A 72,089-nucleotide genomic window follows, 5' to 3' on the forward strand; every position below is an offset into this window, starting at 1 on the left:
ACATCAACCTAATTCCATTTTAAAGTTTACTCAAACTAATTATGAGTGGAATAATATCGGTTAACCTTAAACTAATTTTAAAATTACTCAAACTAATTTTAAAGTTAACCTTCTTAATTAAATAAGTAAGATATAATTAATTTTAAACTATATTTACTAAATTTTATTGGTTCACAAATCAGTCAACTGTACCTAACAAGCACGAGAATAATATCGGACTTTTCTTCGGTGGAAAACAGCGAATGATTGACTACTACGTACTGCAGATGAAAACTAGATGGTTGGAATTCCAGCAAATAATTTTTCAATTATTCACAACGCGTTTAAGACTACAATAAGGATATGACAAGTCAATAAAGAAAATTAACTTGTAAAGAATGGTGTTAATTTCTTTCATTAAAGTGACAGTGATCGTACCATTTTCTGAAGTCAAGTCTACTACTAATAAACTATTATTATTCTAAAATGCATAATTATTATTATTCTGTGGTCTATGTTAATTTCATAGAGCACAACACTTTGTCTATATAAAGACTTCGATGATTGTATTTTTGTTAGAGAAGTCATAAGAGAAATAGGACGTAATCAACCAAGTGAATTGGCTACCAAGTTTGATACCTAAATTAGGAAAAGGTAAGTACTTTCTCCTTACTCCCTATTTAAATGAACTATTGTTTGGTGAGGAAAAGTTTTTCGGAATCTATTTCATAAAATAGAATGAATTATTTATCTTTTTCATTGTTTATATGTTATAAAATAATAGACATATAAATTTAAGAATTCATCTACTGATTACTTTTTTTTATATTTTGTATCCACTCAAATAGGATAGAATGATTTTCCCTTTCTCATCCATTTTTCTTTCCTTGCGACTTGGGGGCCCTACGTGACAGCCTTCTGTAGGCCATCTCCCTTCTTGCTCGGGCCATCTCACGCGGCCGTTGTGAGCGGTCATGTGTGACCGTCTTATGTGGCTCTGTGCAGCAACCGCTAGGGCTCTATCAACTCTGCACGATCGCCTCACACAGCTCTATGTAATTGTTGATTTGATCCTATCTGTACAAGTCTTACATCGGGATGGTGGGACCCACACTTGGTCAGTGGGCCACCATCTCAATGTGAGAGCTGTAGGTATTACCCATAGTTTGCAAAATTATGGGTTGGATCATAAGATCATACGATCCTACAATTCGACAATTCAAAATCGATACAGGATTGTACAGAATCGATTTTTGTAGTAGGATCGTAGTAGGATCGGTAGGATCGGAATAAAATCGGTAGAATCGAAACAGGATCAGAGCAAGATCGGTTGAAGCTTTTGTTGGATATTAGGGCCTTAAATGGACCAAAATGATTTTGAGGAAGGAAACCATCAATTATTGAAAGTCATAATTGACTTCAAAATTGAAATCTACGATTCACGTAGATAGATTTAGACTATTAATTTGCTCAAAACCGATTAAGGGTGAATGAGAAATTAATGTTTAAAGTCGGCCCAAAATAACATTTATTATTCATTAATAAAGTGCATGGGAGAATAGTCCCACATTGGAAATTCTCGATGTATATTCTCTACTTATTAATGAAGATGTATTAATGGAGTTAACACAAAAATAAAAGGACATGTGCTTCCTTAGCCCAGGGCGAGCAGGTGCTCGCACCTGTGAGCCCGCCACCCGCTACGTGCGCAATGGGCGCTTTCTAGACGCACTTTGCACTTCTCCAGGTGACATTGCAGTGCCTACGTGGCACTCGGGTGACGTGTCAGGCTCGTACCTAACGTGACAGCACCTATGCGGCATCCTCGTGGGCAAAGGGAGATGACTGGACAGTTGACGCGACGAGCTTAAATTTATGCTCCAGGTGACATTGCAGTGCCTACGTGGCACTCGGGTGACGTGTCAAGCTCGTACCTAACGTGACAGCACCTATGCGGCATCCTCGTGGGCAAAGGGAGATGACTGGACAGTTGACTTAGGGAATGGATGGCTACCGTTGATCAACGTTGATCAAATATGTATGATGGATCGCTTGTGATGCGATCTAGAGCGTTGGATCGCAAAGAGTAACGATCTGACGGCTTGGGATGAGACTTGATCTGAAGTATCGAATCAATGGATCCAGATCCGATGGCCGATGACAATAGGTGGGATCTGAGGGTCACAACTCCTCAGATCTGATGGATGAGATTGAAGTGGGCTTGGAGAAGGGTTACAACCCTTCAGAATGGATGATCTAGATCGATCCAGCCCAAAGAACACATCCACTCACCCAAAAGACACTCAACCTCTTCTTTCAGTATAAATAGAACCCTCCAGATGATGGAATATTTACTCAATCCTCTCTTCTCTTCCTCAAGCATTCATCTCATCTTGTGCATTCAAGAGTCCAAGAAGTCTACTAGAAGGTTCGCTGGTCTCGGAAGTCGGAGTGCTACGATTCCGAGACGTTCGTCGTCGTTGTATCTTGGGAACGAATTGCAATAATCCGTTAAGCACCGTAGCGGAGCAATATCGTTTACGGAGATAGTGTCGAACACTAGCCTCGACGATCAGTTTGCATACTCCAGAAGCTACCCGGGATAAAACAGTCGTAAAGCTTTAAGAGGTCATAACTTTTGACTCAGATTGAATCACAGGACCTATAATATATCAAATAGCTCGTTCAGATATCTTTAATAAATTATAAAGTTTATCATTAACCATCCTATTTCAAATTTAAAAAATATTATTTAAATTCTTTTCGAATGTTCAGAAGATTTTATCTTTTTTTATTATTTTTTTCATTTTATCAGGGTTTTAAATTATTTAAACATATGTTTAATTATTTTTGAGTTAGTTTTTTATCAATAATATTCTATTATTTCTTTTTCTCAAAATAATGAGTTTTTGGATGTCTATTGTTTAGTATTGTGTGACATCAACCAGCCTTTAAAAGATTATTTCCGACGTTCATATTTGAATCAAAGGATTTAATAAGTTCTGTTATATACGTTAGATGTTTTGTTGGCCTTTAAATTGAATTATCTTATAAATCAAGGAAATATTTTTAATATTGAATGTGTTATTATTATTGTGTTAATAGAAATTTTATATTATTTTATTTTATGATATGAAAATATAAATATTATTACTATATGAGAATGATAGTTAAATTACAAATTAATTTAAATTTATACATATAGTAATGTAATATGAGGTGTTGAGTATAAATTATTGTATATATATATATATATAAATTAGTTATCTATATATGTGTAAATGAGTTTTTTAAGTATTTTTTCTAATTATTAATAATGTACGATAAAATTTTAATGATTTTTGGTAAGATCGTACGTACGATTCTACGATCTAATTCTGATTAATTAGATCATGACTCTAAATCAATTCTGTGTAGTATCATAATTCTATAAACTATGATATTACATGTACAGGTGGGATGAAATTTTTCCTATGCAACGGTCACATGCAGTCCTCCGTGGCTGTGAATTTTTATCTAATATATTTTTTTTTTCTCAATTCTTTGTTTTTTCCTACTTAGGATGCTTTTCTTATCACTGTTTTTTTAGAGATTTTTTTCCTACTTTAGATTTCTTTTCTTACTCGATTCACCTCAGAGTAAAAATGGCAAAAGGATACATTTAATATGCATAATTTGAATGCAATGAGTATGACTCATTTCATTCCACTATTAGAATAAATAAGTTGAGGGGAGATAGTTTATTTAAAGAATAATTAATTTTTTTTACTATTTTGAATGAGAAAAGTTTATTACACCTTTATGAAACATAATATTTATTTAAAATTGTAATTGAAGTAAATATATTAATTATCTCAACTGGCAAAGCGGGGCAAAAATCAAATGGATAGTCAAGCTAGGTGATTAAGTCAAGTGAGATGTTTTAGTCAAGTAAACTAAGTGATATAATTGAGTCGAGTGAGCCAGTCTGGTTGCACAAGTTAGATGTATTAATTGGGTCAGATGAATCAATTAGTCAAACAAGCTAAGTGAACTGAATAGGTTGGGAGAGCCAATCTAATCTAATAAGCAAGGCAAATTGATTGATTGCATATGATGGGTTGAGTAAGCATGCTGGAACGATCAAATGAGATTGATTAGGCACCCTTAATGATGTAAGTCAAATTAGGTGACAAAATTAGAGAAATAAAAGAGTTAAATATCAATTAGAGCATTCCATTAGTCATATCATTCTGCTATTACAACTAAATAATAAAGGAATAGAATATTCGCCCATGTTTCATTCAATTTTTATTTTTACTTCTTTCTATTGCATTCCATTTAATTTATTAGTCCCAAAGGTAAACTATGTGGAGATCAACGGTGTTGATCCAATATCTAAGTCCGATCGGTCAGGTCGACCATGAGTCAAAAGTTTGAACGGATGGAGTTTAATATAGCGACATGGATCTTATCCGTTCATATTCTCGACACACCTTTTTAATTAGTTATCGAAACACTCCTTAGAGTAAGTTTATTCCTATGATAAGAGTATTAACGTCAAGGTTGTTGGGACCGGTTCGAGCTAAGGGAGAGGGTGAATAACTCCTTTCACATCGATAAATTGTGCAACAGATATTTGAAATAAATCGATAACACAACACAAACATGGTCTATTTACTTGGTGTAAGGGATCGGATGACCGACTTGAAGGGGGGTTGGATAGACGGCACCCTCAAATAATCGCTTTCTACACTATTGTTAGTATGCACGGCGGAAATCTAATACTAACTACAAATATGAATACAAAGAAAGCTTAAGACAAAAATAAGAAATGCAAACCAAGCTAACACGTTGTTTAGCGTGGTTCGGAGATTAGAGCTCCTACTCCACGGCTGTCCGTAAGGTGGACGATCCCGATCCTTCGGTGGATTACTCCCCGGAAAACTTCCGGCTAGCTCAAACCTCCTTGTGGGTGGAGAAACCTCACCACAACCCTCACAAGAGCTCCTTTGACGCTAGGGCACAGGTAGACTACTAATAGAGATTAACCACCTCTATTTCGTCAACTCAAACCAAGCTCCCAAGCTTTGATTTTATAGGCCACGGGTTGGAAAACCCCGCCTACCAGTCGACTGCTAAAACATGCAGTCGACTGCCCTCTGTGGAAATTCGACCGTGTCGACTGCCCCAGTCGACTGCACCAGTCGACTGCTAAAACATGCAGTCAACTGCTACAGTACTGCTACAGTAGCGCTACGGTACTGCTACAGTAAAACCCTAAAAACTAGGATTTTACTCCGAGTACAATCTCTCGTGCACTCGTACCCTCACCCTTATGACTCACTTGATTCTTCCTTTGCAGCTTTGACCTTTTGCCTTCAAGCCTACTTCCTTTGGCTCTCGTCCCTCGGATGCATTCAAGCCTGCGGCTCGTCCTCAATGTCATCCTTCGCGTATGCCTCGAAGTCACTTCCATCGGCCCTTGTCCTCGCTGCCTTGTCCACGGTCCCTCGGATGCTCCATCTTTCACCGGACCTGAAGCCATCAACCTGAGTCATATGTGTATCCTGCAAACCTGCACAACTCAAATACACATATCAAATACAAGGGTGAACCTAACTTAAACCCTTTGCCCAAACACCAAAACACATGGTCGCACGGACCATTGGGATTGCTCCAACAATCTCCCCCTTTTTGGTGTTTGGCAATACGTTTAAGTTAGGGAAAACATATAGCAAATAAACATGCTAAAATAAATGGACTTACGTTGCCAAGGCTACACACTTGGACTTACACCGCCGAATGGACTTACGATGCCAAGGCTACACACTTGGACTTACAACGCCGAATGGACTTACGTTGTCAAGGTTACACACTTGGTAACCGCCGAAACAATGCACAGGGCTTTTTAAGAACCTATCCCAAGGCTCCCCCTACACCTAAGCTCCCATTGAGCTAGGATTTTCTACATAAGGCTTTTTAAGGACCTATCCCAAGGCTCCCCCTTTACCTAAGCTCTCCATTGAGCTAGGATTTTTACAACGGGCTTTTTAAGAACCTATCCCAAGGCTCCCCCTACACAAAGGTACTTTCAGGTTTTCCTAACTAAACATTACTTCTCTCCCTTTGCCTAACATCCAAAAAGTTCTCCAACAATATCCCAATTATTGAAAACTTGTCATCCAAATGACCCTAAACTCATGTATGTATCACCCATGGATCCCATACATCTATATGAGCTGACCCGGTCAAAAACTAGTGCTGAAAACACTTTCAGACTGGTATCAGTCGACTGCAAGAAGTACCAGTCGACTGACCCCATGAAAACGAGCTTACAGAGACATTCTGTGCTCGTGAACAGTGTTACCAGTCGACTGGTAACTGTACCAGTCGACTGGTACACTATTCATGAAAAAATCAGCCTTTTCTGGCCAACTTCAGAAATGCGCCAAAAATTCCACAGACCTCCAAAAATCCCCAAATTTTGTGGAGAGGTCTATTATATCAATATCTACTTGGGAAAAATACATTCAAAAATATATCTATCATCAATCCCAAGATTGACACAAAACACAAAACTAGCTAAAAAGTTCAATTGAACCTTGACCTAAAGTCCTAATTTTGGCTTCCTCTTGATGTATTTGCCCATACTAACCCATAATGCATCCCTAGCATTGATTTATATGGCATCTATACATCCAAAACCAATTATCATGCTATATGACCCCAATTGTCATATTTCTTGCATGAAATACAAACCATGTGTGCCAAGTCCCCGTGTTTGAGACTCAAGTCCGTCTCTAAACCACTTGGCACACTCCATGGCTCCTCTAGACCCCCAAGTAGAACCCACCTGAGATCCATTGGCCATGGGTCCCAAATTGACTCTTGGAGCTCCCCCTAGAGCTCTTTACCTTAGTCACCTCCCTAGGTGACTCATCTATTGTGACCAAACCACAATGATGTCCCTTAGAAGATCTCCTTATCTTCTTGACCTTGGACATATCATCCTTGCCATAATCATATGCAACCCTAGCATATTTCTTTTTATTGGCCTTGGATGACTCTCCCTTGCACTTATCATGTGCCACCCTAGCACATGGTCTTCTTTTAACCTTGGAGGGACTAGATCGGTATCCCAAGCCCGATCTATCATTGTTGGGTCTTTGACTACCCAACACCATATTTAATCCCTTAGATCCAATAGTGAATCTCTTAAGGAATTTCTCCAAATTATCAAGCTTTGACTTCAAACCTTGATTTTCCCTTTCTAAGTTCCTAACCCTAGAGTCAACATGTCCACCTTGGACATTCCTAGACCTACCCTTTTTAGGCATGTGTCTCCTCTTCTTGGGATTAATGCCTTGGGTCTCCTTAGGTCTACCATTTCTAGATTTTTCATGAATGGGTCTCCTAGGGTTTTGATCTACATTCACCCTATTCCTATCATGATATCTAAAACTAAAATTTTGCATGGGTAAATAATAAGAATTATTCCTAGCATGCATGGGAGTATAAGAATTTAAACTTGAATTACAATTCAAACTAGGGTATACCTCCCTTACCCTTGAAGCTCCCCCTTGACTCAAGCGCCTCTTCTTCTTCTCCCATTTCTTTAAATGTGTAAGCTTCTTGATTTCCCTCTTCTTGGGGCATTTGGTGTGGTAGTGTCCCTTCTCCCCACACGTGAAGCATGTAATGTGCTTCCTCTCCTTCTTCTTCCTATAACTCAAATTAGATTCTAAAGGAATTGAATTGAGTTTAGGAGATACCTTCTTCTTACCCATTGGACACCTACTCTTGTAGTGTCCCTTCTCATTGCATCTGAAGCAAATTATGTTGTTCTTTGACTTCACTTCGGTGGAGGTGCTTGCTATGTTGACTTCCAAGACTTCATCTTCTTCACTTGTCTTGGAATCTTCTTCAATTCTTGAGGATGTAGATGATACCTCATCTTTCTTCTCCTCCTCGGATATTGAGTGTGACTCAACTTCCGTTTGTTCCACCTCCTCTTCTTGAGCTACTAAGCCTAACTTCTTGGGCTCCACATCCGATTGGTCCTTCTTCTCCTCTTGGACCACTTCATCACTATCTTCGGATTTTTCTTCTTCTTCTTCTTGTGTAGGCGAAAGTTCCTCCCATGGAAGTTTCTTCACTTTGCTCCATAATTCATGGGCATTCTCATATTTACCTACAAGACTCACAACATTATTAGGCAACATATCAATTAAAATTGATATTACCTTTGAATTTGCCTTTGATCGTGAGATTTTCTCCTCCGTCCAATGTCGTGGTCGGAGCTTCTTTCCTTTCTTGTCTTTAGGGACTTCAAATGGCTCTTCCACCACCATCATTGTGTCCCAATCCGTCTCGAAGAAGTTCTTCATCTTCACCATCCAAAAGGTGATGTCCCATAAGCTTCCTCCTTCGAACTTTGGCGGATCTATCAAGCCGGTCATCTTGTGCTTCCTTGGCGGTTAGTCCAACGGAGAGCGTCCTCGCTCTGATACCACTTGTAAGGGATCGGACGACCGGCTTGAAGGGGGGTTGGATAGACGGCACCCCCAAATAATCGCTTTCTACACTATTGTTAGTATGCGCGGCGGAAATCTAATACTAACTACAAATATGAATACAAAGAAAGCTTAAGACAAGAATAAGAAATGCAAACCAAGCTAACACGTTGTTTAACGTGGTTCGGAGATTAGGGCTCCTACTCTACGGCTGTCCGTAAGGTGGACGATCCCGATCCTTTGGTGGATTACTCCCCAGAAAACTTCCGGCTAGCTCAAACCTCCTTGTGGGTGGAGAAACCTCACCACAACCCTCACAAGAGCTCCTTTGACGCTAGGGCACAGGTAGACTACTAATAGAGATTAACCACCTCTATTTCGTCAACTCAAACCAAGCTCCCAAGCTTTGGTTTTATAGGCCACGGTTGAAAACCCGCCTACCGATCATTGCTAAAACATGCGATCGCCTCTGGAAATTCGACCGTTACATCCCAACGGCTCGATTCCACACATTCTGCTCACGCCACGATCGGCCGATCGCACGATCGCTAAAACATGCGATCACATAAGATCTTGCTACAAGATGGCGCTACGATGGCGCTACAAGAAAACCCTAAAAACTAGGATTTTACTCCGAGTACAATCTCTCGTGCACTCGTACCCTCACCCTTATGACTCACTTGATTCTTCCTTTGCAGCTTTGACTTTTGCCTTCAAGCCTACTTCCTTTGGCTCTCGTCCCTCGGATGCATTCAAGCCTGCGGCTCGTCCTCAATGTCATCCTTCGCGTATGCCTCGAAGTCGCTTCCATCGGCCCTTGTCCTCGCTACCTTGTCCACGGTCCCTCGGATGCTCCATCCTTCACCGGACCTGAAGCCATCAACCTGAGTCATATGTGTATCCTGCAAACCTGCACAACTCAAATACACATATCAAATACAAGGGTGAACCTAACTTAAACCCTTTGCCCAAACATCAAAACACATGGTCGCACGGACCATTGGGATTGCTCCAACACTTGGTTCACAACCTCCTAAGGTTGATCTAAAACTTAGTTCTAACGAACTGCCACTACTATATAACTTTTTCCTTCTCAAATACTTTTCGGAGGTCGAGAAGTCTCTTACAATCATGTTCTTATAAACAATATAATAAGAATACACAATATGAAATCAAATACAATAAAAGTAAACAATTTTACACGGATCTCGCCTTAGATGCTTTCTTGGTACTTTGGAATGTCTTTTGTTGGCCCAAAATGCCACATATTTCGTTCTCAAATCCCCAAGAATCGGTCTCTTCAAACTTCCTTGAAAACCTCTTGTATAGCTAGGGTTGTTGTTGTTAGGACCCGTGCGAGCTAGAGGAGGTCGCATAGCTTCGATCGCTTTTCTTCTTCACTTTGTGCTCGTCGTTGAATGCGGAGCAGAAACTTCAATCAACTTTGATGTCACATACACAATTCCTTGATCTTACTTGGTGATTGGCGCCGTCTGTGGGAAACACACCTGAATCCGAGCGGAGAAGATGGAAGAAGCTGGACGTCAACATACCGTGACGCTCTCCCAAGATGAGCTCGACGCGCTCATCTAGGCGCGAGCAGCGAAGATAGTGGAGCAGCAGCAAAAGACTCACGCCGAGCGATTGGCACAGCAGGCCACCTCAGCATCAGGAGGCCGAACGGCACCAGAAGACCGACCGGAGTAATTTTCCACGTGGGCGCAGAATAAAGGGCAGACCGGCACGCCAGGAGAAGCACCCGCTGCCCCTATTCCCTTCCATCGAGCCCTGTTCCAGACTCCATCCGAGTTGGCCCAAGCTAACCAAGGATCATCCGATGAAGCGCCCGTGCGGAACGCTAGGAAAGGAAAGGTGCCTCGATCCGAGTCATCTCCCGAGCGGATCAATCGCCAGTTCTTTGAGGTGATTCTACAAGACCCGCTCCCAAAGCTCTAGCAATCGGAGAGTATAATGGTACAACTGACCCGGATGACCACCTCGGTAAGTTCAACAACACTGCCACTCTTCATCAATACACTCCGTAAAATGTAGGGTCTTCCTCACCACTCTGTCCGGCTCCGCACAACGTTGGTTCTGGAGGCTGCCGGACGGGTCGATTTGGAGTTTCAAGGATTTCCGAACGGTTTTCCTCCACCACTTTGCGAGCAGCAGGCGCTACAAAAAAATCAGCGTCAGTCTGTTCTCTATGAAGCAGGGGCCAGAGAGACTCTCCGAGCGTACATCTATCGATTCAACCAGGCCGCCCTGGATATTCCCGCAATCTCATCCGAGACCATGATGCACGCTTTCACCCAGGGCTGATGGATGACGACTTCTTCCGCTCGCTCATCAGGAAGCCGCCACGTGATTATGACCATATGTTGAAAAAGGCAAGCGAATACATCAACGTGGAGGAGGCGCAAGCGGCTCGTAAGAAGGAAACACCAACAGAGTCAACCGCACCGGCCGAGCGGCGGCCTCAAGCCATTCATCAACATCCTAGAGGACCCCGGGTCAAGGGGGAGGCACATGATCCGGTGGTAAGCGTAGGGAGGGGCTCACATGGGCAACAGTCAACGATGCGTGGAGGTCATGACCAACCTAAAGATTTCGCCGAGCGAAGAGGTATAACGTCCGATCGGCCAGGAGTCGTCGGAGCCGGCGCGAATATAGCTCGACCAGGGGTCGGGCTTCCGACGCTCAATCTGCCCACCAAGGAATAGCTGCGCCGAGCGGCTAGTCCGCTCGGCTGAGTTTTAGACCAACTAGAGAACGTATGCCCGTCTGAGCAACTAGGGGGTCCCCCCATTCGGTTCGGCACGCCTAAATGTTCGACCACCTGGGTGGCTGGGCGGACCCGGGAATGGACAAGACGCAAAAAAGGACAAAGGAGACAGATAGCAGGGTCAACGGCTGGAGTAGACAGAGAATCGTACGGTGGAAGTTTCCACTGTCACGTTAAAGATATGCTCGGGCGGTTGCGGTATGGCGTCAGACGTACTTTTCTGACATGACCATTTCTAGATATGTTTTGAGGAGCGTGCACACTCGAAGAGCATCCGGTTGACAACCATTTCTAGGGGTTATAATCAAGTTAAAATATTCCTTCCAATTGATTGACCTTACTCCCAATTGATTACTATGTTAGATCTGACTATTTAAACCTCTAGAATGAATCATTTTTACCCTACCAATCAATTGGTGAGTCACACCAATCGATTGCTTAGCCTCCAATTGCTCCAATCAATTCTGAGACCTTCTATTCGTTGGGAATAAGTTGTAAATCAATTGCTTAGCCTCCAATCGATTGCCCCAATCAATTCTGAGGCCTTTTGTTCATTGGGAATAAGCTGTTAATCAATTACTTAACATCCAATTGATTCCTCCAATTGATTGTCACTTCCTATCAATCGATTGCCACTTCCCGTCAATCGATTGTTAACCCTGATTTCAGCCTTTTCAAGGCTAAATTCGTATCTTGCCTGGTATCCGGTTGATATCAACCTACTAGGACTTCCTCTTCCCAATATCTAATCATTCATGATCGATTGGGACTTCTCGTTTCAAAATATCCAATCAACCTTGACATGTTGGAACTTTCCGTTGCCTAATATCCGATCAACCTTGATCTATTGAGACTTTCCTCTTGCCAACTTTCTGTTGGACTTTCGATCATCAAGTGTCTGGTCCTTCTTGATCCACTTGAACTTTCCTTTTATCAATTTTCCATTGGACTTTTGACCACTAAGTGTCCGGTCCTCCTTAATCCATTTGGACTTCCCTTTTGCCAACTTTCTATTAGACTTTCAATCATCAAGTGTCCGGTCCTCTTTGACCCACTTGAAATTTCCTCTTCTAATCAAGTATCTAGTCAATTTTGACCTACTTGACTTCTTACTTACATATTGATCAAACATTGAAACCCAAACTTGAGTCAACCTGAGCTTGGTCAACCTGATCAACCTTGACCAAAGGTCGATTGTACTAACAATATCTCCCTTTTTTATATTTGATAATATGTTTAAGTTAGACTAACTCATTAGTCCAACTTTCTTCTTCTCATATCAAAGCATGAATGAGAGTTTCAAAAATTTCTTCCGAAATTTCATTCATCTTAACCTTCCAACAATACAATAGATGTTCCCTACCTCCCATTGTCTTCAAAGCTCAACCTTGAGTATACACCCATTGCCCTTCTTCTCAATCCTTTAAATCCCATCCTTTTATTTCTAATTCATACCTTTAAGGTAGACTTTCCCTTCAAAGCATGCTTCAACTTCAACCATTGTACCAATAATAATTTTGAGTTCCTAACCCTTAGAAAATTTCAAAATATAAGTTATGAGGTTAAAAATTTAATCTTGAATCCAATTTTCCTTCTCAAATCCTCCTTATTCTCCCTTTACTATCTCTTTTCATATTTTCATCAAGAAAATCTCCTTTAAATACATATCCAAGCATATCATAGGGTTAGGGATAGTTAGGTACCCTAAAAATGAGATTTAATGGCTAAAGTAAACTCATTTCAGCTAAAAATATAGTTACTAATTGATTGGTAATTGACGTCAATCGATTGGTGGGCTAAAATTCTAAAATTTAAATTTTCAGATCGAATTTGAAAAATACATAAGTAATTCAATTTTTAAAAAAATCATAAAATTTTATATAGACATTACTTATGTTAAATAATTTCAGGGGAAAATAATTTTTTATGAAAATACATTTTATTTTAAAAGAATGATACAAAGTTAGAAACCACTGAAAATTTCAATGTTTCACTCTAACTTTATATCTAACTAATCAATGGTAATTCTTATCAACAAATACACTTCACCAAGACCAAATAAACTTTGCCAACTCTCTATTATATTTTTGATTACTAAATATCCAGTTAACCATGACCCACCTTGATTTTCCTCCCCTTTTGTCAACTTCCCATTAGTTTTTTGATCACTAGATGTCCAATTAATCGTGTCCCACTTAGACTTTTCTCTTATCAATTATTCGTTGGACTTTCAATTATTAGGTGTTCATTTAACCGTGATCCGCCTAGACTTTTCTCCCCTTATGTCAACTTCCCATTAATCTTTCAATCACTGTGTTCAATCAATCGTGATTTACTTGGATTTTTCTCGCGTCTCGTGCCAATGGCACATTGAACTTTAAATATTATCAAGTATCCGGTCAACTTTGACCTAATTGATGTCTCACTTTACCATATTGAACAAACATCATATTGGTCGACATCTACCATATTGATCACACTCTACTATATTAGTCAAATATCAAAATTATCTAACTCGAATTTGATCAACTTCATCAACCTCAAGGTCAATTGCACCATCATAAATGACTACTAACAATATATCATAAAAACATGAATATTCTTGTGTGGAAAATTAAGAATGTATCAGCATATCATAATGAAGAGTCAATAAAGAAATCAATTTGCATGAAAATCTCTGTACACAAGTTTTATCATCTCTCTTGGTCTTTTAATCACAACCATATTTTCTAAATTGTATTAGTTACAAGTCAGTAAAACTCTACCAAACTAAACTATAAGAAGAACATGTGACTATTCTTGTGTGGAAATTAAGGATGTAGCATCGTATTCATAATGAAGACTCAATGAAGAAATCAATTTCGCCCAGGGTACGGTGCAGTAGTAGAAACACTATCAATTTTTAAATATTTATGGTTTGATTTTTAAGTGCACCTGTAAATTTTTTTTTATTGGGATAAAAAATTTAGAACATTGACTGTAGGGTGAGGAACCATTTATATTTTTAAATTTATTCTAGTTATTAATGGAAAATTTTCATAGGATCTTCAATTAATTTTAGGATCAATCATTTCGAAGAACTAGATATCTAAATTAAAAAAAATATATCAATTTGCACGAAAATTTTGTAAACAAGCTTTTATCACCTTTCTTGGGCCTTTTGCATATTGAATTTGGAGGAAAAATCCCTACAAATAAATCATAGTTAGGAATTAAATCATGAATACATGGGTAACAATTTCTTCTGTTAAACTAAAGATTTCACGTATAATATGTATACTTAATTATTTGAGTGAAGTCTTAAGATTTTTTAGACTTATAACTGGACATATCAAATTAATGAGTTTTCAAACTCATTTAATGATTGGTTAAGATAGACAAATCGACTCACGTGATGATAAACCTCTCTCTATATTTGCTAACTGACTTGATGGGTCTAGCTAATTGAATTGAGTTGGTGATTGAAATAGACCAATTAAATTGATATGGACTTAATATATTAAGAAAATCGTATCATCTCCCCTATTAAAATCTTAATTGTTCAGAGAGAAATGAACACAAGTATATGATTGAAAGAGAGTGGAAGAGTTAATTATCCCTCAGTAGTGTATCCATTTAGTCTTCTAAGTAGTTCTTTCGGGGCAGTACGATGGTTAAGACATGGGGTATTGTCACATGAGGTCTTGGGGTCGAAACTCAGCATGACCGAACATAACCTCCCTCATGTCTTAACCATTTGCACTAATGGCTGTAGCCATGCGTGATTTATCTCCTCCGTGTTGGCCTAGGGACGGATTAGCGGGGGCGCTGGGACGAGTGAATCGCCTTTTTGCCACATGTAGTCTTCTAAGTATCTACAATTTTTTTTCCAGTTACGATATATTGTAAGATATTTTTTTTTAATGGGATAACAAATCTGAGATGTTGAATTGCTAGACTGTCTGTTGCCAGCACTTCTAAATTTATATCATATGTGAGAAATTTTTGTTTAATTAAATCGATCATTCTTAGAATTAATTGTTCCGAAAGATTGGATATCTCATGCTAGCCACTTATTCAAAGTGTCGCAGCTATAAAAATAGTTGAAAAAAATTATTTGAATTAACCCGATCTGGCTTTTTGTTTGGATTAATATAATCACTTATGAATTAGTGAGAAGATGAGATAAAGTTATTATTTGACTTTTTTTCAAAAAAAAAATAAAAACAACTTTTTTTCTCTCTAATTTCTCAAACATTAATTAATTGCAAATTTCAATTCTTATAATAATTATTTTTCCAATATTCCAATCAAATTAATTAATTTTTTTTATTTTCTATTACAAGAGCAAGACTATTCCGTTTTGGGAAAAAGAGAATAAATATATTCCAACATCAATTATGTAAGACTCTTATTGTACATGAATTCAGTGTTTTCTCTTGGAGTAGTTGGTTTATATCTATCTATATATATTATAATAATAAACTTGTTAATACTTTATACGTTTGCTTTCTTTTTATTAGTCACTTAACTTGCTTAATTAATCATTATACTTTTATTGTTGATTTGTAGGACAACAAAATGAAATTCACCGACCTATTGCTGCCACTAACCATATTATTGATATCTATGGAGAGTTTCACAAGTTGGGCAACGGAAAATGAAAATATTTTTCCTCTTTCCAACTGTTCCAAAACATGCGGTGATATAAAGATTGAATATCCTTTTGGTATTGGCGTTGGCTGTTATCGTACTGTTGAATTTAATCTTACTTGTGCATATGACTCTGATCCTCCAAGGCTCCTCTTAGGGAATGACACTATCCAAGTAAGGAATTTTAATATGGAGAAAGGTCTAGTCTACATTGAACCACCATATGTCACATTAAATGCAGATGCATATATGAACTCCACATCCATCGATCTTAAGAATTTGCCTCTCTCTTTTAACTTAGGTTTAATGTATTCTAGAACATCAATCGAGCTTATGAGCTTTAACAATTTATATGTGGCTGGTTGTAATGCTACTGCCAATATTCTTGATGTGTCTACCAATGGTATAATAGGTGTTTGTTCGACAATCTGCTCCTCAAGAAATACTTCAACTACTAAGCAAATATTTATGTCTGACAATGGATATTGTGGATTTGATATGTTTGATGTGAAAACAAACAAAAATTCATGGGCTATTCAGTTAACTCGACTCAATGAGACTGAGAACGAGAATAGTATGATCAGCAATAATACCTCTAGCATCATAGCTTTGATATACGATGAGGAGTCCAGCAGTCATGATGACCTTCAGAAATTTATAAATAATAGGAACAAAACTGGATTGACAGCCACTCTCGCTTGGTATATTAATGACTATCCCACATGCAAAGAGGCCAGGAAGAGGAGCGACACTTATGCATGTCGTAGTCACAGAAGTGAATGCTCCGATGTCTTTCCTGAAGATTCACTCTACTGGAATGAAACCATTGGTTACAACTGTCGATGTTCTTTAGATTATGACGGCAACCCCTACCTACCTGACGGTTGCAAATTAGGTGATGATTCTATATTTAATTTCTTGTGAAAGTATTTATGATAATTAATTAAATTGAACTAATTAATGATGCATAAATATAATGTTGCAAAATTCATTGATGTTATAGTGTGTTAACAGGTAAAAATTTTACATCAACTCCAGCAAAAGATTGTCAAACCAAATGTGGAAATATTACAATTTCTTTTCCCTTCGGGCTAAAAAAGGGTTGTTATCGAGGCGAAGGCTTTGCTCTAACATGCAATGAGACGTCCCATCCTCCAACTCTCTTATTTGGAGACTATTATGTAGTGAGTAAAATTTCATTGCAAGGGAAATTGGAGTTCAATATTCCTAGTTATTTTGATTTCTCATTTAGACAGTCATATTTTACCTCCTCCAAAGAGAATATGATCAGTATAAATTGGGTAATAGACTACCAATCTTGCAACGATGCTGAAAAAGACGCGACCACCTTCGCATGTATGGATGCACATAGTATATGTGTAAATGTGAATGACACAGGAAATATTCAAGATATGGGTTACCGTTGCAACTGCTCAGATGGCTACATTGGAAATCCTTACCTCCAGGATGGATGTAAAGGTATTAATTAAATGCATCCTTTCTCACTCTGTTTAAGATACGTATGCTATGTGATTTTTAGCTATGTGAAAGACAATATATAGAGATAGATAGATATATATTAAACAACATATATACTACTTACACCATTATAATAAATTAATTAGAAGCATTTAGATATGACAATGGTCCATGCTTGTTAAAATATATATATATATCAAAATGTTAATAATGTATAACTTAGATGTGAGAATTATTGACATATTTTATGTTTGGTAACATCAGAAGATCCGCAATATGAAGCATACCTGGTGAGCAGAAAGAAGACTCTTTTATTGGGTAAGACCTCTCAACTAAGTAGAATATTAAAATAAAATACAACACAAAAAATGAAACGAATGAATAGATATATGTTTAAAAAACATCACAAGAAAAAAATTATTATAGTCGACAGAGAAATTAAGAAGTTTATATTGATATATGATGCAGGGGTACTCCTTGGTGCAAGCATTGGAATAGGCTTCTTGCTTTTATGCATAACATGGGTCATCCTAAGAAGAAAATGGAAGTCACGGAATCAAAAGAAAATAAGACAAAGGAACTTTCATGAAAATCATGGTTTATTACTTCAACAGATAATCTTCACAACTGACTATGCTGATGAGAAAATAAATATATTTTCTTTAGAAGAAATGGAAAAGGCAACAAATAATTTTGATGAAACTAGAGTACTTGGAAAGGGAGGACATGGAACTGTTTATAAAGGAATTCTATCAGATCAGCGGATTGTTGCCATAAAAAAATCAAAAATTGTTAGAAAGAGTGAGATTGATCAATTCATAAATGAAGTTGCAATTCTTTCTCAGATCAGTCATAGGAATATAGTCAAGCTATTAGGATGTTGTTTGGAAACTGATGTTCCTTTATTAATTTATGAATTTGTCTCTAACGGGACCCTTTCAGATCATCTTCATATTTTACAAGGTGAATCAAAATTATCATGGGATGATCGTCTCAGGATTGCCACAGAATCTGCAGGAGCACTTGCTTATCTACATTCAGCTGCTTCTATATCTATTTTTCATAGAGACGTCAAATCATCAAATATTCTTTTAGATGATACTTTTAGGGCAAAGGTATCAGACTTTGGAGCATCGAGATTTATTCCTCTTAATCAAACACACATTGTTACTGCCATACATGGTACCTTTGGATACTTAGATCCGGAATATTATCAAACTAGTCAATTGACAGAGAAGAGCGATGTCTATAGCTTTGGAGTTATTCTTCTTGAGATTTTAACTGGAAAGAAACCTGCCTACTCAACCAAAAGTGGATTGCCACAGAACCTAACTATGAATTTCCTTCCAGCAACAAGAGAGAACATGCTATATGATCTTGTAGAAGATCGTGTTTTGCAAGAAGGAACAGAGCATGAGATTCTTGAAATAAGTAATTTAATAAAAATATGTCTGAGTTTAAAAGGTGCAGAAAGACCTACGATGAAGGAAGTTGAGTATAAATTACAAGACATAAGAAAGGCCCGAATGAAAAAGAAAAAAGTTTGTATTCCAGAAGGCAATGAGGAAACTGAAAGGTTACTTACTATGTCATCTTACTCATCCTCAGAATTGATGGATCAAATAAATCAAGAAAATTCTAGAAATTATAGCTTTGAGAAGGAAGTCATGTGGTCACAAAATTACCCTCGTTAATTTGGTATAGTATATGCAAAGTGCAATTTGCTTATGTTTGTTATCATCTTTAACTTGGTACAATTAATTTTACAAACATTGATGTATGCATATTGTTTAATCTACAATTTATCTTGTCTTTATATCTTTATATGAATGTTTTAGGTTTATGAAACTAGAATACTAGTTTGTTGATATATTGCTACCTACAAGATTGTAGTTTCATTATTTTAATTTGCACTGTGTTTACAATATTTTATTTTGTTAATAGTATCAATTTCTTTTTTTTTTTTTAAAATATGGAATGCTTTTTGGAACTTTTCTAAGAATATTCTATCACATAAATATCAAGTTCGCATGTATTTGGAACTACTGTGTCTTGATAAGATGATTAAGGATTGACGATTCGTATGATCAAATTTTTTTTCATGTTTAAGGATTGAATTTCACAATAAAATCATGCTTACCTGATGGATTTATTTCAACTCAATTTAACTTCATGTCATTCAGTGAGTGTCCTCTATGACACTGATCATGCATCAATTTTAAAACATATTATTTTATAAAACTATATATATTTGTATTTGGTAGTTGATGATAGTTAGATCGCCGGAAAACAGTTCAGTCGAAGAAGAAACAGTGCAAAACTTCCATCTCTCTCAATCAATGTTATTTTAGGTGAAGTTATATGAGCACCTCAGACATTTTATTTTTACATTTAGTATTTATACAATTTTAATTTAGTTGTTGATAAAAATTAAAAGCAATTTCTACTTTTCAAAATTCTCTATTTTATCAAAAAGAACTCGTTGGAAGCAATCTTGAGAGTCTGGTATGAACATGAGTATAGATGTTTGGACAAAGAATTTAAATTGTATTTATCCTTATATTTGATATGTGTATTTGAGTTACACTGGTTTATAGGATACACATATGATTTAGCTTGATGATTTCAGGGCCGGTGAAGGATGGAGTATTCAAGAGACTATAGACAAGGTAGTAAGTACAAGCCGAGGAAAGCATACTTTAAGGCATACACGAAGGTTGGTATTGGGACAAACCGCAAGCTTGAATGCATTTGAGAGACGAGAGCCAAAGGAAGGAGGCTTGAAGGTAAGAGGTTAAAGCTGCAAAGAAGAGTTAAGTGAGTTGTGAGGGTCCAGTGCGAGAGAAATATATTCAGGAAGGAAACCCTAAGTTTAGGATTTTACTAGTCAACTGGTAAATGGACTACTTAACTAGGGCAAGACACAGAATGTTTCTGTGTCTGACGGCTGAGGCACCAGTTGACTGGTGCAGTGACCAGTAAACTGGTAAAGAGTCTGTCACGCCCCGGGGGAGTCCCTGCCAGAAGAAATTTCGACAACATCACCCCTGTACGGGTGACAATCAAAAACTTTATACATTGCCCTCAGGGCCACATATACCTCAGCCAACACGGCTGGAACAATAACAATAATAAAAATACAACAAACAACCATCCACACAGTTTAATAGTAAACAAACTAAAGCGATGATAAGGAAAACTCAAAAATCCTACTCAACTACACCCATAAAGCTCAAAACACGATATCCTACTCAACTACACCCATAAAGCTCAAATCACATCTCAATAAAATCCACTCACCTCTTCTGCCGTCCAAGCAGGCATGTAGTAGAACAAATCCAATAAAACTCATCGACAATTAAAACGAAACCATACAATATCCATAGAAACAAACTAGTACAAATCTATAAAGTGCAATAAGAAATAAAACCAAAAGACCCAAATAAAAATATCCTCGCGATCTGCAGGGGACTAGAGACTGGAACTCTCTGGACAACCTCAACTTTAAATATAATAATAACCACGGGGTGAGTCAACTCCTTAGCGGGTAATATTAACATGCATAATAAAGAAAATAACAAATAACACTAATCATACATACAGTCTCCTGATATAAGAAGGATAAATGCAACTGAAATAAATAGGAGAACATTGTACTAACCAGGATCTGGTGTATGGATAATAAACCAAGAGGTATAGAAATCATGTATGCATGTTAAACAAATGCATCCATCCAATATGCAACAAATAAATGCAGCAAACACAAGCAATAAATGCATCAATGCGTATGATGCCAATGACATGTCCTGGTCATCCCTACTCTCCAGTCAGCCGTCTCACACACGATGGTGAAATCGAGTGGGTAGGGCTGTGACAACCGTGCACTCTGCCATCACTGCTCCTAATGAGTGACCGAGTGGACGGGATCCTGTCGGAGTACACCTATCCTCCTTACCTCAAATCATAAGTGGGGGAGCTCAATGCTCTCATCTCCCTGAGCAAGTCCAGAGGAGGGATCCCTGTCCTACTACAACGCTACGTTACACTACCCATGAGTGGACTAACGGAGCCCTTGACAAAGCACCTGCTGCAACACACCCTGCCTGATAAAAACCACTAACCCATGAGTGGTTGTGTGTGCAGATCCATGTAACTGGCGATGTGCTCAACAATAATGGAGCCGATTATCGCACAGCATGCAATCATGCGAGATGATGCATGATACTAAGCATGAGAATATCCTGAACTTATCCATCTCTACAAAATGTGTACCATAGAATAAATTGACCAAATCAATGGTCTAGATACACAGGTCAGATAAGGTATCAAAACCTAGGTCCTGAACATAATAAAACATGGTTATATCACTACCCCTATAAGCATGTATAATTAGGTAGGTACTAACATGAAGTGCATAACAAGTAAACAAAACAAGCATATAACAGGTATCGGGTAGTGACCAACCGATGCAGATAAAAAACATAATCATTACTATTTGTTAAAAACACTACTATGCATATCAAATGACATATCTAAAAAGATAAGTCAAAGTACCCGCCTCCAATCGAAAGGTCCAATCCGATCCAAATCCGACGTCGAGATACTCATCTCGCGTTAAAGTCCTATATCACCAATATATATACTTTTATTTAGCTATAATTCTTATAAATAGCTAAATAAAATCTCTAACCCTAAATTAGGGTAAAACCCTAATCACATGACCATCATCCTGTCTAAACAAAATTGACGATCAATTAGGGTTAGTTACCTAATCCCCAATCAACCATTAGATTAAAAATAAAATCCTAATTCCATTTACACATAAACAACTAATTACGAAATCCATAACCTCTCCAATTCAACACATATATCAAATCTCTACTCTTACCTCAAATTCACAGTCGTTCTTGCTGCTGGAATCAAAGAGTTGCTGCCCAATTAAAGCTGTTGGTTGCTGGAAAGAGTGACTGTCGGATCCAAGAGCAACGCACAGCACAAGACTACCCTGCAAGATTCCTCTCCTCACAGCCGTGATCACTGATCCACCGAAACCCTACGGGAAATTCTTCCCCACTGTTGGATTAAGAGGAGGACATCACAAAATCAAAAATACCTAATTACATAATACAAGGCCTTACCTGAAGTGCTGCCCATTTGCTTCCTCTGCCGGAGACTTCACTGAGAGTGTCAGAAGAAGTGGCCGAGAAAGACCCGACAGTGGAATCTCGACCAAGTAGGTGGCTCAGCAGTGGAGAACTAGGGCAAATCAGGAGAGGGCTCAATACTCCCTCTTTCGGCCAAAGAATGCTGACGAAAGGGGGCGGCGATCCGAGAGAGAGGAGCCAGCGTTGCTGGATGGTGTCGGCCGATCGGCGGCGATAGTAGCCCGTGGCGAGAGGGAGACATCTAGGGCACGCTGAGGTCTGTCGGGGGCTTGGCAGTAACTCACGAAGAGGGAGAGGCTCGACCTGCAGTGGCTCACGCGTCGCCGGTGCTTGGGCAGGGACTGAGGAAAAGAGAGGAAGAGGATTGGGTAGAGGCGCGGTGCGATTGGAATCAAGGGAGAGGAGGAAGTTTCGGCCGTGTCGAGAAGAAAGAACAAGACCCTTGGCCACGGCTTAAATCGCGAGGGAGAAGGGAACCGCGTGTGCGGTTAGGGAAGGGGAGGAGATGGCGGCTCGGCGCGAGGAGGAAGGAAGAAACGAAGGGGAAAGGCACGAGGGAAAAAGAAATAGAAAAAGAAAAAGAATTAAGAAAACAAATATTTTGTCGCTTAAATGGGTAGCTTAAACAGACTTTCCCGGGGTCTAGTTTTATCTTCGTAAATTCGTTATACGAGCTCCGAAAACTTCCCAAAAAATTCTGGAAAATTTCTTTATAGTAAGTTGCCCTTTTTTCGATATTTTACATTCTCCCCCACTAATAAAAATTTGGTCCCCAAATTTTGTTATCTACCATCAGCAAGTACTAACAACAGATAGAAAGTATAAATGCTGAACAGTAAATTAAATCACATACCTCAAGTGAAAAGATGGGGTATCGAGCTCGAATAGTATCCTCGAGCTCCCAGGTAGCCTCCTCGTCCGTATGATGTTGTCATCCGACTTTAACCAGTCGGATAGTCTTGTTTCACAGCTGACGTTCTTTCCGGTACAGAATCTGTACCGGAACCTCCTCATAAGTGACGTCAGACTGAACGGAAACTGAGATATCTGTCAGCACATGTGTCAAGTCGGGTATGTATCTCCTCAACATAGACACGTGGAATACATCGTGGACGCCTGCCAGGGACAGTGGTAGTGCCATACGATAAGCTACTGCTCCAATCCTCTCCAGGATCTGGAAAGGTCCAATGTATCGCGGAGCTAGCTTACCTCTGAGGCCAAATCTCTTCACCCCTTTCGTGGGCGAAACTCACAGAAAAACATGGTCGCCTATAGAGAACTCTAGGGGTCTCCATCTCCGATCTGCATAACTCTTTTAGCGGTCCTGCGCCTCTGACATCCTCCGTCTGATAGTACGGACCAACTCTGCCTCCTGCTGAGTTCTATAAGGTCCCAACAGTTGGGCCTCCCAACCTCATCTCAGAGTGTGGGTGCCCGACAAGGCCTACCATACAACGCTTCAAACGGTGTCATCTGGATAGCCAAATGAAATCTGTTGTTGTAGGCGAACTCTACCAATGACAAATGGTCCTCCCAACTACCTCCAAAATCCAATACACAAGACCTCAGCTGTTAGGATGTATACTAAAAGCTTAGCTTTTGGTATAAATATTTATCTAGAAATAAGAATCACATTGGTCAAATGTCTACATTTATGATAAACGTAGTTGTTCAATTAATTTATATTGAAGATAACATGGTGTGTGGTGTCACACACAGAGGATCATGTTATCAGTACCTTATAAATTATAAACAGTAGCTCACGACCAAGATGGAAAGGAACAAACCATTGGAAGGTCGTAGTGTAATTAGGTATTAGTTTATCTTAACTATATAATTACACTAGTACACTTAGAGTGTATTGAGTAGTACCATTAGAGGTCATTTCTTTTATACTGACTTTATAAAGGAACTTAGACCTCAGTTATTATGGAAGTGTGTGCTCTTAATCCTAATATAATAACAAGCACATATATTTGATATTTATTTCTTTAATTTATCAATGGGTGAGATTTAGTTCGATAAATCAATAAGCCCGATAAGTTGGGAAATGATATCACTTAGAGTGTGTGTTGTTGATTATAGAAGGAAACTGTGTCCTAATAATCTAGGTTGAGAATGTCCCCAAGAGGAGCTCATAAGGATTGTCATGTTAAACCCTGCAGGTGGACTTAGTCTGACATGACGATAAGGTTGAGTGGTACTACTCTTGGACTAAGATATTAATTAAATGAGTTGTCAGTAACTCACTTAATTAGTGGACATTCGACATCTTAAACACAGGGAGACTAACACACTCATAATAAGAAGGAGCCCAAAAATGTAATTTGAGATTGGTGCGGTAGTTCAATAATAGTTCTCTAGTGGAATGAATTATTATTGATAAAATTAAGTTGTGTGTTTGGGGCGAACACGCGATGCTTAATTTTATCGGGAGACCAAAACCAATTCCTCCTCTCGGTCCCTATCGTAGCCTCTTAATTATAGAGTACTATACCCACCTATACCCACCTTCTTACCCATCCTATAGGGGCCGGCCAAGCTAGCTTGGAGACCAAGCTAGGGCCGGCCATGGCTTGGTTCATGGATGAATTCATGTGGCCGGCCCTAGCTTGAACTCAAGCTTAGGTGGCCGGCCCTATTAAAATAAAAAGGAATTTTAATTTTAAAAATTTTTCTTATATGGATAACATGATTTAAAAGATAGTTTAAAAATTTAAATCTTTCCTTTTATAAGATTCTACAAAAGATTAAGAGAAGAGCTAAATCTCTTTCCTTATTTGTAGATTAAAAGGTTGATTTTAATTTTGGTTAAAATTTTCCTTTTAAACATGTTCATGATTTAAAAGAAAGTTTAAAAATTAAAAATTCTCTTTTATTAGTTTCTACAAAAGATTAAGAAGAGATTTATATCTTTCCTTATTTGTAGATTGAAAGGAGATTTTAATTTTTAGAGATAACTTTCCTTTTTGGAAATTATCCACATGTTTAAGAGAAAGATTTTAATTTATAAAATTTCCTTTTTATTAACCAATCATGAAGGGATAAAAATTATTGGAGAAAGACTCTATTCTTTTTCTTCCTCTCTTTTCATCCGAGGTGTGGCCGACCCCTAGAGGTTTCCCTTCCCCTTCTCTCTTCTCCTTCTTGTGGCCGAGACTTCATCACCTCTTGGAGACATAGAAGTGGCCGGATCTAGCTTGGAGAAAAGGAGAGAAAGGAGGCTTGTTTCTTGCATCCCTTGGAGCTTGGTTGGTGGAAAAAGTTCTTCATCCTTTGGAAGTTTTTGCTTGGCCGAAACTTGAAGGAAGGAAGAAGAAGGTGCCTTGGTGGTTCTCATCTCGGAAGATCATTGCCCACACAATGTCCGAGGTTAGAAGAGAAATACGGTAGAAGATCAAGAGGTCATTGAAAGTTCACAAAGAAAGGTATAACTAGTAATTATTTTCCGCATCATACTAGTTTTATTTCTTTGTAAAAATACCAAATACAAGAGGCATGTGATTCTAGGTTTCGAATTAGTTTTCGATGTTGTGTTCTTTTGTTTTTTTTCGAACTTGTGCTTCGATTGTTCTTTTTGGTTAACCTAGAGTTATTTAAGGAAATTAAATATTAACTTTCCATAAGAGGCTTTGTCAAGGCGGTGGTGGTTGCTCCCATATTCAAGAAGGTCATGTGCCTCGCCATGCAGTCCTGGAAGCTAAATTTGGAAATTAATATTTAATTAACTTTGTGACCTAGGTGATTTGGATCGAACGTGTTAAGTTCCGCAGGAGATCCATGTCTAAACCTAAAAGAATAAATAAATTAAACTTAGGATCAAACGTGTTAAGTTCCGCAGGCGATCCAAGTTTAATTTAAAAGAACACATGGTAGCTAGGAAAAGGTTCAGACCTTTGTACAAAATTTTTGTACAGTGGAACCGATAGGTTTTCCGAGTAGCAACCAACATCAGCAAGTCCTCTAGAGTCTAAATGGTCCGCTCTAACTATCCATCTGTCTGCGGATGGGAAGATGTACTGAAATGGAGCTGAGTGCCCAAGGCCTGCTGCAGACTCTGCCAGAATCGAGACGTGAACCGAGGGTCTCTATTTGAAATAATACTCAAAGGAACACCATGTAATCTGATGATCTCTCGCCAATACCGATATGCCAATCGATCCAGGGAATTAGTCTTCAGGATCGCTAAGAAGTGCGCGGATTTGGTTAATCGATCAACGATTACCCAAATCACATCATGGCCTCGTCGTGTCCTAGGCAAACCCACCACGAAGTCCATGGTAATGTGTTCCCATTTCTACTCAGGAATAGGAATTCGCTGAAGTAATCCGGTGGGTCTCTGGTGCTCCACCTTCAGCTGCTGACAGACAAGACATCTAGCTACAAATTTCGCGATGTCTTTCTTTATGTCGTTCCACCAGTAGGAACGCCTCAAATCTCGATACATGCGGGTCCCGCCTGGGTGGATCGTAAATCGAGAGCGATGAGTCTCCTGAAGTAGCTCCTGTAAGACCGGGTGAGACTGAGGTACGCATAATCTGCCTCAGAAGTATATAATACCCTCCTCATCTTGTGTGAACTCGGTCTGCTGCCCGGAAGCTATTTGGCTGCCAATAAATTGCAAATGCTGATCACCGGCCAGGGCCTCTCGGATCCTCGTCTTGATCGACGACTGAGCAACCACGGTAACAAGAATACCCTGCTCTGTCTGTCCCTGCTCCTCAAGGCCTAACTTAGAGAAACCCTGAATCAAGTCCGTGACTGAAGCCCGGTGGCATGCCAAAGTCCCTCTGGACTTTCTGCTGAGTGCATCGACAACCACATTAGCTTTTCCCGGGTGATAGCTAATGGTACAGTCGTAATCCTTCAGGAACTTCATCCATCTCCTCTGTCAGAGATTAAGTTCCTTCTGGGTGAAAATATATTTGAGACTCTTATGATCCGTGAGAATCTCAAAGGTAATGTCGTACAGATGATGCTACTAGATCTTCAGAGCAAAGATGATGGTGGCTAGCTCTAAATCATGTACTAGGTAGTTATTCTCATGCTCCTTCAACTGTCGAGAAGCATAGGAGACTACTTTGTCGTGCTGCATCAAAACAGCGCCCAAACCCTGAAGAGATGCGTCGGTGTAGTGCACGAATCCGTCCTCTCCAGCGGGCAAAACCAAAACTGAAGCCAACACTAATCTCCGCTTCAGCTACTGGAAGTTGGTCTCGCAATCCTCGGACCACGTGAACTTCACGCCTTTCCTGGTGGAGAAACCCTCGACGAACTGTTTGTAATCTCCAGCTAGTCCCAGAAAACTGCGGATCTCCTGAACTGATTTCAGCTGCTCCCAGCTGATGACAATCTCGATCTTCTGAGGGTCAACTGAAATACCTCTGCTAGAGACCACATGTCCCAGAAAATTGACTGAGGATAGCTAAAAAGTACACTTGCTGAACTTCGCGTACAGCTGATGTCATCGAAGAGTCTCCAAGACTGTGCGAAGATGCTGTGCATGCTCCTCCTCGGAACGTAAGTAGACCAATATGTCATCGATGAAAATAATAACAAACTGATCAAGATACTCCAGGAAGACACAGTTCATCAGATCCATAAATACCGCTGGAGCATTGGTAAGCCCAAATAGCATTACCAAAAACTCATAATGGTCGTATCTGGTACGAAATGCTGTCTTCTGAATATCAGATTCTCTGACTCTCAGCTGATGATATCCAGACCGTAGATCAATATTAGAATACACTGATGTACCCTTGAACTGATCAAATAAATCCTCGATCCGTGGTAAAGGATACTTATTTTTTACGGTCACTGCATTCAGCTGTCTGTAATCAATGCACAACCTCAGAGTACCATCCTTTTTCTTGACAAATAGTACGGGAGAACCCCATGGAGAAGCACTAGGGCGTATAAATCCCCGGTCTAAAAGCGCCTGGAGTTGAACCTTTAGTTTGTTCAACTCTTTTGGTGTCATACGGTAAGGAGCTTTCGATGTCGGCGCGGTTCTTGGAATCAACTCAATAGCAAACTCCACTTGCCTTCTGGGAGACAAACCTGGTAGCTCCTCTAGAAATACATCCAGATACTCTTGGACTACTGGAACGTCGGAGAGTTGAGAACCACTGCCGTCTTCAGTATGAATCAGAGATAACATAAAACCCTGACAGCCATGTGACAACAACTTCTCAGCCTGAATCACCGAAATGGTCGATATACCGTCGTCTCTGATGCCAGTGAAATCCCACGAGGGTTGGTTCAGAGGCTGAAATGTGACCACCCTCGTCTGGCAATCAACAGTGGCATGATATACTGACAAACAGTCCATGCCAAGAATAATATCAAAGTCAACCATTTCTAGTACTAAAGGATCTACCGTAAGTATCATGTTGCCAAAGTCTAATGGGCAACCTCTGACCTCCTGGGTGACGTCCAAGGTATCACCGGACGGTAGAGAGACGGTTAGTCACTGCGGTCTGAAAGTGGGTAATCTACCAATCTCCCGCATAAAGGTACGGGATATCTCAGTAGGTTCATGAAAATGACAATCATGACTAGTAAGATTTGTCAATATATATGTATTGAGATCTAGCTAACATTCTATACAACCTTATCACTATGTGGAAATCAATAATAGACTTCGAATATTATCCAAAGTAATAGGTAGATATTTACCGAAGTAGACGCACGTGAAGTAAAAGGGTTATTTTTTTACTTCAGCACACGATTATCGTAGTCTATCACCGGTCCAAAACTGGTTCAAAATCGGACCAGTTTCGAAGTAAAAAACCTCTATTACTTCATCAAGACCAGTAAAAATATCGAAGTAGTTGATGATATATTACTGCAGAGGTAACATTGTCTAACGAAGTTTAAAGAAGTTACGACTTCACAATTGTTTATATTATGGTGTAGTAAATAGTTAATATTACTTCTGCATATTTTAGCTTGATCGAAGTAATTGTTATTGTAATACTTCATCGTAGTATGAAAGTAGGAAAACATATTTTACTACACTTCAACAATTTACGTTAACGCAGTAATACATACGAACGACTTCAACAATTTTAATCAGTGACAAAGTAAATAGTTTCTTTAACTACGACAATATATAAATATACTGAAGTCTTATGTATTGTATTAATTACTTCATCATTTTTATTTATAGTATCGAAGTAGTTGACTATATTTTACTATAATACAAATTTAATTGACAAAAGTGTATATCATAATATTTTACTATAACACAATAATTTTCATCACCAAAATTGAATAAATATATCACAAATATCTGTCAAATACAATTCAAAAGTGTATTCATAAAAGAAATGTTTAAGCATAACCCAAAAACTTTTGTATCCATAAATCTCTAAATACAATCTAAAATTTATATCATAGCCTACACTTAGGCACCCACATAGAAATAGACGAATTCGCTCCATTCACTTCTGACTTCATCATACTGAGATTGATTGTAATACTATTTGTTTTTTTTATGCTGCAAACTGAATCATTAACAAAAATTTGAGGATCAATGAAAAATAACTTAATATTTTATAAAGAAAATATTTCATAAAGAAGAAATTCACTTTTCTCTCAAATTGTGGATATTCATCTAAGACTATCTCTTTCATGTATCGCATCACACAATATCCACATTCAACACCACCATTTTATTTAAGATTATCCTAATGAAATTGAAAATGTCATGCAAGAAGTCACAATCCAAATAATAAGAATGGAAGTCCAATAGATAGTAGGCAAGAGAAAAGTCCAAGTGGGTCACAGTTGATCAGACACTTGGTGCTCTGTGTTGGAGCAGCGGGGCCGACAAGAGGGGGGTGAATTGCCTGAAAATAAAAATACCCTCAAAAATTTTCAACTCTAGAATAAATGCAACAATAAAGAAAAGTAAAAAATGACAGAAAAGAAAAAGGGACTCAGCGAATTGACTTAGTTACACCCAAGAAGGTTGTTAATCCAAGGCGGTTGAACAGGCGCACTAACAGAGTCTCCTTCTCTGAAGGCGGAGAAGCCTTTTACACTTTGAAAGCTCTTACACATTACTAGAATTGAATTATTGAGTTGTATACAGAATAGCTGTTCGAGACCCCTTTATATAGGGGTTCCAAGACTCATCCAGATCCCCTGATCTTCGGGATCAGGGTTTGACTCGAGAGGGATCTATCGACTGATCCCCAGATTCGGTCGACCGAACCTGCCGAACTTGCCCAGCCTTCTGTCCTGATTCAGCCTATCTGGATCGTGCCTGTGTTCAGTCGACCGATCACCTGGTTCAGTCAAGCGATCAGCCAACGGTCTATGCCTGATCTGGCCCAATCAATATGCTAGACTAAGTCTTTGGTCTATCTTCGGTTCGGTCGACCGATCTAGTGTTCGGTCGATCGATCACTTCACCAACGACTGGTTTCTGACGTTTCATCAACAGCTGGTTTCTGATGATAGGGGTTCGGTCGACCGATAAAGGCGTCCAGTCGACCGAACACTTAGCCAAGTCAACTTTCTGTTAACTTGCTCTGGTTCGCTTGCTTGAGTGATTGGGCCAATCGGAATAGGGCTCACCCGAATCCAATTCCCGGCCTTCTCCTCGAGCAGGCTTCCGTCCCGACCTCTCGTCCTTCGAACGCCACGCACATTCTTCTCGTCCACCGGAGTACTCTTCCGCAGCTCTCTCATCCTTCGGACGCACTGAGCCCGTTGGCTCACTTCCCGTGTCGTCCTTCTCGCTAGCTGCATCTTCCGCTCGACTTCTTGCGCTCCTAAGTTCCTGTACACTTAGACACAGGGATCAAATAATAAGCAGGACCTAACCTAACTTGGTTGATCACATCAAAACACCCACGGGGTCCAACAATCTCCCCCTTTTTGATGTGCATCAACTCAAGTTCAAATTAGGGTAACACACACAAGTAATAATTTAAAGAAATGATTAAACTACAAGTTTAAGCATAAAAGGTTGCAATTATAGAATTTGCAACACAAGAAAATAAAAAAAATTTAAATTCTTAATTGTCCTGACTCCCCCTAACCTTGTACCTAACTCTCCCCCTTTGATCACAGCAAAAAGAATGGGGTACTAAGTATCAAGTAAAAGGCTTTAAGTTGTAAGAAAAATTTTGAGTAAAAATTCATGTTCAACAGAAATTCTAAATTAAAAATAAATTTCTTAAGTGTTTGCTAACATATTAAAAAACATTCGTAAAAAGAATTTCCAACTTAGGCATTCCAAAAAAGATGTTTTAAAAATAATTTGTTTAAGAATTTTTTTTTAAAAAAAATTCTAAGTAAATCATTTTTAGAATAATTTCTAAAAAAAAATTCTCATTTCAGAAGAGATTTTAACTTGGGAAAAAATTGAGAATTTTCTAAGTCAAAATTTTATGCAAGAAATATTTTTCTAGGTATAAATATATTTTTGAAGAATTTCCAAGAAAATGTTTAAAAAAACTTTTCAAAGCATTATTTAATTTTAATTTTAATATTTTTATTAGAAAGTTAATTAAACATTTTATTTCGATATTTCGACTTCCAAGTCATGGCGAGGCACTAGACCTTCTTGGTTATTAGAGCAATAACCACTTCCTTAGACAAAGCCTCATAAAGAAACTCATTATTTAATTTTCTCGCTATAAGCTCTAACAAAAAAAAACAATTAAACTAGCAAAGATTTTAGAATCTAGTAAAGGTTCCTTCCTACAGGGTTAGCTAAATATCTGAGGGGTATATAATTTTTAGAATTTTTCTAAGTTGTCCCTGATGCTTTCTTATATACCAATTTAATTTTCCATAAACGTTAATTTTTTATTTTTGAAAAATATTAGTTTTTAAACATGCATCAGATTTTAACTTTTCAATTTGGAGTTTCGATTCATCATTTTCAGATTTCATATTAACTAACATTTTATTTAAGTTAGCAATTTCTTTTTCTGATTCAGCTAAGTCTTTAGAGAGAGCTTTAATAAATTAAAACGATTGTTTAAGGTTCAGAGCACGTACCTTACTTACCTTACTTTGTGATGCTCCCCCTTCATCGTAGCTTTCTTCTTCTGATGTTCCTCCCCCTTCATCCATGCTCATTTCTGAGCTTGACTCTTCTTCTAGCTAATGGTTGGCCATCAGTGCTAGTCCCAAGAAAGCTTCGACTTCATATTCGGAAGACATCGAATCATCCCACGTGGCCTTCAAGATTTTGTGCTTGGAGGAATTTGACTTGTACTTTACTTTTTTCTTGTCTTTTGTCTTTTGCTTTATTTTTGGGCAATCATCCTTGATGTGCCCTTCTTCATTGCAATTGTAGCACCGGACTGTCCTTCTGTTGCGCTGATGCGTTCTCGACTGTGATCAAAATTTATTAGTTTTAAGAAATTTATTGAAACGTCTTACCAGTAGTGCCGCTTCGGTTTCGTCGATCGACGCTTCGGAGTCGGGATCATCCTTTTCGACTTATAGGGCAATGTTGAGGTTCGACTTCTCTACTTGTTTAGGCTCTGCAAGTCGAGACTCGTGAAGTTCGAAGGTAAAAAATAAACTTTCTAAACTACTTACCTCAAAGTCCTTAAAGATGTAGTACACATCTACTAAGGACGCCCACTCTGGAGTTCTTGGGAAGGTGTTGAGTGCATACCAAATGGAATCTCAGTTTGTTACCTATTCGTCGAGATTTGTCGGTTGCGTTATCATGTCCTTGATTCTCGCTTGGAGTTGCGCTACCTTCTCGCCGTTGTTCATCTGGAGATTCGTCAGCTGAGTCTGGAGGATGTCTCACCTCGCTAACTTTGCTTCCAAGGTACCTTCGTGGAGCTCTAGGAATTTATCCTAGAGGTCTTTGGCGGAGTCGTAGCTTCCAATCCGACTTACCTCCTGGGGCGGCAGAACGCTGAGTAGGTGGAATTCCGCCTTTCCGTTGGCCACGAAATTTGCTTGCTCCTTCTTTGTCCATTGGTACTCTTCTTTATATTTTGGAGCTGTAAAACCATATTTCATAGTAATAAGAATATCGAAATCCGTTTTAAAAAATACCTCCATTCTTCGCTTCCATGTACCGAAGTCTCCGTCGAACTTCGGGGGATGGATGTTCTCTCCGGCCATCGTCTTGATCTTTGTGCTTCAGTCAGCGATTAGTCCTTCTGAGGCTGTCAGGCTCTGTACCACTTGTTGGAGCAGCGGGGCCGGCAAGAGGGGGGTGAATTACCTGAAAATAAAAATACCCTCCTCAAAAACTTTCAACTCTATAAATAAATGCAACAATAAAGCAAAGTAAAAATGATAAAAAAGAAAAAGGGACTCAGCGAATTGACTTGGTTACAACCAAGAAGGTTGTTAATCCAAGGTGGTTGAACAGGTGCACTAACAGAGACTCCTTCTCTGAAGGCAGAGAAGCCTTTTACACTTTGAAAGCTCTTACACGTTACTAGAATTGAATTACTGAGTTGTATGCAGAATAGCTATTCGAGACCCCTTTATATAGGGGTTCCACGACTCATCCAGATCCCCTGATCTTCGGGATTAGGGTTTGACTCGAGAGGGATCGGTCGACCAATCCCCAGGTTCGGTCGATCGAACCTGCTGAACTTGCCTAGTCTTCCATCCTGATGCAGCCTATTTGGATCATGCCTACGTTCGGTCCACCGATCGCCTGGTTCGGTTGACCGATCAACCAACAGTCTATGCCTGATCTGGCCTGATCAATATGCTCGACTAAGTCTTTGGTCTATCTTCGGTTCGGTCGACCGATCACTTCACCAACGGCTGGTTTCTGACGTTTCATCAACAGCTGGTTTCTGATGATAAGGGTTTGGTCGACCGATAAAGGCGTCCGGTAGACCGAACACTTAGCCAAGTCAACTTTCTGTTGACTTGCTCTGGTTCGCTTGTTTGGGTGATTGGGTCAACCGGAATAGGGCTCACCCGAACCCAATTCTCGGGCTTCTCCTCGAGCATGCTTCCGTCCCGGCTTCTCATCCCTCGAATGTCGCACACGTTCTTCTCGTCCACCGAAGTACTCTTCCCCAGCTCTCTCGTCCTTCGGATGCACCAAGCCCGTCGGATCCCTTCCCGTGTCGTCCTTCTCGCTAGCTGCGTCTTCCGCTCGACTTCTTGCGCTCCTATGTTCCTGCACACTTAGACACAGAGATCAAATAACAAGCAGGACCTAACCTAACTTGGTTGATCATATCAAAACACCCACGGGGTCCAATAGTCTGAACTCCAAAAGGGAGTTGGCATAAAACATAAAGTCTCAATTAGTCAAGGTTGATTGGATGTCAGACAATGATAAAGTCTTGGCAGATTAAGGTTGATTAAATGTTAGATAATAAGGAATTTCTGGCAAGTCAAGGTTGGCCAAATGTTAGGCAACAAGAAGTCTCTATATGATCGATGTGGATCGGCCAGAGAGGGTAAATAACCTACAGTTAAATTTAACACTTCTCTTGCTTCTAAACTTAGCAAAGACAAACATACATTAATTATAATAAAATAAATGCATAAAAAATAAGTAAGAGACATCAAGTTTACTTGGTTTACAATCAGGGAGGTTGTTAATTCAAGGCAATGAAAGCTCCACTAAACAACTCCTTCGTTAAGGCGGAGTAGTCTCTTATAGAAATTAAACCACAAACACTTAAAATGAAATTATAGAGTTTAGAGATTAAGAACAGAGTGTATTATTGTAAATCTTGAGCATCAAGTCTCTATTTATAACCTACTAGTTGAATATGACTATTAGTGATGTGGCACCTTCCAGGCACCTAGAAGCTATCTCGGCGCTTGGATTCGTCAAACCCTATCTGTGCTTGCAATGCTCAACTAAACGACACTATACGACTTTTGGCATTCTGGGCACCTGGAAGCAGTTCACACTCTATGAATATGCTAATGTGGCAACCACTCTGATCTGCTTTGGCAATGGGTTGCTGACATAGCCGCCCTTTCCAAGTGCCTGGAATTCGAGCGCCTGGTAATGGTCAACTCAGAAATTGACTGTTTTCTTGTTCGATTTCTTATGTGATACTCCGGTCGTCTAGAGTTGAGCTCACCTGAACCCAACTCCAGCTTTCTCTTCGAGTAGTCTTTCTCCCCGGCTTCTCATTCCTCTGATGCACCGTGGTTGTCCTTCTAGTCTACCAATATACTCTTCCACAGCTCTTTATCCCTCAGATGCACTAAACCTATCGACTCCCTTTTCGTGTTATCCTTCATGCTCGCTGTGTCTTGCGCTCAACTTCTTGTGTTCCTAAGTCCCTACACACTTAGACACAATGTATCAAATCCACAGAGTCTAACTTAACTCGGTTGATCACATCAAAACTAACCCGGGATACTTACAAATTTGATAGTTCAAGGTTAATCATATATCAAGAAAAAAATTCAACTTTGATAAAGTTGAAACAGAAATATTAGTCGATTAATAGTGATGCAGAAATGGCATAGCAAAATATCTAAAGTCATAACTTTTCACTCGGATATCACAATGTGACAATTTTTTGTGTGAAACAGAGCTTGTTCAAAGATCTATATTTCTTACTCAATATTAGTTGACTAATGGGTTTGATCAGTTGACTAATGGCTTTAGAAACTGAACAAAAGTAAGTTGATTCAATTATGCGACTCAACTAATGACATCAATCGACTGATGGTTGATATTAGTCGACTGATGGCTTCAAAAATTGAACAGAACAAGTCGATTCAATCATTCAACTTGACTAATGACATCAATTGACTCATGATTGATGATCCTGTCCGAGAGCTAAGTCGACGGATGCGGGGGACGTGACGCTTTCTGCTGCCTCCGTATGATCTCCGTGATGGCGTGGACCTCCGGTGAACCTGCAACAAAGTCGGGCCGGGAAGGGGTTCCCGGCGACGACCCTCCGACGCTCAAGTCAGGCAATGAGGAAGCAGAGTAACGAGACTGTGGCTATAATAGATGAGAAATCATACCTCCGTCGAAGTTGAGAGTCCTTATATAGGATCCCTGGGAGGCTTGTGCACGCTTCTCGAGGTGTGCACGTTCCTCAAAGCATACCTCGAAACGGACGTGTCAGAAAAGCGTGTCTGACACCATACCACAACCGTCCGAGCATATCTCTGACATGACAGTAGAAACTTCCACCGTACGATTCTCTGTACGGCCCGACCGCCAACCATGCTGTCAGTCGGTGGCAGCTGCCTCGAGGCTGATATCACCAGCTGCCCTTTTTGTCCTCTTCTGAGTCTTTTGTCTGTTACTAGGCCGGACGGGATGGCCGCTCGGCCCCATGGCGCCCGGGAATTCAAGCATACCGGACAGAGCGGGAAGGCCACTTGGTCACATACTCGAACGAGAATGCGTCTTAGTTGCTCTGCAGCTTAGCCGAGTGGACGGACCGCTCGGCGTAACAGCTCCTCTATACGGGTAACTCATGAGCGTCGGAAGCCCGACCCATGGTCGAGCTATCTTCGCGCCAACCTGGAAGCTACACCGGCCGGTCGGCCAGGTGGCCTCCCCGATTGGCAAGGCCCTAAGGTTGACCCTCTTGAACTTGACCTCCACGTGTCGTTGACCCCTACCTGAGTGGGCCCCCCTATTCTTACCACCAGATCACGTGCCTTCCCTTCAAGTCTAGTCGAAGGAGGCGATAAGTCCGACTGACTGGACTATGGGTTTGGTGGCCTAACTGCCGCTCTGCCGCTGACGTAGGGGCTCCTCTGCTCGGGCACTTATGCAAGTAGCATATAGCCGATCGACGGCCTGCCCGCTAGAACTTAGAAAACTTTTGCTCACCGGTGATTGTCTGTCCGACCCAACGACGGTCAATGCTGACGTCCTCAGGATCTCCTCGAAATTCGTGTAAATCCTCGCCATTAAGGCTGAGCACGCGACCATGCCTGCGTAATGGAGCTCATTAAATGTGCCCTATGAGTTGATGACACGTGGCCATGCAGCCGTCACCGCCTGCTCGAGCTGTCAGGGCTTATGCGACCCTCGGCCCTTTGAATTCGACGGACAGATTTGCTCCTTGGATCCCGTGACCTGGATCGTACAGATCTGGTCGGTCGATCCCAACCTTTATAAGGCCGTTTCCCCTTCCTCCGCCGCTTCCGTGTCATCGTGCTCGCTCTCAGCGTCTCTGGCTACGCTCCGTGCTCCGACGACCTTACTTTTCGGCCTTCCGGTGATCCTCCTCCTTTTCTTCACCCCTCCTTCATTCAGTAAGCTTCTTTGCTCTCCTTTTTACTCTTTCGTGGCTCACTTCTTGTTCTATCAGTGCTTGTGCTGCATCTATCGGCGTTTTCTGATTACCCCTTCTCCCTCGCAATCTGTTTTCTAGTTCATCGTACTGTTCCGACAATGGTGATGTGCGTAGATTGTATACACTTATTGGCATGTTTTGACGCACATTCACATACTTTGAGCATGTTTGATCTATGCATTTTCGTATTTTCAGCTTTCCTTTTTAGCATATTTACTCTCTTTGTTCGGAGATCTGCTTTTGTGCATTTTCTGTACACATGAGTCGGAATTGGTGAAGATTTCGTGTTTGAAGTCAAATATGTGAGCAAAGCAAAGGGAAGAAGGTGCCCTACCTAAACCACACACTGCCCTGCTCTGGGGGGTTGCCCAGGCCGTGTGGAGATCACGGGCCAGAAGGCTGCAGCAGGAAACGAAGAGGTCATGACCATGTGAACCTCATACAGCCGTGCAAGGATCTGAAGAACCCAGATTGAGAAGGAGCCTAGGCCGTGTGCACCACAAGGCCATGTGAGTTTTACAGAGCAAGGAGAAGCCTCTGTCGTGTGTCTCACACGGCCGTGTGAGGTTCTCAGAGGCAAGGAAGGAAGCAGGCCGTGTGCATCACACGGCCGTGCCAGATTTCCAGAGGCTAAGACAGTTCAGGCCGTGTAGATCTACACGGCCGTGTAAAGGGGCTATTGGGGATGTTTGTCACGGCCGTGTCTAACACACGGCCGTGCAAGGCTAGCAGAGAGGAGAGTGGGCAGAGCCGTTTGAACCTCACACGGCCGTGCCACGGGCCCGTGTGGCGCCCAAACTTCACCTCTATTTAAACCCTTCTTCAAGATTTGAATGGGGATCTTCTCCCTCTTGGGGAGAAAGCGAGATTTGGGTGTTTCCTCTCAATCTTGGGAGGATTTTTGGGCGATCTAAAGGAGGATCTTCAACGGAATCGACTCCGGGAGCGTGGATTGGATCCGAAGACCAAGCTTTATCTTAGATAAGTTTTCTTTCTCTCTTCTTCTTGGATTGGAGGATCAAGAAATGCTTGTAATCTTTGTATTTTCGGATTTCTCTCTTCGATTCATGGAGTAGATCTCTTTGTTTTAGGATGGAGGGAGTATTTGTATGATGAATTGATGTAAACTCTTGTGGATTTGTCATTTCCTTGTTGAGCAATGATATGCACAAGGAAAAAAACTCAATGAAAACCTCAAGGATAGACACATAAAGTCATGGCCCACCATTTCACTTTTTGTGGGCCCCATCATTTTATGTGTCTATCCTTGAGGTTTTCATTGAGTTTTTTTCCTTGTGCATATCATTTTTCTTCCTTGTTTCTAAGATATTGTCTTGTTTGTATCAATTCAATCTTGGATGTATTGTTGTGATTTGGACCTAATTCACATTCTTGATTGATTGTTTGAATGTCTTGTGGATCTTGTAGAGATTATCTCTCACTCGATTTTTCGATGGAAGCACACGTAAGGTGCAAGCCCGTGTAAGGACGTTTGAGGGATGAGCTTTAAGGGAGAAATAGGATAATTCAAGAGGGTAGGATAGATTTATGCATTAATATTTATATCTTATGGGTTGAGAGGTAATGATTTCTATGTTGATTTTTCGAGGGATCTTCGTGACAGGAACATGCCTGTGTAAGGACAACATAGACTCATATCTAATTGATCGCATTTAGGTATAGATTTCAGTACTAAACCGGTTATCTATTGCAAGAGAGAATCGGCAACCTTCTATAAATGTTGAACAATTGAGAAATAGGATTTGGTAGATCATTTACATTTAGGAATCTTACAAAGAAACCAAAACTCCTAAAACATTCCTTTATCATAGCCCATAATCTTGTTTGTTGATCTTTCATTTCTATGTTTACTTTTCATTAGTTACATTTAGCTTTTGGAAACCAATTGATTAGTTGTTTGGCTAACTCGTGTTGAAACATTTCTAGTTCTTATTTCAGTCCCTGTGGATACGATAATCTTTTATATTACTTGCGACATTTCCGTACACTTGCGGAGAGCGAACAAGTTTTTGGCGTCGTTGCCGGGGACTGCGCTATAACATTAGGAATTATCAATTGAGTTAGACTAAACATAACTTTTCATTCTTTCTTTTCATTTTCATAGTTGTAATCTAACTTTTAGAATTCTGTTTTCATAAGTTTTTCATTTCTTGTATAATACTCTTGACAATTTCTTTCTGTTGTGATTCTAATTCTACAATTTTGATTCTAACGTCTTGTCTGATCTTTTCTATGTTTTTGAAATTCCTTCGTGACCTTCCTAATTCTTTATGAATTCGGTAACTGTAATTTGTATCTCCTGTACCTCTTTTGTACACCAAAAATGATTTTCAGGTCATTAGGAGATTATGGAGCCCCAAGGTCTGCCAACGGACTAGGACCAGTTGTTTATCCTGAAATTCAAGCAAGAAATTTTATGCTTAAACCTTCCTTCATTTCAATGGTTCAGAAAGTCCAGTTTGGAGGCCTAGAGATTGAGGACCCTTACTCACATCTCATGGAATTTTATAGATATTGTTATACTTTAAAATGTGAGGATGTTCCATCTGATACTTTACAGCCATTGGCCTTTCCTTTTAGTCTGCAGGGTACTGCAAAGAGATGGTATAATTCCCTGAAATCTCAAAGTATCAAAACCTGGGGTGAGTTAGAACAAAGATTCTTGGGCAGATATTCTCCCCCAAAAGACTATTTATTTGAGAAGTCAAATTCTGAATTTCAAACAACTTGCTGGGGAAGAGCTACATCAAGCCTGGAAAAGATATTCATCTCTTTTATAGTCATGTCCACATCATGGTATTGAGGGATGGTTAATTATGCACTTATTCTATGAAGGGCTTTCTCTCTCAAATAAGAGTCAACTAGATGTAGCCTTTGGAAGATCTTTTCTTAAGAATAATTTAGAGGAAGCCAGTGGGGTAATCTGTACGATCGCATCAAATTTTAATGATTGGTCGGGACAAAACGACGCAATTCTAACGGTTAATACAGTAGAAGAAAAGGAGAATGGGGAGAAAGGAATTACTCTGAATCAGAATGATCTTCGTGTATTATTGCCTTAGTGTTATGAGTCTCTTTTAAAAATATTCAATGAAGAAGTAGTTTCAATGGAGGAAAAGAAAGGGGATGATACTTTTCTAGAAGATGAAGAAGATTTGGAGGAAGGATCCCAAGATGAAGAGATTAAGTTGATAGAGCAAGAGCTAACTGTGCCAGAAATAGTATCTGTAGGACCGTTGGCGGCCGGCTAGAAGGGGTTGTTGGATAGTCCTGTAAAATAAAAAACAAAACAACCCTTCCTCGAACTCTTTAAGCTAACACTTGCATAAATAAAGCAGAGCAAATAAATAAAGCATTAAAAAGACGAGACACAAAAGGTTTACTTGGTTACAACCGATGTGGTTGTTAATCCAAGGAAGATTAAGCTCACTTAAAAAAAATTTCTAGCGGAGAAGCCTCGTACAGCGTTGAAGTGCAGAAAACAGAAGCTCAACTCTAGACTAAAGCTTACAAGCATTGGAATTACAATTCAGAGTTCGTTTTAAAAGCTTCTGGACCAAGGCTATATTTATAGCCTTGGTCGGAGTGCCTGGAAGGGTTCTGGGCGCCTTGGGGGGGGATAAAACTTTATCCCCCAACGTTCAGAACGCATTAGACGCGTTCTGGTTAATATTCAAGGTCCGGGCGCCCCGGAGGGCTCCGGGCGCCCCGGAGGGCTCCGGGCGCCCCGGAGCCCAAAGTCAACAGACGTTGACTTTTTCGTCCGGGACCTATTCTCTGGTTCAGTCCCGCCTCGGTCCGGTTCTTCCGCTCTGGATCTGCTCGCTTGGGTGATCTCGCCAATCCGGAAAAGGGCTCACCCGAACCCAACTTCCGGTCTTCTCGAGCAGCCTTCCGCTCCGGCTTCTTGTCCCTCGGAATCGCCGCGTGTTTCCTTCTCGTCCACCAGCGTACTCATCTGCAGTCTTCGTCCCTCAGTCGCACCCCGTGCCGACCTTCTCGCTAGCTGCGTCTCTTGCTCCCCGAGCAATCTTCCGCTCCGGCTTTCGTCCCTCGGAACCACCGCACGCTTCCTTCTCGTCCACCGGGGTACTCTTCCGCAGCGCCTCGTCCCTCGGACGCACCACATGTCGTCCTTCTCGCTAGCTGCGTCTTCCGCTCGAGTACCTGTGCTCCTAAGCTCCTGCACACTTAGACACAAGGTTAGAAACAACGCAGGACCTAACTTAACTTGTTGATCACACCAAAACAACCTTGGGGATCCAACAATCTCCCCCTTTTTGGTGTGATCAACCGAAGTTAAGCTAGGGTCAAAACTAAACATAAAATTAAAACAAGTTATTGCAATAATGTGCAACAAGATAGAAAAAATTAAATTTTGAAAATTTTTAATTTTTTATTTTCAATTTCTACCTCCCCCTAGACTTATATTTTCCCTTCTCCCCCTTTGATAAAAAAAAATAGGGTTTCAAGAAAAACAATCTAAGGGTTAAAGACTTAGAAAAAAAATATTTTAAAAAAATATTTCTAAGTCAAGGAAAATTTCTAGATAAAAAAAAATTTCAAGTCATTAAGACCTTTTTTTTTTTTTGGTAAATTTTGAGAACTTTGAAAATTTTGCAATAATTTTCACAATAGCAATCTCAAAATATTAGAGAAAAATTTCTAAGTTGAGAATAACTTTTGGAAAATTTCTAAGTTTTCACCATAAAAAAAATTTTCTAAGCCCAAAACTTTATGCAAGAAAATTGATAATATTAAAAAAAAGTTCTATGCATTTATTTATTTATTTATTTTATTCTAATACTTTTATCAAAAAGTTTTAAATTTTCATTTCAATATATCATAACTTCTTAAATCATACTTTTTCAGATTTAAAGTAAATAATATTAAACATGCAGAAAATTCTTTTGATGAAATATTTGGTAAAAGATCTTTCAAACATGTTTCAAGTTGCAAGATTCGTTTGACAGAGTATTTTGTAACTTGCAAGACTCTTTTGACAATACTTTTATTTGGCAACATTCTTTCAGCAAAATAATAGGTAAAAAATCTTTCGGTAATTTTTCTGTTTTACAAGATTCATTTGACAAAAGATTTTTTAATCCGAAAATTTTTTCCGACGTTATAAAAATTTCTTTGGGCAATGTGCAAGATTCGTTCGAAAAAATATTTTGTAGTTTGCAGGAATTTTTTAACAAAAATTCTAATTTGCAGGAGTCTATTAATAATAGATTTCTTAATCTAAAAAACTTTTTCGAAGATTCAATTTCTGATTCGAAAAAATCTTCAGGCAATTCGATTAATTGAACCAATTGATCAGAAGTTCGAGTCCATACTTGACTTACCTTTTCGATAGTTGATTCTCCCCCTGTCGAGTTACTTTCTTCCGAAGTCTCTCCCCCTTCATCGTTGCTCATCCGGGATGGGCTTTCTATGGCTTCGGGATGGAATTCGACCATTGAGTTTGTTGGGGCTGTCTCGGTAATTTCTTCCGTCTCGGATTCTTCTGATGACGGCTCGATGTCTATTGAGGAGACGGCTTCAACCGGTTCTTCGTAGAGCTTTAAGAACTTTTCCCAAAGTTCTTTCGCGCTTTTGTACTCTCCGACTCTGTCGAAATCTTTAGTTGGTATTGCGCTTAGAATGTGAAACCCTGCCCGAGCATTTGCCATGGACTCGTCACGTTGCTTCTCGTTCCAAAGGCGTATGTGAATTTTTTCTCCGTTCGTGTTCTTTGGTGCTTCATAACCTATTTTCATTATTAGAAAAATACCAATATCTGAGTTTAGGTATACCTCCATTCTTTGTTTCCAGGAAGAAAACTCCCCCTCAAATGCTGGTGGTTAGTCGCTAGCTCCGGCCATCGTTTTGTTGCTTCAGACGGCGATTAGTCCTTCTGAGGTGTCTCGGCTCTGATACAACTTGTAGGACTGTTGGCGGCCAGCTAGAAGGGGTTGTTGGATAGTCTTGTAAAATAAAAAATAAAACAACCCTTCCTCGAACTCTTTAAGCTAACACTTGCATAAATAAAGCAGAGCAAATAAATAAAGCATTAAAAAGACGAGACACAAAAGGTTTACTTGGTTACAACCGATGTGGTTGTTAATCCAAGGAAGATTAAGCTCACTTAAAAACTCCTTCTGGCGGAGAAGCCTCGTACAGCATTGAAGTGCAGAAAACAGAAGCTCAACTCTAGACTAAAGCTTACAAGCGTTGGAATTACAATTCAGAGTTCGTTTTAAAAGCTTCTAGACCAAGGCTATATTTATAGCCTTGGTCGGGGTGCCTGGAAGGTTCCGGGCACCCTGGGGGGGATAAAACTTTATCCCCCAACGTTCAGAATGCATTAGACGCGTTCTGGTCAATATTCAAGGTCCGGGCGCCCCGGAGCCCAAAGTCAACAGACGTTGACTTTTTCGTCCGGGACCGCTTCTCTGGTTCAGTCCTGCCTCGGTTCGGTTCTTCCACTCCGGATCCGCTCGCTTGGGTGATCTCGGCAATCCGGAAAAGGGCTCACCCGAACCCAACTTCCGGTCTTCTCGAGCAGCCTTCCGCTCCGGCTTCTCGTCCCTCGGAATCGCCGTGTGTTTCCTTCTCGTCCACCAGCGTACTCATCCGCAGTTTTCGTCCCTCAGTCGCACCCTGTGCCAACCTTCTCACTAGCTGCGTCTCTTGCTCCCTGAGCAATCTTCCGCTCCGGTTTTCATCCCTCAGAACCACCGCACGCTTCCTTCTCGTCCACCGGGGTACTCTTCCGCAGCGCCTCGTCCCTCGGACGCACCGCATGTCGTCATTCTCGCTAGCTGCGTCTTCCGCTCGAGTACTTGTGCTCCTAAGCTCCTGCACACTTAGACACAAGGTTAGAAACAACACAGGACCTAACTTAACTTGTTGATCACACCAAAACAACCTTGGGGTTCCAACAGTATCACCCCAACCTGAGCTTATGCCATTGCCATCAACTTTAAAATATGAATTCCTCGGACCAAATTCCACTTTTCCAGTTATAATCAATGCTAGTCTAACTGAGTCTGAAACACAGAGATTGGTTGAAGAGTTGAAGCTGCATAGAAAAGCAATTGGATACACTATTGATGATATAAAAGGGATTAGTCCTTCCCTTTGCATGCATAGGATTCTACTTGAGGAGGACTATAAAAATTCAATTGAGCACCAGAGGAGGTTGAATCCAAATCTGAAAGAGGTAGTAAAAAAAGAGGTGCTCAAACTTCTTGATGTTGGCATCATTTATCCAATTTCAGACAGTGAATAGGTGAGTCCAGTACACGTAGTCCCAAAGAAAGGGGGAATGACTGTTATAAAAAATGAGGATAATAAATTGATTCCAACACTGACAGTAACGGGGTGGCGAATATGTATTGATTATCGAAAGCTGAACAAGGAAACGAGGAAGGATCATTTTCCCTTACCATTTATTGATGAAATGCTTGAGAGATTGGCTAAGCACTCGTATTTTTGCTACTTGGATGGATATTCAGGATTTTTTCAAATTCCAATTCATCCCTAAGATCAAGAGAAGACTACTTTTACATGCCCCTATGGAACTTTTGCTTATCGTCGTATGCCATTTGGGCCTTGTAATGCTCTAGCCACTTTCCATAGATGTATGATGGCAATTTTTTCAGATTTAATAGAGAAAATTATGGAAGTATTCATGGATGATTTCTCAGTATACGGGAATGACTTTGACACTTGCTTATCTAATCTCTCTACAGTTCTTCAAAGATGTGAAAAGATGAATTTAGTGTTAAACTGGGAGAAATGTCATTTCATGGTTAGAGAAGGAATTGTTTTGGGGCATAAAATATCAGAACGTGGGATTGAAGTGGATCAAGTAAAAGTAGAAGTGATAGAAAAACTACCCCCACCAATTAATGTAAAAGGAGTGAGAAGTTTCCTAGGGCATGCCGGATTCTATAGGCGTTTTATCAATGACTTTTCAAAAATTGCTAAGCCTTTAACAAATTTGCTAATCAAGGATGTTGAATTTTGTTTTGACAAAGAATGCATGGAGGCCTTTAGTAAAATTAAAAGTGTCCTTATTTCAGCCCCGGTAATTCAAGCTCAGGATTGGAATCTTCCATTTGAGATATTGTGTGATGCAAGTGACTTCGCAGTAGGGGCAGTGTTAGGACAAAGAAAAAATAAGATTCTACATGTTATACGTTATGCAAGTAAAATGCTTGATGCAACTCAAGTGAATTATTCCACTACTGAAAAAGAACTTCTAGCCGTAGTATTTGCATTTGATAAGTTTAGATCATATCTGGTAGGTTCAAAGGTAATAGTTTATACTGATCATGCAGCTATCCGATATTTACTAAGCAAGAAAGATGCTAAACCACGGCTTATCAGATGGATTTTACTACTTCAAGAGTTCAACCTCGAGATTAGAGATAAGAAGGGAGCAGAGAACGTAGTGGCTGACCATTTATCCAGAGTTTGGCAAAATAAGGAAAAGGATGCAGATTTTGACTTACTTATTGATGATATTTTTCCTAATGAGCACCTTCTAGCCTTATCGAGTGCTAAAATACCTTGGTATGCGGATTTTGTGAATTTCCTAGCAAGCAGAGTCCTACCCCCAAATTTCTCCAATCAGCAAAAGAAATTTTTTTTTTCCAGATGTGAAGAATTACATTTGGGATGAACCCCTCCTTTATAGGAAATGCAATGATGTGATTTATCGAAGATGTATACCTGAGGAAAAAGTCAAGGATATCCTATTTCATTGTCATTCTTCTTCTTATGGAGGACATTTGGGGAGCTCTAAGACGGTAGCAAAAATCCTTCAAGCAGGCTTTTATTGGCCCACTTTATTCAAAGATGCCAAGAAGTTTGTACAATCATGTGATCAATGTCAGAGGACTGGAAATATTACTAGGAGGAATGAAACGCCATTGAATTACATACTTGAAGTAGAATTATTTGATGTATGGGGAATAGACTTCATGGGGCCATTTCCCTTTTCATATGGGAATAGGTTTATCCTTGTAGAAGTGGATTATGTGTCCAAATGGGTAGAAGATATAGCCTCTCCTATAAGTGATGTGAGAACGGTTATCAAATTGTTTAAAAGCATAATTTTTCCGAGGTTTGGCGTGCCTAAGGCAGTCATTAGTGATGGGGGATCACACTTTATAGAAAGACAGTTTGAGAATTTGCTCATAAAATATGGAGTGAGCCACAAAGTAGCAACGCCATATCATCCACAAACTAATGGGCAAGCTGAGATCTCCAACCGTGAAATTAAAGTCATACTAGAGAAAACAGTATCTACTTCACGAAAGGATTGGTCATTGAAGCTAGATGATGCCTTATGGGCATATCGTACTGCCTACAAGACTCCTATTGGGATGACTCCATTTCGGTTAGTTTATGGGAAACCTTGTCATCTTCCAGTAGAATTAGAACATAAAGCCTATTGGACAATTACGAATCTAAATATGAATCTCAAGGAAGCAGGGGAGAAAAGGAAGCTTCAATTGAATGAGCTTGATGAATTGAGATTGGATGCTTATGAACATGCTAGATCTTATAAGGAAAGAATAAAGAAGTGGCATGATCAACACATTCTCCGAAAAAAATTCAAGGAAGGCGATCTAGTTTTATTATTTAATTCAAGGCTAAAGTTTTTTCCAGAAAAGCTTAAATCAAGGTGGACGGGTCCGTTTGAGGTTAAAAAGGTTTATCCTTTTGGAGCGGTAGATATTTGGAATAAAGATCTTGGATTGATTAAGGTAAATGGCCAACGGTTGAAGGAATATGTGCACGGTATGAAATTGGAAGAGAAACAAATGTTGTATTTTTCTGAACCTTGTCCTCCGGATTGACTTTTTAGTTAAGTCCTGTTCTAGGTTTCAAATTCTTTATTAGTAGTGCTTTTACTTGGTTTTTGTTTTGTTTTTAGGTTGAAATTTAACTTCCATGAGTTGGCCATGATTTCTTCATGGACATGGAAGTGTGGGAGGAGCTAGAATGGAGGAGAAGTATCAATTGGAGCGAAACAGAGCATGGTCGTGTGCTGCACACGGCCAGGCTTACGGTGCAGAAAGTGGAGATGCTTGGGTCGTGTCTACATGACACGGCCGTGTGGAGTCTCCAGAGAAGAGAAGGTATGTGGTCGTGTCTCCGACACGGCCGTGTGAAGAATCCAGAGGAGGAAAGCTTCTCAGCCGTGTCTTACACATGGCCGTGTGAGGGAACCAATGCAAAAGCCTGCACTGGCCGTGCCATCTGACACGGTCGTGTGAGAAATACAGAGGAGGAAGCTGTTGGGGCCGTGTCCTAGACACGGTCGTGCATGGATACCAGTGAGGAAGGAGGAGATGTCCGTGCCAATTGGCACGGCCGTGTGACTCAACCCGAGAAGGAGAGGGATAGGGTCGTGTAGATCTACACGACCCGTGTGGGGAAAACTCTGCCAAGCCGTATCTGCTATACACGGCCAGATCTAGGCCGTGTCCCCCACACACCCCCTTCATCTTTGCACCCCCTTCTCTCCAAAACTCCTCTTTCCTCAAACCTCTCTTCCAAGTTCTCTCAGATCTAGTTCTAAACCCTTCTCTTCTTCATAAATTTCTGCTAGATCTAAGATCTCCATTTCCTTAACCTAAGATCTTGTTCTTTGAGACCCATTTCCTCAAGATCTAATTCCTCTAAGCATAAATAGTACCCACCCCTACTTAAGCTAGACATTATGTCCAATCTTTTGAAGAAACTACGCAAGGGAGGTGGTGGTTCAAGTGGAGACAAAGGGAAAGAGCCAAGCAAGGACAAGGGGAAACAACCAGTCAAAGGCAAGGGAAAGAAGACATCACGCGACGAAGGTAATGACAATGAATTCAATATTGTATTTAGAAATGATGATCAAATAACTAGATTTACAATTCTTGTCAATAGAAATATTGTGTGTACTCGGTGTATGGACCCAACTATTTTAGATATGATGGGAATTAGGGACGATATAGATTGGATGATAGGGTTCTTAGATTGGAGTGATATGTTGTACTCACATCTACCAACTTATCCTCGCCTTGTTCTGGAGTTTTTGAGTTCGTTAGATGTCCATTTTACCAATGAGGACGATTATGTTGGAAAAATAACTTTTAGATTAATGAATCAAGAATTTCAATGGACATTTAGTGACTTTAATACTTGTTTTGGATTGTCTTCCGGTAGCTCTCGAAGGTTTGATTCTAGGTTTAATTGGAACCATTTTTTGAATTCAATTATTGGATTAGATCATCCTTATGAGCCCTCTAGAGCCAAGGCTTCTCACATGCAAAACCCTATTTTTAGATATCTACATAGAATTATGAGCAAAACTATTTTTAGTAGGGGTGATAGTGATGGAGTCGTCAAAAAGGTAGAACTTTATTCTCTATGGGCTATGCTATATAAGGTTGATTTTGATTCCGGTTTTCATTTCTTACAAACCTTAGTGAGAACTGCGAGGGCATCTTCGAGATCAATAGTGTTTGGTGGTTTGATTACCCAAGTAGCCATTTACTTGGAACTTGATTTAGAAGGGTTAGAAGTTATTCATGGCAACGATATGATTGGCATGGATGCATGTCTTGCCATGAAGATGATCGTTCGGGATGAGAATGAGTTTGCATTTCCTAGGAGGAATGATTTTCCTCTACCTCTTCCTTGTCCTGAACGAACGTCTATTCACAACCCTGCTAATTGGGTAATCACCGATGTCGACCCCGAAAATATTCCCTCTATATCCGGAGACACAGAGCCGCACATTGAGCCCTCGACATCTGGATACCCGCAGCCTTCCAGACATCCGGATCCTGCTAGGCATTCTTTTGCCTATGGTACGGGTCCCTCCAAATTTGACTTTTCTGATTTTCGTACTTCTCTAGAATCGCTTCACGAGAAGCATGATGCCCAACGAAGAATGTTGGAAGGCCAAAGTATGGGAGGACGCCCGTGCCCGTGTTGCCGCCATGCCTCCTGGTCTGCTAGCCGATAGCTATATGCAGCACGCCACTGGAGTAAGTTTTCGGTCCATACTCATTCGCGTGACTTCTCCGATCGGTGCTTAACGGATCTTTGTTTGCCAAAACTGGGTGGAAAGCGTGGTCGTCGCCAACCGTATGGCGATGTTAGAGGAAGAGCTAAAGAAGCTCAAAATTTCTGGCGGGCCATCCTCCTCTCAGGCGCCATCATACGCCGAGCTGCAGAAGGAGCTGGCCAAGACTAAGGAGCTACTGGAGGTCGAGCAGAAGAAAACGGCCGATCAGGCGTACATGTTGGGCCAATTCGAGAAGCAGGTTAAAACCTTTGACCATAAGATACAACTGGTGACCACTCGGAAGAATCGTGCCATCGCCGATCAGGACGCCAAGAATGTCGAAGCCCGACCCCTGGAGCAACGGGTGAAGGAATTGGCCGACCTGCTGGATGGCGAGAAAAAGGGTCGCTCGGCGGAGGTGGTGGCTCTCAAGGATGAAATGAAGGCCCTTCAGGAGGCCCTCGAGGCCACACGCGCTGCCCTCAAGGAGTACCAAGAGGTCGAGCCGAGCCGCTTCGCTATAAAGAGGCAGAGCTACATCCGCTCGGATGAGTTCGTTCAGAAGGTCTGCGATCGGCTCGTCCTCTCTTTTGAGCTGACCATCACTGCCACGGTGGATCATCTGAAGGCCAAGGGTCACCTCCCGGAGTTCTTTATCATCCCCGTCCAGGAATACGCTACGCTTCTCACCACCATCCCAAAACATGTTTTTAACTACCTTGAGTAAAGTGTCTTTGTAGTTTCGCCGCTCGGTCGGGAAACCTTATTTTGACTGGAACTTTGCCTTTTGCTTTGTTAGCTTGTTTTCCCTGGTCGGCGTAAATAACCGTGTGGCTCGAGCGGGTGTCGTGCCAGAAGGCCACCGTTTCTTCCCTATCCTTGGGATTTAGGGTCGCCGCTCGCCCATCCTTAGAAGCTGGGCCCTAGTATAGCCGAGTGACAATCTCCAGGCCGGGGGGTTTATAGTCGCCGGTTCGACTCTAGAGTTTAACGTCGCCGCTCGACGGTCTTCGGGCCGGGGGGTTTATAGTCGCCGGTTCGACTCTAGAGTTTAACGTCGCCGCTCGACGGTCTTCCGCCGGGGGGTTTATAGTCGTCGGTCCGACTCTAGAGTTTAACGTCGCCGCTCGACGGTTTGATGGAGGTTAGCCGTTTGGCGCAAATTTGTTATACCCTTGTGTTTTATGATTTCATTCCTGCGGTCAAAGGGTATTGAGGAACGGAAATACATATAACGAATTACATTGGCGCACCTTTCAACTAGCTCGGTACGGCTGGAGATGGTTGGCACTCCAGGGTCGCTCTAACTGCCGTCCATCTTCGTCTTCAAGGTAATATGCGTCCGATTGGAGCTTCTCGATGACCTTGAAGGGCCCAACCCAAGGAGCCTCCAGCTTGCTTACATCGTCGACCGGCTTTACCTTCTTCCATACAAGATCGCCGACCTGGAATGCCCTGAATCACTCTCCTGTTGTAATTCTGCTTCATTCTCTGCCGGTACACCATTAGCCGGGCGACTGCTTTGGCTCTTGCCTCGTCTACCAAGTCCAGCTCTAGTAATCTCCGCTCGGCATTTGCTTCGTCGTAGCCTTGGATCCGGTCGGACTACACGCCGACCTCGACTGGGACGACTGCCTCTCCTTCGTATACCAAGTGGAACGGAGTAACGCCTGTTCCTTCCTTTGGTGTCGTGCAGATTGCCCATAGCACGCTCGGCAGTTCATCCACCCAGCTTCCCCCTATGTGGTCGAACCGCACCCGCAGGATCTCCCGATTAGCGACTTCGGCTTGACCGTTGCTCTGAGGGTACGCTACGGAGGTGAAGTGCTGCTGAATGTCGTACCCCTGGCACCATTCTCTAAGCTGCTAGCCAACGAACTGCCGCCCATTGTCGGACACGATCCGACACGGAATGCCGAACCGGCATATTATGTCCTGCCAGATGAACTTCTTGACCATCTGCTCGGTTATTTTTGCCAGTGGTTCGGTTTCGACCCATTTGGAAAAATAATCGACCGCTACAAGTAAAAATTTCCTCTGCCCGGTCGCCATAGGGAGTGGTCCCACGATATCCATGCCCCATTGGTCGAATAGGCAGGACACCGTGGATACCTTCATCTCCTCCGTCGGCTGATGGGAGAAGCTGTGGTGCTTCTGATAGGATAATCAAAAGGCGACGGTTCGGACGGCATCTTCCTAGAGGGTAGGCCAAAGTACCCGGCCAGCAGAATCTTCCTTGCCAGCGAATGGCCGCTCGGGTGTCCTCCGCAGGATCCTTGATGCACTTCCTTTAGTATATATTCTGCGTCTTCCGGGCTAACACACTTTAGCAGCGGACGGGAGAAAGCCTTCTTGTAGAGCTGGTCCCAGATGAGGGTGAACCGCCCCGCTCTCCTTCTTAGCAATTGTTCCTCAGCCCGATCAGACGGAGCAACCCCTGACCGCAAAAATTCCATTATGGTCATCCTCCAATCGCTTGGGAACGTGAGACCCTCCATCCTATCGATGTGCGCTACCAAGGATACCTGCTCGATTGGTTACTGGATGACGACCGACGATATTGAACTTGCAAGTTTAGCTAATTCGTCCGCCGCCTGGTTCTCCACTCGGGGGATCTTCTGTATGACAACTTCACCGAAGTGGACTTTGAGCTTTTCGAAGGCTTCCGCATATAGCCTGAGCCTTGCGTTGTTTATTTCGAAAGCTCCGGAGAGTTGTTGTGCGGCAAGCTGAGAGTCTGAGTAGAGTACCACTCGGCCAGCCCCCAGATGTCGGGCGGCCTGCAGGCCGGCTATGAGGGCCTCATACTCCGTCTCATTATTTGTTGCTCGGTAATCCAGTCGGACAGACAGATGCATCCGCTCTTCTTGAGGAGAAAGCAATAGAATACCGATTCCACTCCCGAGCCGAGTGGATGATCCGTCCACAAATACTTTCCATAAAGCGGCTGGTTCGGGATTCTGCACTTCTGTGACGAAATCTGCCAAGGATTGCGCCTTAATCGCTGAGCGGGGCTGATACTGGATATCGAAATCACTGAGTTCGGTTGTCCACTTAATCAGACGCCCGGGCGCCTCAGGATTAAGCAGGACTCTCCCTAGAGGGCTGTTCGTCATGATGATTATTATATGTGCAAGGAAGTAAGGTCGGAGCCTCCGCGCGGCGAGGACTAGCGCGAAGGCAATCTTTTCGAGACCAGTGTAGCGAGACTCAACATCCTTTAGAATGTGACTCAGAAAATACACAGGTTGTTCTTCGCCGTCCGGTCGGACCAACGCCGAGCCGATAGCGTGCTCGGTCGAGGATAAGTAGATACGAAGCGGTTTGCCGGCAACTGGCTTGGCTAGTACAGGTAAAGAGTTTAGATAAACCTTTAGTTTTTCAAATGCCTGGTCAAATTCCCCGTCCCACTGGAATTTGGTAGCTCGGCGTAGAATCTTGAAAAAGGGCAAGCTCCGGTCGACCGTTCTGGAGATGAATCGTGACAACGTTGTTATCCGCCCGGTGAGACGTTGCACTTCCTTCAGATTTCTGGGAGGTGGCATATCTTGCAATTCTTTTATCTTGCTAGGGTTCGCCTCTATGCCCCGCTCGGTGACGATATAGCCCAGGAAGCGTTCGCTTTTTCCTCCAAACAAACACTTTTGGGGGTTCAGCCTGACTCTATATCTCCTCAGCGTTCGGAAGGTTTCCTCTATATCTGGACAAAGATCCGCCGCTCGGAGTGATTTATAAGTATATCATCCACATATACCTCCAGGTTGCACCCGATCTACTCCCGGAACACCTTATTCATGAGTCGCTGGTATGTTGTCCCTACGTTCTTTAGACCAAACGACATCACGTTGTAGCAGTAGGTGTCGTCCGTAGTTATGAAGCTTACTTTCTCCTGATCGTCACGGGCGAGCGGCACTTGATGGCATCCCTGATATGCATCCAGTATGCATATTAGCTCGCACCCCGCCGTCGAATCCACCATTTGATCAATCCGGGACAAAGGGTAAAAATCCTTCGGGCATGCCTTGTTTAGATCCCGGAAGTCGATGTAGACTCTCCACTTGTTACCTGGCTTGGAGACTAGCACCACATTCGCGAGCCAGCCTCGGGAATTGCACTTCCCGTATATGGCCGACCTCCAGAAGCTTCTCGACTTCCGATCGAATGATAACATTCTGCTTGGCGCTAAAGTCCCTCTTCCTCTGCTTCACGGGTCGAGCGTCGGTCGGACATGAAGCTCGTATTGTGCGACGCTCAACGAGATGCCCAGCAGCTCGTGTGTTGACCTTGCAAAGACGTCGTGGTTTCGCTGCAGGCATCCGATCAGCTCGTCCCTCTGGCCTACTCCCAGGTCGGATGCAATGAACGTAGTGGCCTCCGGTCGGACAGGCTAGATCTGCACCTCCTCCTTTTCCTCATACACTAAAGTCGGAGGTTCCTCGGTTATGGCGTTTACCTCTAAGCGCGGTGCTTTCCGAGCGGACCTGGATTCGGCTCGGACCATCTCCACGTAGCATCACCGAGCTACAATCTTATCTCCGCGGACTTCTCCCACCTGGTCCTCCACAGGGAACTTGACCTTCTGACAGAAAGTTGAGACGACCGCCCGGAATTCATTGAAAGCTGGTCGCCCCAATATCACATTGTAGGCGGAGGGAGCATCGACCACGATGAAGTTAGTGGTCCGTGTCCTCCGCCGTGGCTCCTCTCCCAACGAGATAGCCAGCCGGGCCTGCCTGACCGGAAGAACCTCGTTACCGGTGAACCCATACAGGGGGTTGTCATCGGTAGCAGCTCGGCTCGGTCCATTTGAAGCTGGTCGAATGCCTTCTTAAAGATGATGTTGACCGAGCTGCCTATATCAATAAATATACGGTGAATAGTATAATTTACTATTACCGCTCGAATGACGAGAGCATCGTCATGTGGCACTTCTACTCCTTTGAGGTCTCTGGGCCCGAAGCTGATCTCGGGTCCCTGCGCCCGCTCTTGACTGCAGCCTACTGCATGGATCCTTAGCTGCCGAGCGTGTGCTTTTCTGGCCCGATTTGAGTCACCGCCCGTTGGTCCACCAGTGATGATGTTGATCTCGCCTCGAGCTGCGTTGCTTCTATTTTCCTCCTCCCGAGCAGAGGGCCTTGCTCGCTCCTGTGAGGCTCGGGGATTGACCCTTGGCTCGTGATGATGATGCCGCTCGGACGACTCCCTAGCCACCCGCTATCCGATATTCTAGTGTCGAGGTCGCTGCTCAGGTGAAGGTGATCGGCAGCGACAGCTTCTCGGCGTGGGGTGAGCGATCGGGGGAAGGCTCCGACAATCACGGGTGTTGTGGGTGGCTGACTGGTGAAGCGAACAAAACATGGGAGTCCATACCTTCCCTTTTTGCTTGGGTCGATCGGCCGCCACATGTTGGACGGTGTGCGGCCTTGTTTCCTGTTGAGGGCATGCTACCTCCGCGTGGGGCCCCCTCGGTGGCTGATAGCTAGTTGGTGGCCTCCGCTCGGCCTGCACTGAAGGTTCGGACGATGATTCTTTCCTCCTGGCAGCCTAGGCTTCCTCGACGTTGATATACTCATTTGCCTTCTTCAGCATGTGGTCGTAGTCTCGGGGCGACTTTCGGATGAGCGAGCGGAAGAAGTCCCCGCCAACTAAGCCCTGAGTGAAGGCATGCATCATTGTCTCGGACGAGACTGCGGGGATATCCATGGCTGCCTGGTTGAAACGTTGGATGTAGGTTCGGAGGCTCTCTCTCGTCCCTTGCTTCATTGAAAATAAGATGATACTAGTCTTTTGATAACGTCGGCTGCTAGCAAAGTGGTGAAGGAATGCCACTGGAAGTCCTTGAAACTGCAAATTGATCCGTCCGGCAATCTCCGGAACCAACGTTGTGCCGAGCCAGACAGGGTGGTGAGGAAGACCCTGCATTTGACTCCGTCGGTGTACTGATGGAGAGTAGCGGCATTGTCAAACTTACCGAGGTGGTTGTCCGTGTCGGTTGTACCGTTGTACTCTCCGATCGCTAGTGGGGCGTAATGCTTTGGGAACGAGTCTTGTAGAATCACCTCGGAGAACTGGCGATTGATCCGCTCGGGGGATGACTCAGTCCGAGGTGCCTTCCCCTTCCTGGCATCCCGCACGGCGCTTCATCGGATGATCCCTGGTTGGCTTGGGCCAGTTCGGACGGAGTCTGGAAAAGTGCCCGATGGAATGGAATAGGCGTGGACGGCGCGTCTCCCGGGGTATCGGTCTGCCCCTTATTCTATGCCCATGTGGAGTATTGCTCCGGTCGATCTTCTTGCGCCGCTCGGCCACCTAATGCCGAAGTTGCCTGCTGCGCCATCCGCTCGGCTAACGCCTTTTGCTGCTGCTGCTCCACTATTTTCGCTGCTCTCACCTTGATAAGAGCGTCGAGCTCCTCCTGAGAAATCGTCACGGTGTGCGGTCGTCCAGCTCCTTCCATCTACTCCTCTCGGATTCAGGTGTGTTCCCACAGACGGCGTCAATTTGATCCTATCTGAGAGCTGAGTCGACGAATGCCGGGGATGTGGCGCTTTCTGCTGCCTCCGTATGATCTCCGTGATGACGTGGACCTCCTGTGAACATGCAACAAAGCCGGGCCGGGAAGGGGTTCCCAGCGATGACCCTTCGACGCTCAAGTTAGACAATGAGGAAGCAGAGTAACGAGACTGTGGCTACAGTAGATGAGAAATCATACCTCCGTCGAAGTTGAGAGTCCTTATATAGGATCCCTGGGAGGCGCATGCATGCTTCTCGAGGCATGCACGTTCCTCGAAGCATACCTCGAAACGGACGTGTAAAAAAAACGTGTCTGACGCCATATTGCAACCGTCCGAGCATATCTCTGACATGACAATAGAAACTTCCACCGTACGATTCTCTGTACGGCCCGACCGCCAACCATGCTGTTAGTCGGCAACAGCTGCCTCGAGGCTAATGTCACCAGCTGCCCTTTTTGTCCTCTTCTGAGTCTTTTGTCTGTTACTAGGTCGGACGAGATGGCCGCTCGGCCCCATGGCGCCCGGGAATGCAAGCATACCGGACCGAGCGAGAAGGCCACTTGGTCACATACTCGGACGAGAATGTGTCTTAGTTGCTCTGCAGCTCAGGCGAGCGGACGGACCGTTCGGCACAACAGCTTCTCTATACGGGTAACTCATGAGCGTCGGAAGCTCGACCCGTGGTCGAGCTATCTTCGCGCCAACCTGGAAGCTACACCGGCCGGTCGACCAAGTGGCCTCCCCGATCGACAAGGCCCTAAGGTTGACCCTCTTGACCTTGACCTCCACGTGTCGTTGACCCCTACATGAGTGGGCCCCCCTATCCTTACCACCGGATTAGTTGATATCAGTCAACTGATGTCGATTAGATATCAAACAGAAGTAAGTTGATTCGACTGTTCGACCGGACTAATGATATTAATTAACTAATGGTTAATATCAATTAACTAATGTTCAAATAATTGACAAAATCAAACATATTTAAAAAAGTCCAAAGGTCGTTCAACGATGGGAAATTATATCAATCAATTGATGGGCAAGATTAGTCGACTAATAGGTGAAAATTAGCCCGACGGCTTTTAAAGAGGAGTTTCAAAGAGATTTTCAATGTTGATTCTTGAACATTCTAAGGCGAAGTTATAGTACATTTCTGGATCAACAAGAGATATTTCCAAGCAATAAGAAAGCATCCAAAGTAAGTTTCTCATTGTAAAGTTATTTTTTATTTCATTTATCTTTGTATTAATTTTCTTGTTTTGTTCTTGTAAGAACATGTTACAAGAGGCTTCTCCATCTATAGAAGATAGTCGAAAAGGAGAAGTTTATAGTGGAGGGAGATCACTAGGAGCAAGCTTTGGATTAGTCGCCTAAAAGGCGGATACCAATTAATAAATTTTGGAGTTGTGCATGTGGCATCAGTATTGATTCAAATTTTTGTTGCACATTCAAATGTTGAGTACGAGATCAAGATGAGAAGCAATTGGAGTTATTCAACTCGCCTCCTCTAGCTCGCATGGGTCCTAACAAACTCAATTGTGAAACTTGACTATTTATGCAACAGTTGACTGTTAAGTGTAGATTAGTTGACTAATGACCTGGATGTTGAGGTAGAAGTCATTGAGTGGTGAAAGCTCGACAACATTCGAAGTTTGGAAGAAAAATTTACTAATGGTGACAAGCAATCGATTGTTAGGCTATTTCTAGCCATGTCAACAACCCTATAAAAGAGGATTTCGTGGAGTATTTTGAGCACATATTCTTGGTCGATTCTAGGAGGATTCATGAGTAAGTGTTGTTGCATTACAAACCTTCACGAACCAATCCAAAACAATAAGAAAATAATTAATGTTTCAAGTTTATTTCATTTGCTTTGTTATTATTTGTTATTATATCTTTATTTTCTTATTTGTGTTGCTTGTAGGAACAGGATTGCAAGAGGTTTTTCTACCTCCTATAGTGATCATATTGCTAGGTAGAATAGGAATTAATGAATTATAGTTCTGAACTAAGTAAAATTTGTTTGTTGTGTTTGTGTTGTTTTGTTTCTTGTGTTTATATTTTTACTGCATTTTAACTCTTTGTAGACAAGCACAATGAACAAAATTAAACAATGGAAGTGAATCGTTATTCATCCCTCTCTAATAACATCACTCATCCCAATAGTAAATAATAGAAATATAGAAATAAAATTAAAATAGAGAAATTATTTGAAAGAGTAGAGAGATTAAGAAAATAAGGATTGAAAAAAAAATTGAGTTGTGAATTAAGAACGATGATGAGAGTTATGAATTATTTGGATCATAGATAAGGAAGGAGCTTTGGGGATATTTAAAATTTTCCGTCTTTATCTATACATATTGACTTGAGCAAGAAATCACATCATGTAACTAAAATTTTATAGAGAAGAAGCATATCAATTACTATTTAAATGAATAATTAATTTTATGTCTCATATATATAATGAGAGACGGATCTATAATGGGTATATACTGGGCTATAGCCCAACCCTATAATCCAGCCTCCAAAAAAAATTTTAAGAGAAAGATTCATTAGGTTTTTTTTTTTATGTATCCACTCTTTCATATCCCGCGTTGTCGCTCTTGATCTCCAGAACGTAGCACATGTCATCCAAGTTCCAATGACACAGTGAAGACACATTGCCTGGGTCCAACCGCTCACACTCTGTCAGGACACTTAGAGCTAGAGGAGGTGAATATTTTCAATTACTTGTTTATTTGTTGTAGAAAAAACTTAAAGTAATCGCTAACATCTTTGTTTTATTTGATCTCCATTTTATTGAGGTAACTAATCTAAGAATCCACAATGTGCACACAACTCTACTATGAATATACTTTTTCTTCTTGAAAACAATCTAGAGGTAGAGAAGGCTTGTACAAGCTCAAACACAAGAAATGCAAATTATGTTACAAAAGAAATTGAAAATGATTACAACAAGAAACCTTCCTTTGCTTACCATTTTCTTACTTTGCTTTAGCCTCTTGTTGACTCAGAAATATAGCAGCGCTTCACTCTGAATTGTCCAAGAACCGATGAAAATTGGTGGAGAAGAAGAGTGATTTGAATCATTCACAAAATCCTTTATATTGCACTAATTTAGGGTTTCAAATAGATTGACCTTGCTCCCAATCGAGTATCATGCATGCCAGCTTAGATCAAATCCAGCTGTCCAAACCTGCAATGACTATTTTTCACTTTTCCCAATTGATTAAGTCATAATGTAATTGATTGAGCAGCTTCTTAATCGATCACTCAATAGATTCAAAATTCTATTGTTTACTCGCGAACTTCTCCTAATCGGTTGACTTCAAGCTAAATCAATTACCAAATTGATTTAGAACTCTTATGTTTCACAAAGAACAGCTCTCAATCTATCACTTGGTCGATTGTCTTTGGCCTTGATTGAGTACCCAGTTGATCCAGAACCTTTCTGTTTCGCGAGGAAAAGCTCCCTATCGATCACATGATCGATTGGCTTTGGACCAATCGATTGCCCATACCTAATCCCTAAACCTGGTTTTAGGTTTCCTTTGTACAATCCAAATCCTTCCATGACTTGTTGGGACTTTTCCTTGCCTAGCATATATTCAATTTTGATCTACCAAGACTTCTTTACTAAGTGGCTGGTCAATCCTTGATCAACTTGGACTTTCCATATCGTGCCAACTTTCTGTTAGACTTTCGATCACCAAGTGTGGTTCTTCTTGACCCACTTGAATTTTTCTCTTGCCTAACTTCCAGTTAGGACTAGTCACTTGGTAGATTTCCACCTTGTCTAACCTTAATTAGGGTTTTCCTTTACTAATGTATGATCCTTTTTGACCCACTTAGACTTTCTTTACCTAACCTCAGTTAGGACTAGTCACTCGATAAACTTCCACCCTGCCTAACTTCCAGTTAGGATTTTCCCTTGCTTGGCCCCACTAGGACTTCACTTGTGTCAATTATTTCTCTCCCAGCTACACACCTTAGACTTAACCTAGTTCCCAACTAAGTTTGTCCCGTCTCACTAGTACTTCCCTTGTGCCAAGTGTTAACTCCTAACTAACCCACCTAGGACTTAACCTAATTTTCAACTAGGTTTACCTAGTCCCACTAGGACTTCTATTTACCTAACCTCCAGTTAGGACTTTTCTTTTACCTAACTTCTAGTTAGGTTTTGCTAGTTAATTAAGTTTCCGGTCAACTTTTACCTACTTGACTTCTTATTTACATATATTGTTCAAATATTGAAACTCAAACTCGAGCCAACTCAATATTAGTAACCATGTCAGATTTGACCTAAGGAAGATTGCCCCGAGACATTCCACTTCCACAACATCGGCATAGACCCTCGTAGCATAGCTCTCCGAGGACAAGACTTAGGAGTACAGGACGGAGTTAACCCTAATATTTTCTTCTTCTCTTCTTTGATGTTCGCAATTGCCTCCCGCTGCCATTGTCATCACCATGGTCGTGCTGCCAAAGCATCATGCGGTTGCGCTGCCAAAGCATCGTGTGACCGCATTGCCAAAGCATTGTGCGGCCGCAGCCTTGGTTTTGTGCGGTTTAATCATTTGATTTTGTTGGGTGATGACTTGATTTTGTCATTATTTTGCTGTACTAGATTAGTTGGTTTGGAAATTGGATTGAAATTACTATTACTGATATGATTACTGCATTACATTAAGAACTTTTTTACTGTCATTATATTACTGCACTTGGTTATTTTACTACACTTAGTTGTCATTATTTCTTCGTAGATTATTCTTTTAGTTTAGTTGTCTTTAGCTATTAGGATTTTATTTTCGAATAAGATTATAGCTTGCATTTTATCTCAAGTTATTCTCACACAATCCATTGTACTTTGAGCATTGACTATTGTTTATTTATTTATTTGATTATTATTTATTTAGAAATATAACTTGAACTACTTGGAAATAGAATATCAATTTGCTAAAAAAAAAGAAAAAATATTAATATTCTCTTTCTTTAAGAATAAAGATTGTGAAACTAATGAAAATCTTCTAACGAAAGTCATTGATCATCCTACTTGTATTGAATTAGATTCAGGAAAAAGAAAAATATGTGAATGAATTATCAGTAGGACTTCTTTCTTTTAGTATAGTTTTAGATTTTAAAAATTTATTTGACTCAATTAATAATAATAATATTTACAAGCTTGTAATAAAATTTTATCTTGAAAATCTTATATATCAAGACATCATTGCTTTGAAGTATGAATTAATACATACATTATAAAGAATTTGAAAATTTCTATAATTATTGAATCATGTCAGCAACTGACTGAGAGTAAACGATAAAGGTTTATGTTATATTGATTAGATTGATTCATCTTATTTTAATATTAATTATTTCGACTGTTATCACTAAGCAAGCTTTTTCAATAATGAAGCATATGAAGGTAATACTTTACAATAAATGGAGAATGAATTTGTTAAAGATTGTTTGAGACTAATAAGATTTAACTATGGATATATTTAGATTATATTATAAATAAATTTTATGTTTTAAAATATTGTAGGGCACAACTTTATTGAAGTATATATATATATATATAAAAGATCTGTCCCTATATATTATCAATTAGATGTCCCGGTAGGTTGAAATTAATTGCCTGAAACTTTAAAAATCAATTTGATCTTAATTATTATCATCAAATATAAAGATGAGTAAAAATTTGATTAAATAGAATTAATACTGAATTAGTTTTTATTTTTTAAAAAAAAATTGATTCGATTTTGGATTAATTTAGTTGGATTTGAGTTTTAAGTTTTGTAATTTGGTTAAACCGAATAAATTGATTAAATGAATAAATTAAACTGATTAAATATATAAATATTAATTTATTTTTTTATTTAAAATTATTCTAAATTAAATAAAATCTCTTTTTTAATTAAAATTGAATAAAGTTTTAAAATTCTGATTAATTTAGTTAATTCGATCTAAAATCAAATTAATCGATATTTTATAAGTTCTGTAAGTTCTTCTCATAGGAAAATTTAAAAAAAAATGATTTATTTAATTTTTGGTCTATTCAATATGATCGGTTCAATTTTGACCGCTCATCCCTAATCAAATATCATTTGTCAAAGAAAAAAATTTAATATATTAGTATGGTAATGATCGGTTGATATTTTAATGTTCAAAGTTCAATCAAGTCGTAGCGATTATTGGAACTATATATTAGACTTAAATTACTTTTCCATCGTAAAATCATGATTTTCTTCCCAATTTTAAATAAGTCAAAAGTCAAAATCAACTTAGTACCCGAGGTTAGAATACTGTGATAAGATATTTAAATTGTCACCTTACCCTCGGTTCGATCTCCAATCATAACGTATTTATAAAAAATTTTCTTCTAAATAGAGAGCATAACCAAAGAATACTGGACTTCAGATTAATCACTATACATACTTCTCGATTTATCCTGATGATCGATAAAAAATTTTTATTCAACTAAATCGATCCTCCCGAATAATTAATTCAACTAACTAGATTTATCAAATTTTTTTCTTCAAAATCAACTTTCAAGTCATGTGCAATAATTCCAAATTGAATTTTCACACTTAAATCCAATGCAAATTTATTTAAGTTAATGCAAATTTGGATTTGTCAATTTTGCACAGATGAATTTAATTTCTAAAACTTACCAAATCTAAATCCAAAATTTTCAAGTACATAGACTCCGTTGAACAACCACCACTGCCAAGTAAATAGTTGGATATATATATATATATATATATAAAATGGTGATATATAATTGGGTTAAGATCAGGTCGGTGCTAGATTTTAAAAGGTCGGTGTAAAAAAAATTTCTCTTTAATTTAAGTAAAAAAATTTCATCTAAATCGATGTGTTTAAACACATATATTATTGTATAGTATTGATAGGTGAGAGTAATGATATGACAATGCGATGATTGTAGCGTTGGATAATGATCATTGGTGTGGATGAAGTGAGCAAAAGTAAATTTTAAAATATTAAGATTTAAAAAAATAGATATAAAAAAAAAATCATAAAAGAGAAACATGGATATTTTTCTCTTCTTTAGGAGATATTTTTATAAAAAAAAATAAATATCATAATATTTTAATATATATATATATATATATATATATATATATATATATATATATATATATATATTATATTATATTATTTTTAAAAAAAGGAGCCATTAGAGATGGAGCCCTGTCCGTCGACCTCACCTTGACAGCCCCAGCCGGCTCCGATTAAGATGGAGTTTTAGTATAATTTGAGGTTCAAGGTGGAGTTTTTGTTATTTGAATTGAAGTTTTTTTTAGGAAGCAGGATCAATACATAGATGGTGTAGAAGGTCATCTAGAAGGGATATAAACACGAGTCTTATTCTCACACACATAATAAATAATATAAATGTTAGTAGCCAAATGTTCTCCTGCATCAAGTTGATCTAGCCAAATATATATAAGTGTAACAAAAATAATAAATAAAAAAATAAATACAAAAGTATAAGAGTAAAGTAGAGAAAAATTCTCAATCACAATTTAAATTTTGTATGTAATCCCCACTCATAAAAAACTTTTTTTCCACTCCCTGCATGTAAAATTTTATTTGCTTCAATTCCCTCATGCAAATATTATGACCTAATTACTCCTCAGATTTTTTAGGTACAAAAGGTCCAAAAATGAGTATAATTTAAAGAAAATCTAGTATAATTTCTATCCAATTGAGTATCATTTAAAGAAAATCTAGTATATTCGAGTATATTTTTTAATTAAAATTGTCCTTCATATATTTTAGGTATAAATAGTCTAAAAATGAGTATAATTCCTATTAAATTCAGTATTTTAAACTAGAATCGAGTATATTTTCTATTAAATTGAGTATGATTTTTTTTCTATTTAATATAATTCCTCCTAAATTCAGTACCATTTGAAAAAAATCTAGTATATTTTTCATCCAATTGAGTATCATTTAAAGAAAATCTAGTATATTTTACATCTAATTAAGTACCATTTAAAGGAAATCTAGTATATTTTCCATCCAATTGAGGTGGAAAAAGAATCGTACTCAATTTGATAGAAAATATACTAGATTCTAGTGTAATGTACTGAATTTAAGATGATTTATACTTATTTTTAGACTTTTTATACTTAAAATATCAGAGGTAATTAGGTAAGTATATTAGATTAGGGAGTGAAAAGAAAGAATTTTTCCAATGAAAAATGTATATAAAGTTATGTTTGTCAATAAAGACTACATACAAATTTTCCCAAAGTATAACATGGTTTGAAGACTTCGCTTCAACTTCATAAAAAAACCAATGACGCATTGATGCGTCTAGTGTGACACTCTTAAAAATCCATTATGACAAAACCGATACGATGTGTTGCTTACATCAATGTAAAGACCATGACTTCATTTGTTTGCCCAAAAGCACCTTCAAGACTTCATCTAGCTGCTAAAAAACTTACACTTTTACCACTTGACGTGCCTAAAGGTTTCAGCTTCAAAACTCCGTTCACTTGCTCAAAAAGTCACGCTTTTAAAATTTCTACGATGTTTAAAAGTGGCACCTTCCGGACTTCGTCTACTTTTCTAAAAGCCTTGCTTAAGGGGGTTTCATTATTTTTTTTCTCCAAAAGTCTCACCTATAGAATTCTTTTTTTTTAATCCAAATATTTAATTCTTTGAATGGATCAAAGTTTTACAGGTGGCCAGATAGAAAGTTCTCACTTGCAATTAATTTTCATCGATCGAATATTAAGATAAATCTGAAGTACATGCATCTCCTTGCTCAACCACTCATGTCCATATAGATTTTTTTTTTACGGGAAAAAAATATCCTACAATACATCATAATAATTAAAAATTGAACTATGAGTACTTGATTAATCTATCTAAAGTTTTGCCACTAGACTTTAGGTCTATCAAATGTTTGACATCATCCTATTTTAGACCCTACGTGAAAAATAAATTTTTGATGTAGGAAATTATATCTCGATGTCTAATAAGTGCATTTGAAGATAATAATGTTTTATATTTGTGAAGTATATTTAATGAAATATTTTTTAAATAATAATAATAATAATAATTGATGTGTATATTTACCAGATAAGCTTGGTCGTGCCAGCGGAGGCAAGCGAAGTTGCAGGCAAACTCGAAAATGGAAACCGTGTACACTCAGTTAAGACCTCGTCAAAGTTAGTGTTTCTTTTTGTCGGTTTGTTTACTTTGACTGCCAAAACGAGTCTACGAGTATGTCTTGTAAGCTTTATCCGTATCTGTTTTTTCTATTACAAATCGTGTTAGAGTAGGCCTAACTGCCAAATCATTCACATTTTCCTTTCTGCATCGTGTAAGCTTTTACAGACGTCCTTCTCCAAACGCTCAGTTGACTGGTTAAACGGTTGGAAATTATTTCAATCCATTGAATATGCATGATTACAGTTGATTAGTATTTGTTTACACGGATTTGAGACCTCTGAATCTACCAAATACTCTTGACAAAAATGATTGACCGAGAAGAGTTCAAAATTTTAAAAAATTAATTAAATATGAACGGACTCAAGGATAGACCTGACCACGGTTCAGAACCGTCGGTTCGACGGTTCCAGACAGGTCGACCCTTAACCTTAACCGCCCAAGATGGTTACGGTTCACGGTTCAGAACCGCCGGTTCACGGTTCGGTTCACGGTTCGCCACGGTTCAAGATTAATATGTTAAAAAAAAATTAAAAATTAAAAATTAAACAAAACATTAAAAATTAGAAATTAAAATTTATTGAAAAAAAGGTCTTATTTAAGTTGCCTACGTATCCCTTTAGGGGAATCAAAGCCCACGTAGTTCTTTTACATTTTTATCCTTTTTACATTTTCATTCACTTCCATTTCCTGTTCCTGTCGTATTTGTTCCTTCAGTATCAAAATCTTCAACTTCGTCATCTGAAAGTTGCATTCCTTGAATTCTTTTCTCCGCTCTGGTCCAATCGTCCAGTAATGCTTGGGCTTCCAATGAGTCGGGAGACAAAGTTGATCGTCGTTCATCTAATATGTTGCCGCCGGCACTGAACGTCTGCTCCAGACACTGGACAAGCTAAAATTTCTTTTGCGATCACGGAGAGAACGGGAAAGCTTTGAGCCTTCTGTGACCACCACTTTAAGATATCGAAGTTTTCGCTATCTGCTTCATTAAAATCAAAAGAAGTCGTAAAATAATTCTCAAGTTCCTGTGTGGAACTTGAGGATCCTCGTGGACGTTTTGTCCGTTCTTTTAATAAGAGTTGTGCTTTTGTAAGTTTTAAATTACTACTAGTAGTTTGTTGAATTTAAGAAATATTAATTTGTGTTCCATATTTTGCATAATATTGATTATAAATATCATATAAATAAATTCTAACATTATATATAATATTAACTGGATCAGGGGAAGAAGAATCTTTAATTGGAATTAAAGCGTCATAATATAAAGTTAACATTTCTTATAAAACTTCTAATTTAAATCTAGGATCTAAAGCAAATGCAATTAAATAAATTTCAGGAATTAAATAAAAATATTTTTCCCATTTAGTTTTAGTTTTCATAGCTAAGATGCAAGGAGATAAAGATTCATTATTAATATGTTCATTTAAAACTAATACTATATTAGAAAAATTTTCTAAAACTAATTGAGCAGTGGGATAATAAACACCGGAAAGTTGTTTGGTTGCATCATTAAATACTTTTAAAATTTTACAAATACTACTACAAATATTCCATTGTTGTGAAAATAAATATATATCAGTATTAGTATTTTGTGCAAAAAATGAACATAATAATTCTTTGTTGGTGCAACATCCCTCAGGTCAAGGTTGACCTGGTTGACCAAGCTGAGTCTTGGTTTGAGTTTAGATGTTTGACAATAAGAAATTGATTGAAGAAGAGTCAAGTAGGTCAAGGTTGACCGGATACTTGACTGGGAAGTCCTGACTGGGATGTTAGGTAGAATGGAAGTCCTGGTGAGTGAAGTCAGGCAGAAGGAAAGTCCTAGTGAGTGAAGCTAGGCAGATGGAAAACCCTAGTGAGTGAAGCTAGGTGAAAGTCCTGGTGAGTGAAGCCAGGCAAGGGAAAATCCAGATGGATCAAGGATGATCGGACATCTGGTGTTGAGAAGTCCAAGTAGGTCAAAGGATTGACTGGATACTTTGCACGAGGAAATACAGATAGGTCAAAGGGATTGACCAGACATCTGATGGAAGTCCAAGTAGGTCAAAGGGAGTGACCAGATACTTGGCATGAATAGGAAAGTCCAGGTGGGTCAAAGGGATTGACCAGACACTTGGTAGGGATTGACCAGACACTTGGTGGGAAGTCCTAGCAGGTCAAAAGAGTGACCAGATGCTAGGCATGGTGTACCAACAGGTCAAGGTTGACCGGGTGTTGGTTTGGTAGGCTTGGGACTTGGTTTTGGGCAAAAACCAAGTACTGGATCGATCAGTGGATCGATCCAAGCCTTTCCTAGCGAACAGAGAGCCTCTGGATCAATCCGTGGATCGATCCAGATGTCCCAATTGATCAGTGGATCGATTGGGACGCGACTGCTTCGCGCGATAAGCGCTGGATCGATCCATTGATCGATCCAGCGCTTCGCGCGAAGGCGCTGGATCGATCCGTGGATCGATCCAAAGCCTCCCCGATCGATTGGGAACATTCGAATCGATCGGGATCCGACCGTTGACGTCGATAAAGGCCGCAGGCGCACGATTCCTTCGGCATCTCTTCTCCGATTCACTCCAGATATTCTCCAGCTCCTCCACAGCACTCGAAAAGCTCGTGATCGCCAGTTCTTGAAGGTTCTTGGAGGTTCTCCGAGTCAAGAGGCGGATCTATTGCAAGAGGAAGAAGTTAGGGTTAGGGTTTTTACTACACATCTTGTAAGCTTTTGCTTATCTTGTATTTCCCTTTCTTCTTCTTGTATTGAGAGTGTTGTAGGGCTTCTCCGCCTTTGGTAGTTACCATAAAGGAGTGTTTTATTAGTGGAGGGTGTGTGCGTGGTGTGGATCCTTGGATTAGTCACCTCCTTTGGAGGTGGATACCAAGTAAAATCCTAGTGTTAGCGTTGAGTGTTTTGTTTCTGTATTTTCCGCTGCATATTCTTGAAGAAACAAGCAACGCCAAGCAACGCCGAGCACCAAGCGAAAGCGACGAGCTATTCACCCCCCTCTAGCTACTTTTGGTCCTAACATTCTTTATATTGAAATGAATCTTGTAATAATTGGTATGTTGAATTCCAACGTGTTGGTACATCACGTGGAAATTTTTTAGGTCTCATTCCATTAATTTTACAAAACCTACCCCATTGTTTCATTATAGATGGATGAGACCATAAATAAGAAATTGCAATTCTAATTGGTTTAATATAACTTTCTAAAATTTTTAAACCATCTTGAACACATAAATTTAAAACATGGCATACACAACGAATATGAAAAAATAAACCTCCAATAATAGGTTGACAAACAAATTTTAGATCATCTATACAAGCGGTATTAGAACTAGCATTATCTAATGATATTGAAAATATTTTATGAGTTAAACCATATTCTTCTAAAATTAAACATAATAATTGTGCGATATTATGAGCATTATGTGATTCATCAAAAACTCTATAAGCTAATAATCTTTTTTGGAGGTTCCAAGAGTTATCGATCCAATGGCAAGTCACACCTATATACGAATGTGTTTGCCAATGATCACTCCAAATATCGGAACATAAAGAAACTTTATTATCTAATTTACTAAATTCATCAATTAAATTCTTTTTCCTTATTTTACTAATTTTTAATTATACGAGTAAGTGTAGTCCTAGGAACACGTTTAGCACATGGATTAAGAGATTCTTTACAAAAATCTTCAAATGTGCATTTAGATCCAAAACTAAAAGAAAGATGTTCTACGGAAACAAATTTAGCTAATGATTCTCTTAATTTATTATCCGAATATAAAAATAAACCGGAATCGGTACTACCGCTAGTTGAAGAAAATCTTGATAATTGTGTTTGAGAACGGTCGAGTCCATATTCCGTCGGGTGCTTCGTTTCTACATGTCGTTTTAATGACCCATAGTCGCCGCCGGCTTGGAATTTGTAGTGCTTACATTTTGCACGCATTTCTCCCGACGGAAGAGTGACCTTCTCAAAATGTTTAGTAAAAATAGAAGACTTTAGAGGAGGAAGTTCCCGAACCTTAGAAGTAATTGCATCGGTACTTCCTTGTGTTTCGGGTGTCGGATTCGGAAGATGCTCGATCTCATCATCGGTGGATTGAATGTTGGGGTCCTCCTCCCGCGGATTCATTATTTGCTTTCCCTTCCGAGCTCGAGATGATGCACCTCCGCGGCCTCCTTCCATTGTAATTGAAAATTGAAAACGAAAGCGTGTAGAGATTAGAGAATACAAAAATGAGATTAAGAGTAGAGAAGATGTGTGTGAAAAATGATGAAATGAGCTCTCTATTTATAGAGTTTTGATAGTAACGGACACTAAATCATAGCCATTGATCAAAAAACGGTCAAATGATCCTAACCATTGAAAAAAAATACCCAAAAAACCCTCCCAACGGCTACGAACCGCCGGTTAACCGGTGGTTCAAGCCGTTTAAAAAAAAAAAATTTGTTTGCGGCTGAACCGCCGGTTAACCGGCGGTTCGCCGGGTTTATAGCCTATGAACCGGAACCGGCCCGGCAACTTGCCGGGCCAGTTCCGGTTCGACCCGGCGAACCGGGTCAACGGGCAACCGGCCCGTTGACCCGGTTACGGGCCCCGGCCGGGTCCGGGCCAGACCCGGCCCAGGGTCGGGTCTACTCAAGCGACTTCAAACATCTTTGGTAAAAAAAAGGAGCATTTTATAGTCATCAGAAACTCAAAAAATCTAAAATATAAATATGAATTAATTCAATAATGCTTGTTTAACAGAAGCATTTGTGGGGTTTAAGCGCTCAAAATAAAAAAATAAAAAAATAAAAAAATAAAAAACTAACATAAATAGACTCACGGTGAGCGGTCAAAGTCAATGCCCCACTATATCACTTTTAAGACGCTACGCAGGATTCATGAAGTTCATTTATAATGAAGTGCTTCGAAGATATATGCATGACAGCATGAGACTTGCATTACTTGACGTTATCAGATGACGTCTCCTTAATCCCGGAAACACGTTTGTCACCTTATTTAAATCAACGCCCCTCCCGTTCATGCACCGAACCTCCGACAAGACTTCTATCTACTCAATTGACTAATCCACTCTTTCAAATCTTCCACCGTTCTGTAATCGCCGGTGATCCCGCCAACTCAATTGTCCATGGCATCGTTGGTCGCCAAGTTAATGCTACGGCACTCGCTCCAGTTATCCACCAAACCGCCTCGGAAAGCCGCAGCCGCCGCCGCCCCCTCTCGCCCTCTGGAAGAAGCAATCGGCGTCAGCCTCCGGTCACTCCGTTCGACTCCCGACGATGGCTCGCCTCTCACTCTCACCTGGATTGGAAGAGTTGTCAGACTCCTCGCCCTCACTCTCTCCCGCGCCGCCGCTCTCGTGTCCCAGCACTCCCTTCCCGCCTCCGATGAACTAGATTCCCACCTAGACGCTTTTCTTCTTATCCTCGACGCGTGCAATGCGATCTCTGCTCAAGTTGCGAGATTGCAGAACCGGCTCCTCCACCTCCGGCTCGCCGTCCGGTTCCTCGCCAGCGAGGATGGCTCTCGGCAGAGGCCGCCGGAGATGATCAAGAATGCGAGGAAGGCAATAAAAGCATGGGAGAAGAGCAAGCAGGACATCGAAATCCAGCGCCATTCCGTGGCCGAGATGCTCCGGCGAATGAGACCGGCGGATCCTCCTCGCGGAAGTGCGTCGTCAGTATTGAGCAGGGCGTCGTACGCCGTGGAGAGCGTCTCGCAACTGGTGATGGCGGCCGCAATGGTGGCGCTCGGCCTGGGGGAGCCAGAGTTTCTGCACGAGATTCGTGTGTCCGACGAGTGGCCGTGGGTGCTCAGCTTCAACGAGGTCGCGGCGGAGGTGTCCAGCAGAGTGGGAGCGTCGCGCCCTCTCGGCGAGCTGGAGGAGGTGGAGGTGGCGGTTAGGCGGTTAAAGGAGGCGATAGATGAAGAGGAGGATAGCGAGAGGCTAGGGACAGCGACTGAGGCGGTGGACAATGCGACAAAAGCGATGACGGCGGCATTGAATGGATTGGCGGACAGCGTCAACGCAGCGTTTCACGCGGCGATGGGAACGAGGAACGCGGCGTTGAGCAGGCTTCCCTGGAATACGCGGCGGTAGAAGGAGTCGTACGTAACGACAGTTTGAATAAATTAATTGCAAGGTGGGCGCGTGTCCTCCGAATAATGATAGACCACTCATGCCAATTGATGTTGTACAATAACGGCATTTAACTGCGTGAGTAAGTAGTATTACTGATTACACGTGTTTAAATTTAAAATGTTCAAAAATATGTATGATGTTTCCATTATACCCTGACGGAAAAAAAATTGTGTCCCAAATAATATCAAATTTGGAACGACCAATTTAATTGTACATAAAGTTTTATTGATCAATAAGGTAAATTAGAAAATATTCATGACAGACGTTTTAAAAGTCTAGTACCCAGTAGTTATGTACCTCAATTAGAGAAAAAATCCGTATGATGGAGATTGAATTATGAATGTTTGGATGATAA

The 72,089-nt window shown here is 40.5% G+C and overlaps 1 protein-coding gene across 1 annotated transcript; it reads left to right on the forward strand.

Annotated features, from left to right (window-relative positions):
* Positions 1–569: 569 nt before the first annotated feature.
* Positions 570–19,165, forward strand: LOC121970080 (wall-associated receptor kinase 5-like). The gene is made up of 5 exons (XM_042520496.1): positions 570–633; positions 15,811–16,786; positions 16,906–17,370; positions 17,635–17,688; positions 17,839–19,165. Exons 2-5 carry the CDS (start codon positions 15,820–15,822, stop codon positions 19,062–19,064), a joined length of 2,712 nt encoding a protein of 903 aa, XP_042376430.1. The 5' UTR covers positions 570–633; positions 15,811–15,819; the 3' UTR covers positions 19,065–19,165.
* Positions 19,166–72,089: the final 52,924 nt, after the last annotated feature.

This window comes from Zingiber officinale, chromosome 1B (genome assembly GCF_018446385.1).
Source record: "Zingiber officinale cultivar Zhangliang chromosome 1B, Zo_v1.1, whole genome shotgun sequence".
Lineage (NCBI taxonomy): Eukaryota > Viridiplantae > Streptophyta > Magnoliopsida > Zingiberales > Zingiberaceae > Zingiber > Zingiber officinale.

Bases quoted from the DNA above. Each gene is read 5' to 3' on its own strand.
- LOC121970080 (XM_042520496.1), top strand. From the start codon at position 15,820: ATGAAATTCACCGACCTATTGCTGCCACTAACCATATTATTGATATCT. The intron at 16,787-16,905 runs GTGATGATTCTA...GTGTGTTAACAG, and splicing joins ACCTGACGGTTGCAAATTAG to GTAAAAATTTTACATCAACT. The intron at 17,689-17,838 runs GTAAGACCTCTC...TATATGATGCAG, and splicing joins AAAGAAGACTCTTTTATTGG to GGGTACTCCTTGGTGCAAGC.